General features: G+C 34.7%; 4 protein-coding genes and 1 non-coding gene across 10 annotated transcripts; 3 read left to right on the top strand and 2 right to left on the bottom strand.

Moving 5' to 3' along the window:
* Window positions 1-1295: 1295 nt before the first annotated feature.
* Trnad-guc lies at window positions 1296-1367 on the bottom strand. Its single transcript has one exon. It is a non-coding gene; the product is annotated as a tRNA-Asp (tRNA).
* Window positions 1368-15982: 14615 nt separating this feature from the next.
* LOC26529749 lies at window positions 15983-19404 on the top strand. Its single transcript, XM_015178194.3, has 5 exons — window positions 15983-16133; window positions 16193-16292; window positions 16353-16543; window positions 16613-16804; window positions 19211-19404. Exons 1-5 carry the CDS (start codon window positions 16083-16085, stop codon window positions 19247-19249), a joined length of 573 nt encoding a protein of 190 aa, XP_015033680.3. The 5' UTR covers window positions 15983-16082; the 3' UTR covers window positions 19250-19404.
* Window positions 19405-23511: 4107 nt separating this feature from the next.
* On the top strand, window positions 23512-25957 carry LOC111518772 (protein rolling stone). Of its 5 annotated transcripts, none has more exons than XR_006954282.1 (6): window positions 23518-23730; window positions 23787-24000; window positions 24064-24367; window positions 24423-24972; window positions 25036-25347; window positions 25633-25957. XR_006954282.1 is itself a non-coding variant. In XM_023176455.2 (4 exons), exons 1-4 carry the CDS (start codon window positions 23608-23610, stop codon window positions 24586-24588), a joined length of 807 nt encoding a protein of 268 aa, XP_023032223.1. In that variant the 5' UTR covers window positions 23518-23607; the 3' UTR covers window positions 24589-25957. The 5 variants fall into 5 exon arrangements, 1 of the variants encoding a protein (XP_023032223.1); XR_006954281.1 differs by having other exon boundaries at window positions 25036-25570; XR_002724072.2 differs by having other exon boundaries at window positions 23512-23730; window positions 24069-24367; window positions 25036-25957.
* A 26916-nt stretch (window positions 25958-52873) lies between these two features.
* Window positions 52874-55459, bottom strand: LOC26529028. Its single transcript, XM_015178182.3, has 3 exons — window positions 55259-55459; window positions 53201-53730; window positions 52874-53134 (listed from the first exon to the last, which is right to left on the bottom strand). Exons 2-3 carry the CDS (start codon window positions 53669-53671, stop codon window positions 53105-53107), a joined length of 501 nt encoding a protein of 166 aa, XP_015033668.1. The 5' UTR covers window positions 53672-53730; window positions 55259-55459; the 3' UTR covers window positions 52874-53104.
* Window positions 54376-62832, top strand: LOC6643564 (sodium-dependent nutrient amino acid transporter 1). 2 transcript variants are annotated; one of them, XM_002066440.4, is made up of 7 exons: window positions 54376-54784; window positions 58904-58996; window positions 59070-59388; window positions 59839-60112; window positions 61321-62062; window positions 62130-62406; window positions 62482-62832. In XM_002066440.4, exons 2-7 carry the CDS (start codon window positions 58916-58918, stop codon window positions 62724-62726), a joined length of 1938 nt encoding a protein of 645 aa, XP_002066476.2. In that variant the 5' UTR covers window positions 54376-54784; window positions 58904-58915; the 3' UTR covers window positions 62727-62832. The 2 variants fall into 2 exon arrangements, with proteins under 2 accessions (XP_002066476.2, XP_015033620.1); XM_015178134.3 differs by lacking the exon at window positions 59839-60112 and adding an exon at window positions 60923-61181 and having other exon boundaries at window positions 54377-54784; window positions 62482-62831.
* Window positions 62833-72089: the final 9257 nt, after the last annotated feature.

The raw sequence follows: 72089 nt of genomic DNA, 5'->3' as shown, positions 1-72089 counted from the left end.
GAACGCGTAGCTTCAGCCACAAGCAGTTGCAAATTAAGCAATACGATACACACACACACACACACACATACATACATAAATACATATGCATACATATTAAATATATATATATATATATATATTGTTAAAAACTTCATTAAGCGAATTTATTGCAGGTTGGCTGACAAAATGCAATTTAAATGCAAAAAAAAAGGAAAAACACAATCGACAACAGGATCAGATCAGAAGCAAATGTGCTGGGTTGTGCAAGTGTCACTTTTAGGTCATCAATGAAATGCTCACCTCACGACATTTCTGCTTGTTTAATTATTTCAATTAAGTCGACATATATGTATGTATGTATGTACATATATGCCCATAACAACAAAAAAAGCAAATGCGAAAAATTTCACAAAACAAAAAGAAAACTATGAAAAAATGTTCATCAAAAAACGTGCAACAAAACGTTGAAAACACAAAAAAAATGTTGATTATCATTGGAGAGGCCAGTCTTGCATGTGTGCGTAGGTGTTTGTGTGTGTGTGTTATGTGTGTGTGTGTGCAAAGAGGGAACGAAATGCGGTTGACACAAATGAAATTTCAATTTGTTTGGCCTGTCGCGTGTTGCGAATATGGAATGAACATTGCAGCCAAAAATTCTGTACAATTATTTGAGATTATTCATTCGATGTACACTGCAAAATGGTGAATTGAATACAAGAAAGACAAAAAAAAAAATATATAAACAAACTAAATTGGGTGAAACTAATGAAATATATTTTGAATGCCAAATGCACCGACTTTTCTATGCACTTGACAATTATGCTCTACATATTTCATTTCCTGTTTATTAAGACTTTGAAGAAGTTTTGGCAAAAAGTCTAAATTACTAATGCCATTGCCATTTAATTATAATGGGACCTTAACATCCGTAAGAAAAATCATTTATATTACCATTAATAATTTAAAACCCATAATAGATTGGGAACTGCTTAAATGCAATTTAAATTTTCATAAAGGTTGTAGTCTGAATCAGATAAACAGAAATTGACATTTCATTTAAAATTTAAATCGTTAAAGTTAGTTAGTCTTTATGAAGATTAATTAAAATCTCCAATCAACCGCTCTGGTTCAGCAAAATCTTATTTAAATATTTTCTAAATAGAAGATTTTGTTTTTCAAACATATTTTTTTTGCCAAAAATTTGTGTATCCTGCCTGGACTAATAATTTATTGTTAAATCAACATTTTTAATTTAGTTTTATTTTAGAAATTAAACGTTAACATATTTATAATATAAAAAAAAAAATCTCGATCTCCCCGACGGGGAATTGAACCCCGGTCTCCCGCGTGACAGGCGGGGATACTAACCACTATACTATCGAGGACGTTGTAAACTTGGCTGACAAAAGATACCTAACAGAAAACATTGGAGCTTTAACTGTATTGCTAGTAATCAGTATGTATTAAAATTCTAATTTTAAACAATTTTTCATTGTAAACAGCAAAATATATAAATAAATCGACAAAATATATATAACTGTTGGAAAATTTCTTTAGTATTTGGTCCTATGGTTAAAATTTTGTTGTAGTTTAGATTAGCTTAGATATAAGTCCAATTGATTGAAACATCGTTTAATATATTGCAAAGTATTGAGCAATAGATTAGCATGTGAAAGAGTATTAGATACAATGTGAATCGTTAGGTATTAAGTTGATAACAAACATAATGAAAACAAAATCAAACTAACATTAGTTTCAGAATTTGAGCAATCAATTTGAAATAAATGAATATTAAACTAAATTCACATTTTGCTAACTGGAAATAAGTTTATTGTCGTGCTGTTTGTTCATAATAAAACCTTTTTTTCTGCATAATTAAAAGACCAATTTCGGTTGAATAAAATTTACTTGTACTAAAATCTATGATAGTTTAAAGATACTAACACCAAAAGCCAATAAGATATAAAAAAACCTTGTACAATTAGTTTATTGGATTAAAAACCCTTTCAAACTCTCACCTAAACAATCTGTATGAGAAGAGTTCGCTTAAACATGAATCACAAAACAAATCATGAAAAGAAAAACACTTTTCAGATTTCACCTAGAAATTGGAGTTACATTTTCCCAAGGGTATATGATAAAGCGATTCTTGGAATTTCACATAGATTTGGTTGTCTGTTCTCCATTTGGTTGTGGCATATTTAATAATGGCGCATTAAGATGCGACACATTTGCAGTCAAGTCAACAAATTGCCAACAGCAATTCGCCAACACCCTCCATACTCCACTTACCCTATATACCATTCTATCCCGCCCCCCCACTACCCATATCCCTATCTGGCACACTCACCGCCCACTTTTGGTTAAGACCCGACGACGTGAGCGCTTTAATCTTGTTTAAAAATGCGCAGCTGTAACAACAACAACAACAGCAACAAATGCGTGACTGCGTGTTAAGGTGAAGTATACGAAGTGACTTCACACACACACACACACACACGCAAAAACATACCTGCAACAACAGCAACAAGGAGTGGAAACACAGAAGAAGAAATGTGAAATAATAAAAAAAGAAAAACCCTCCCAAAACAACAAAAAAACCAAGAAAACACAGAAAAAAATAAAGAAAGAGGGAAAAAATAAAGTTACCTGTATTTAGGCGTTCGCCATGTCAAATCTCTGTTCTGCTGTAGAGCATTCTAATGAGAAGTGCTCCGCCCACAAGTTGCCTCAAGTTTGCTACAACAAAAAAAAAAAAGAAGAAAAGCTCAATGCTATCACAGCCGCATAATCAAAGGGCGAACCAGCAGCAACATCAGCAGCCACTTTTCTTTTAACTTTGTCTCATTTTTTAATACCCTTTCCAAGTCGAACTACTTACAGTCGGAGCAGATATTGAGTTGAAAGTGCTCAAATTGATCCTCAATAAGCATTAAGAACCAAGGCAAGTGAGAAAATGTTCATTTAAGTATTAAGATTTAATGTACTATTTACTTCTAATAGTAGATGTATAATCACAGAAATACTTTACCTAAAAAAAATAATAAGTTTCTACTACTAGTAACTTATTTGTGAAGTTAGTCATATCATACGTTCTACTTATCTTTGATGCTAAGCCATATGCTTATCCATTATCAGCAAAGAGTTCATTATCAGTTGAGCTGAGCCACAAGGGTATTTAAAGTTCAGTGTATGAATGTTTCTTTCTTACAACTTTTATGCTCACCTTGGTTTTCTCCTTGTTTTTTTTTTTTTGGTTTCTTATTTTCTTTCTGTGTATTTTTTTTTTATGTGCGATATATAATTTCATACTTTTTAAGATAATTATGTCGATAAGTTGGAGAAAGGTAATGCATGCCGGGTAAATAAAGCAAGATGCGATGCTCACGGCGCTAGAGTAAACGTAAAAGTATATAAAGGACAAAAAACAAGAAAATCAGATGAGAAAGAAAAAAAGAGAAAGGGAACTTACACGAATACCGTGTAATGAAGTGATAGAAGTTAAGCTAAGGTACCTTATAAAATATTTGGCTTGATTTTCGACCACAAATTGCTAAGAATTATAATTTGAATTTTAGAATTTCAAAAATAAATTAAATTTACTGAGGTGAAGCTGAAGTATGGCAAAATATTAAGTATACGCCTTTCAGACTAGCTTTTTTATAGATTTTGAAAGACTTGGATATTTAGATTTTCCCAAAACTACTTCTATAATATTTTTTTAGCAAACTACAATGCACTGAAAATCAAACTCCTCCTTTATTATAGACTAACTTATATACCTATATTTGTGTTGTCGTTTGGATTCAATGTAAAATGGTTGAGAATTTTCACAGCATTTTTTTTGGTTTTTCTAGAAGTCATGCCTGTGGTCTATCAACATTTTGTAGATGCAATTTTCATGCCAAAAAAAGGAAACGGATTTTCTATAGAATGCTGCGCCCTCTGTTACTTTATTCGTAGACAGAACGAGATGTTTTCTATGCTATGAAATCGGATAAAAAAAGGAAAGCAACAGCTATAGCAACAACAACACCAACAAAAGCAACCAAAAGACAACAATAATAACAAGGGCTTGGGGCTGGGGGGCTTAAATCCTTAACCTAAGCTGTTCAGCCAGCCGCTGCAATTTCATTAGAGTCGCTTGGCATTGACTTTGGAGTGTGTTGCCCAGGGGAAGGGCAAATTTGCATTTGGAGTTTTGCCGATTCCAGAAAAGCAAAGTTGAAACGCAGAGAAAACTGAAAATATTCCCCGGATTTAGGGGTAGATTTTCTTCTACCAGGCAGTCAGTGATTGAATCGTTCCGCCACTCATTCAATTGAATGCCAAACTCTTGGCCTTTTTTAGTTTGAAAGTTCATAGAGTTGGGTTTTGCAATCGATTTTAATTACAATTTGAGGGCTAGAAAATGAAGGCAAAATGAAAGAAATTGCAATAAAAACGATCATGGAAATATGTTACATCATAAAAGTATAGAGAAATATCAATGGATGTGAAAGTTCTGTTGAAATATTAAGGTCTCTCGCTCATTTCACTTCATTATGCATCTCAATTTGGAAGTTGCCAGCTGAAACCAAACAATAATAACTGTCACACCCATAAAGGGAGAGTGCGTGTGTGTGTATGAGTGTGTGTTGCATCCCATACTAAAATCAATAGCTTCAATTATGCGCGCATGGAATATGCAATTTAAAATGCCAAATAGTTGACACTAGCCACATGACCAGCCGCACGGCAATTGCACAAAATCAACGCTACCTGGAGTAAAACCTCAGCAACATTTAGCAGCGATGCATAAATTATAGCATACTTAACAGCGCACGCACATCCCACACACACACACACACACATACACACTCCAATGTCCAGCTGCGTAACAGGCTGCGGCTGTTGTTTTGATTTTGTTTGCAACCTTTAATTAGAAATATTGCCACATACTAAATGAGTCCAGCGAACGAATACAACCGGTTCACTGGGCTGAGGACAAACAAATTAAATATGCCAAAACGGAATAATTATAATTGTAGGCATAATAGATTGGCAAGGGAGGCAGAGATATAGAGAGAGGGTTGAGTTGATGGGAAGAGGAAACCGAATACTATGGCTATGCGTAACCGCAGTTGTACATTTATTTATGCATTTATGCGCAAAATTAACTAATTTAAGTGACATCAAATATTTTGGTTTCCATTCGGTTTTTCCATTCATGCTGGTTCAAAAACAAAAAGAAGATATAAAAAAAATAACTAATCAACAAAGATAAAATTAAGTGCGTTGAATATTTTCAGTGCTGCTACACTGAGAAAAAATTTGCTCGTTGTCTTTGATGTATCAAAGGATGATGAGTTTTAAGTGGAATAAGAAATAATAAAGGCATAACGATGTCAGACTTGAACAAATAGAAAAACCCTTTTTCTGTTCCTAGATTTAGCTGTCGCATAAGAGGAGCAATTGTCTTGCGTACATTTTTTAACACACTTGGGAAACTCAGTTTGATAACTGATTACAAGCCTCTTATAACCATTTATAAGCAAGTTAATTATGTTCGTCTTAGAGCGTTGAGTTATCATCCTTTGTATGCGGTGAACAAGAAAAGGAAACGACATTTGGCAATCAGTGCGCAAAATCTGTTATACTTTACAATGACAGCAAGTCCTCACTATTTAAGGCTAGCTAACTGATGAGTTGCAATTCCAAATCAATTTGACTGACAGGAATTTCATTGAAATGATGCACATTGCATTTGTTAGCTGGCCAACTACGTTAGGCCGTAATTGATAAACGCATCAAATAGAAGGCCAGCCAAAGACTTGTATTAACTTTCACATTATGTACAGTTGCAAATACAGTGCCTCCTATATGTATGTACTCGACTCAAATGATCACTTTAAGTCTCTCATATCACCTGTTCTTAGTGTCATCCCTCATTGTTACATTTTCCACTTTTGACCTAGTTAATAATTTAACGAGTTCCTCATGTTCATCATATCATGTGTCACATTTGACACTAAAACTAATTTAATGTAAAAATGTCCAACTAAAGAACTTGAAAATTTTATTTTGTAAAACACGCAAAGGAAATGGAAAATATTTCGTTCCCGCACCTCGAGGCGATAACAAAGAAAGTGAATACGCAAGTGAAAGCAAAAGCTAGTGTGTTTCATATTTAAACTGACATATCTATTTATATGCAAATGCCACACCCACTAACAACCCAAAACACCCAAAAAAAAAAAAAAACTGTATAGATAAATAAAATAAGAATGAGACGAGCTTGGTCGCAACGAAGTGGTCATACTCTAGCAAGGTTAGTATAAAAGTGATATATGGTTCTCAAATATTTAACTCAGCTGGAAAAAGATAGTTAAATGAGGGCTCCACATGATAATGCATATGGCATTACCTCAGATTTAACTAAATTACCAGATTATTAAAATGAAAATGAAAACTAAAACTAAACTGTTTCTTAATTTCGAAATTCGAAAAACTATCATTAGTTTTGTACATTATACACAGAGAAAGTCTAGCAAGGCCTTTTCTAATGTTTTGATAATGATAACTTGGTTTCCCAGATAATTATAATATTGTTTTGTTGTGCCCAACTAAGCCCCACTAAGAACTTAAGAATTTATGCTAAAAATACTAAACCTGTTTATCAATATAAAGTACAGCAATGATTTAGAGAAAAATTTTAAAATATATTCCTTAACAACAATCTCGGAGATAAGCAAATGGCAATGAACAACTTAAACAAATTAACATCTTTTACAAATAACTATCCATAGCAAAACTTTGAACATAACGAATGTACTCTCATAATAGAGTATGTATAGATAGAGGCAGTACTGTCATTCTTTGCACATGTGTGCAAGTATGTGTGTGTGTATATGTGAGCCAAGTTTTGATATGATATTATTCTAAGCACAATAAATCACAACGCAGGGTGCGGGTTGCTGGATAGTTAGGACGGTTGGGTTGGGTGTTTCCTTTAAATGCTGCAATAACAACAACAACAAGAACAATAACAAATGGAGAACGAAAAAAAAACCTAATAAATCTAAAGCCAATTAATTGACTTAACTGCTGGCAAAGGGTCACAATTTATGGCCACACCATAAACTTGAACCCGCACATAATAAATCATAACATTTTCCCAGATAATAGAAAACCTCCTCAACACACACACACACACAAAACGGATTCATTCAGGCACGCACACACACATATGTACATATGTACATATGTGTGCCCCTCATATTGCCCTGCGGCTTCAAATTTTAATAAACCTTTGCGTAAAATAAGTTTTCTTCGTGATTTCTGTTTTTTTTTTTGTGCTCTTGTTCAAGTAAAAATACAAAAAATTATTTCACATAATTTATATTCCCAATCCAAAATACGGGATGTGTGCATATCCGGCGGCGACGGCGGCGTCATATAAGTTTTATTCCTATCCAATCTGCTTGTCTGTTTCTCCTATCTTTATACTTAAATAGCGTTGGCGCTTACTTTACTTGTTTAGCTTGGCCTAATTATTTTAAATTATTCTGAAAAAAAGGTAAATAGTTGCAAATTTATTCATATTTATGTTTCTTAAAATGTAGAAAAACTGTTCATTCTTTACATTAACGCAAAAAGAATTTCAATTTTACTTATATAGGAATATAACAGCCTTTTTTTTATTAACCCCTTTTGGACCACTGTTCGACTTTTCGCAACAAAGATGTTTTCAAAGATTCTGTATTTTATTTGACTATATTTCAATCAATGGGAAGTATATATGTAGATAGTTCAACAAAAATTACATTGAATAAAACCTTCAAGTCCATTTTTTGAACCAGTTTCATCCCAAACTAAAACAGGCAGAATGTTTTATTTTTTAAAAAAGTCATTTTGCAACTTAAAATCAGCCCGGTCCAAAATGGGTTAAAGTAATAGCTTACACTTAAGATCTTTTACCATCTACTACAAAGGCATTGGCTAAGAGCCATATTCAATATATTTAAGAATGAATTACATTTTTAAAAAGTTGTTCTCTTACTATAGATAAGAAATTAAAAAAAAAAAAACAAAGCAAATCATTTGCTATATTGCTAATCAATCCAACAGATCTTGAACCTTTTTTTTAATTGTGCAAATAATTAAAATCTGGCCATGAATATCTGAAATCAAATATCTGTACATTGAAAGTTAAAGGTCTTTAGTTATTTTTATATTTTGTTGCAACTTGACTTTCGTTAGTTTTTGGGGGGAAAGTGAAATGAGTGCTAGAAAAGTAGAATTATTTTTTTTTCTGGTTGGATGTAGCCTCGGAAGTGGAGGCTTCCGTTAACGCCTGCATGAAGCAATGAGATGGCAGCGAGGATAGCGGCGCAATGTTAAAGTGTTTGTCTAGCTGACAGGTCGGCCACTCCTTCGACCTTGTAATGGCGTCATTTACATGCTGCAACAACATTCATTACATGCCAGAGGCATCCAGAAGCCAAAGGCAAAGCCAAAACCAAATGCCTAGAAGTTGTTATTAGAGTACAAAATTTGCCAACGGCATGCATAAATCAATGATGAATGCGAGGGGGTTAACAGAGTGTGTGTGTGTGGGGTAGAGAAATCCATATAATTAAGCCATAATTGATCAACTTTTTTCTCGTTAAGAGGGACTGCAAGCAACTAGCGGTGATTCAGAATGTTGAGGCAAGCGTTGCGCTCGTAAACATAAATCCAAGTGACGCTAATTGTTTGTTGCAATTACTACAGCAGCAGCAGCTAAAACAGCTACAACAGCAGCAACTACAGCAACTACAGCAAATGCAACAGCAGTTGTTGCACCCTATTCAACAACGTGTGTATGCAAATTTTGGCTCTGCAACTGCTGATGCTGATGCTGCAGTTGCACCAGCAATAGCAAACAATTACTCAAACATTGTTGCAGCTGCCACGCTGCCAGTTTCGTTGGTTGCCACTTCTATTGTTGTTGCTCCCTCTATCTGTTTGTTGTACGTGCTAAATGGCAGCTTCTCTGACGGCTAATGATAATCACTTGACATGCTCCTTCTCTTCCCTTATCTATTTCATTTGTCTGATATCTAAAATTTTGCTTGATTTCTTAATCAGAAGTGAAAATAATTGATTGAAAAAGAAAATATTTTCTTGATATGATTTTGTTAAGGAAAAAGTTGTAAGCCAACAATCAATAGGGTAAATCTCTTATGTAATCTTCATCGACATTTCCTTTTCGTTATTCATGCTGTGCATTTACTATTGTGATATCTATAATGTTAATCCAATTGTATTGCCACCTGTTTTGCTTCAACTATTCATTTATTGTGTTAATTTTGAAAATATCAGTCAGTCCCCCGCGGTTTTTGGTTTGATTAGCTCTTCACTCGACCTCCGCCTAAGTCTCTCACTCATGGCCAAGTTACCGGAATGCTTCTAATATTGTATGTCATCTGTCAGCAAAAGACAATCAAATAGCTTCAACAAATCTCCTGCCAGGCCCGGCAAGATACTCGTATAATCCTATTTATATGGCATATAATTGGAGTTCCTAGTCGCCTTTTCCCTTCCGCCCCTAACCATATGCTCTCATCTTTTGGCCAAAGAATGTATTTGCTGGTGGGACTGCTGCTATTTAGGCAGAAGATGAATTTCAAGTTTGCATGCAAAGGCCACAAATGGGGCGTGTATAATGCCTACAAAATGCAAAAAGGAGTCAGAGTTTATGGAGAACTGAAGCCATGCACAGCAGGAGGACATATGGATAATAAATCAGACTTAATGCATGGCCATAATAATATCAAAATGAATATTTTTGCCAAAATGCATATACCTAGAGATATATATGAATATACATACATACATATATGTACATGTATGAACCTATTATACGTACATATACACAGGACTCATGACTAATTCTAACAACTGAATAATTATTTGATTTATAAGACGAACAGAGCGGAAAGAGCATAACATACATCTAAGAGAATTTCAAATAAGTTTAAAATAACTTCAAATGTGTGTGAGTATAAAAAGATAAATAATACATATCGAGAATATGAACAGACCAATCATATCTTGACGAACTAAACTCAACATTTTTCTCCTTTTCTTCTTATCAGTGTTGAACTTTTAGCAGAGTTTATCTTTAGAGAATGCAAATGCTATCTAATTTCAATTGTCAGCTCTCGTAAGTGTGTGGTGTGGACCAAGAGAAAGCACATGTGTTGGCGACATCCTCAACAATTAAATAAACAGTTCGTAATGCTCCTTTCGGGTCTTGGAAACGGAACTTAACTTATACCCCATACTCACCCCCCCCAACTCGGACACCTCCACCGCTCGTATCATTCTTGGCTAAGGCTGTCGTATGGCAGTTTGCAACTGCAAAGTGATATTAATTATGGGCTTTTGTTGCAGTTGCCCTGTCCCATGCAGAGGTCTAACTGAGTTCATCTCTTTCACTCTCTTGTAGTCTATCTCTTTTGCTCAGTCCACAATTTGCTCAACATGTTCATGAGGCTCAGAGTCAGGCTTCAGTTTTGGGTTCTGGCTTCATTTTCTTCTCACTGATTAAGTGACTTTGGGGCATGACACAACTCTGCGGCTTTTGGCCACTCGCTCGGTTTCTCTACATCTTTCTCACTCTATCGCCCTGTCTCTCCCTCTATCTCTTTCTTTGTCTGTAGCTCTGCCTGCCTCAGCTAGACAAACAAAATTTGTCGCAATTAATGGTGAACAATGTACACAAGCATAGACTATGATGGAATAGGAAATTTACCCAATTGGGCCAATGCATACCTATTATTGTTTGTGTCCTTGTGTCACTGGCTAAGGATAGACAACTCTGTGAACTAATTCCCATGATTTTCATCAGATAATTAACATATGTATATAACTAACTGCAGAGGGAATTGTTCATCAAAAATTCTAATATACTTAAAAGTTTGTTGTTATTAAGACAAATATTTCATGTGAATAAAATTGAGAATTGACGTAGATTTATGTAACCTCATCATATCAATTATAATTGATAATTATTTATGAAGATATGTTTTTTAGTTTTTCCGGGAATTGAAATTAACTTGCAAATGGCAATGGGCAATGTAACTAATCAATTTGTTTGCTAGTTGCTATACTAAGGCTTATAACCATTTATTTATTATGTGTAATTTCTAAAAATATTAAGTTTGCCAGTCAAATTCCATCTGAAATTTACACCATTAAAATATTAGCTATACTTTAGCTAGATAATTTCAAAATAAGTTAGCTGGTGAGATTTTTAATAATTGATAATTATTCTGTGTGATTGATATCCCACTTTCGAATGGATTCATAATTTCATTTAAACTGTAAACCGATGCCATACCAATTCATTTTGACATGGCGTGAAGTGCCGCATTTGATAAATGTTTACAGATACAATTGTATCTGTGGGTGTGTGGGTGGAAGGGAGGTCGAGAATTCGTGGTATGGGATGCGGGAAATGTGCTAGTGTTTATGCAGTTGTTCGGAGTGGTGTAGTAATTTCAATTTATTATTCCACTATATGAGCTTTCGCACTTAACTTGCATGAATATATAATGAGGTTGAGCTTAGGCTATATATGAAAATAAGGGGAAATTGAAACGGTAATGTGAACGGTTGCGTTTTCGGTCTCTGACCCGACGCGCCTGGGCTATGAGACAGCTAAATTGAATTATTAATAATACGCAGCGGCACGGCATATAACAACACATTCGACTCAATGGCCTAAGTATCTATAAATATATATCGTGGTTATGAGACCTCATTTCTATCCCAAGTGAAAAGGCGATAACCTTGGGACAACCAAAAGAAAAGTTGAAAAAAAAAATAAGAAACCAAAAGGGAGAGAGGACAGACCTAATCGTACCACTTACGACCATAATTTGTCAATTTTCTAAACAATTCCCCAAAGTCGCATCCAAATGTCTGGCTTTTGGCACCCATTACAGCTCATTTCTCTTTTCTCATTTGCTTCTGTTCTTCTTCTTCTTGTTCTTTTTTTTTCTGTCACAAAACGAAAGGGACATTTTCGGTGTGAAAAATGAAAGTGAACCCTGTGACTTTGATGGACCGCAGAAAAAATAAAGGAGCAAACGCCAACAGAAAAAGCAGAAAACGCATTTAAATGCCGTTGTATGCATAAATTACTCAAAAAGCTGACGTTTTCAACATAAATGTGTAAATGAGTTTGAGTCTAGGTTTTTACGGTTCTTTTTTTTTCATTTTTGTTCTCTTCTCTGAATGAAAATGAAATGAATGTCAAAAAAGGGACTACATTTGGGACTTGTTGCTGTCGTTTCGTTGAAACATTTCCAACTGATTCACGATTAATCCTTATGTGGGATAACTCACAGTTCCAAGCGGAAATGGCATTTCCATTGCGCAGTTTAGATAACTTTGGAATTTTAATATCCTAAACCACAATGCGAAATGTTTTTTTTTTTTTTTGCACCCACTCAAAAATATGTAAATGTTATTATAGTAAGAATAAAAAACCTCATAAAGAAATATTGGCGCAAAAATTTTCTCATCTGCATCGCCTAACATATATCGGGTAAAATATTTAACTCTGTTTCAGACAATAGGTGGGATTATATAATCTGGAGGGGGTCTTTAGGCAGTAGTTCTAACAACAATAAAATCGATATAATCTTCTTATTAAATAAAGTACCAAACCAATTTATTTGCCCTTAAAATCATTCTCACCAAATGTGATCAAAGCCTTATGGTAGATAGAATATGTATATAGATTTATACATAAATAAGAATGCATTTTATAGCTTTCACAAAGTGGCCACAAAATGCGGTGTTTGGCCATAAGCAAACTTGAAACTAAAACTAAAAGCATTATCAAATAGAAATCAAAGGTCCATATGGAGCAACTATTGCCAAGTCGACCCTCCTGTGCCCTATTTATGATTTTCAAATAACTTTAATAGTATTTAAACTGTGTTAAAAAGTAGTTGTCTACATTAGGTATATTTTATAGATTTTTAAAAAAATGTTAATGATTTTTTTAGTTTTCAGACTGCATTCTTATTATGTAATGGCTTACTACAAGTTTGATTTTAACCCTAAGCATCTAAGCCATTAAAAATAATGACGTTTGATTATGTTGTGGATTGGGATTGTACTCCAAATATGTTATGGTCGTGCTCTATGCTAGTTTTGATCATATTCTGGGTAAACGAATCATTACCAGCATTGATTAAATATGTTGTTTTTATTTTATATTTATTTTAGGGAAGTTTCTATGCAGACTCAAAACATAGAATTAGAATTTAAATCGCTTAAGAAGAATCGTAACAATGAGGTTAACATGATTTCCTTCTAGCACTCTTAATTGAGTCTAATCGTCTAATACAAAAGTCTTATAATCGCTTGTTTTTACGCTGCGAATTCTTTTAAAGTTTGATTGTCGTGTGAACATTCAAACCAATCATTAATTTGTCACTTAATATATTGTTTATATAACTAAACGTTTTGTTTATTCCATAGTGCTCAGTTTAAATGTAAGGGTATAAAAATGAAATATTGTATTATATATCTTAAGTGGTATTCAATAAACTTATATGTGTGTGTGTGAGTGTTCTATAATGAACAAATGGCAAATAAAATTTCACTTAGGTAACAAGAAAAGGAAATTGGCGCCCAGAGTTCGATTCTTTTTTGTTTCAGCCAAAAAAAAGAACAAAAAGGAAATGTGAAAAAAAGAAAATTACCGCCCCTTTGTAAATTTGGCCAAAAAAGATAACTGCCGGCCAAATGACACATATTAGGCCAAGGTAGGCAGCCGCCGGCTTCAATGGGCCCATGTGAGTGGGTCTCTTTGTGTGTGTGCAAAATCAATTCAAGCAATTCCTTTTGAGCAAAATGTGTGTGTGTTTGTGTGTGTGTGTGTGTGTGAGTACACCGAGATCCGTGTCGTACGTGACAGTTGTGCGGGAAAAGTGCTGAATATTAAGAAGATATTGCCAGAGTGTGAGAGACGGACAAGCATTCAATTAATAACACAAATCCTTTTACGGTCAGTACGTTAATTAATGCACTCGTCCTTGCTGCTGCTACTGTTGCCGCCACTCTCGACGTTGATGCGATGATTAATGCTTAATTAAAGTTAAAAAAGAGCATGCAAAAAAAAAAAATCGGATAAAAGTTGGCGGCACTACCAAAAGGATTACATACATCATATTTAATCACAGACATTATTTACAATGATATCAACATCGTGAATGCATTATGTGATGATCAAATGGACCAAAAATTTATCGAACAAGAGATTTAACGGAGGATTTGGCAAGTCGATACGACTAACAAAGGTTCTGATTACAAATATATCATGTAATTAAAGAGCTTCATAAGTTTAATTTACTCAATGTTTTCTATGGTTTCTTGTAGCTTCTTAAGGTAATCCAGATCATATGGATTGGGGGTTGAAATTATTTCATTGATTATAATTGATGAACTTTTAGTACTTTCAGTTATTTACAATGATTCAACAAAAATAATAATAATATTTCTTTATTTTGTCAAATTGATATTACATAAAAACTACAGAGACTGTCAATTGACAGTGAGATGAAGAAAAGTAAAGAAAATAATGAAATTTTCGTAAAAAAATATATGTATTTGTAGTAATTAAAATTTTTTAACCTTGATTGTAAATAAATGTTTAAGGATTTATTGTAAATAAACATTAAGTGTCAACAACCTGGTAAGGAAATGAAACGAGAAATAATTTTCATTTAATTTACTTTACTTCAACTTTAGCTAGTCTTCTGTTTTTAGTATAAATTTATTCACAACTAAAAAAAAAGACAGACTGGAAATAGGAAAACAGAAAGCAGTTTACTGTCCCAAATTGGGAGTTCCAAAATGATTGTTCTATGTTAGTTCTATTTTTCGAACTTATTATAAGAAACTATATAATATTAACAATCAGTTTTTGATCCAACCAACCGTTTTCTTTTCTCTTCCGAATGAAGGTACTTTTGATTTTTATTTCAGCTATTCTCTTTTTGGAATTAGTTCTCTTTTAAATTTTCAAATGCAAAATTCCTTTTTGATATTCCATTATGTTGTCTAAAGAATGTTGCAAACTTTGCCTTAGGTTCTTTAATTAATCTTTCACCTAATGCCAAAGCAGAGGTTGAGCTAGATTTTCTGCTGCTGCAATTTCCGTTTTACTTTATCCACTTTAGTCCTTTTATGAAAGTGGTCTGTATCTTAGTGTGGGTGCTGGTGTATGTATGAGTGTGTGCAGAGCAGCTTAAAGTCATCCTTATCGCCTCAGTAAGCAAAATGCAGCCGCCGTTCGAGTTGAAGTAAATTAATTAACAATGTTTATTGTTTACACAATATGCGAATATATTCAACTGCAATGGAAGAGGGTAAACGGGAATTTCAACTGCACACTGCAACTGGCAGTTGGCTGTTATCTGTTGCCTGTTGTCCTTGTTGTTGTCCTTGCATGTAGTTCAAATTGCTGCTGCTTCTTCTGCTGCTGCTGTTGTTGCTGTGTTTTGTGGCCGCATCGCCTGACTGACAGTCAATTTGCCATGGCACTTAAATGTTGAGAAATGTTTTACATTATTTGTACATGTTGGCAAATTAAATTAAATGAAATTATTTGCCCTTATTTTGTTGCATGCAAACTATGATTCTTCTACCGCTGTTGCCGATGCTGTCTGTTTGACTGAGGAAGAGCAAGAGAATTCTTAGGTCAATGCAACAATCCGATAATTGGTAATTGTATAATATTTGCCAAGCAAAAGCCTGCGGCCAGATGCTTTTAATTATGTCTATAATAATTAAGATTGCCCATTGGTCAAGTTATTGTTATGCTGACTGGCATGGAAATTCGGTTAGGGAATGCATTTAAACTAACTTGCTTGTCAATTTATTCATTGATTAACTTAAATAATAGTCAAATGACTTTACAATATAAACATTTCAATGACATCGTTACCAGTCCAACACTATCTCATGCATACAAAGTGCTTGCCTTTGGCTTTTCAATCAACCTACATTTTCTTTTTCTTTTTGTTTGAAATAATCAAAATTTTGTTCACATTATGATCGTTAAGGAGCTAAAATTAGTTGTCCATCGAATTTGCAGGCATATGGTATATTCCAAAAGATAATGCATATTGCAGTCTAACAAAAATCTATTTCTATTTTGCAGTGCTCAATCAGTCCAATTGGACGAGATGCCATTTTGCTAATCATTCACAATACTTTTTTGCTGTATTACATTATTAATAGATTCAAGCATTTGGCACAGGGTGAGAGTGGATCTTGGAATATTTATTCTTTTTAATGAATATATAAATTTTCCTACTTAGCGTCCATAAATTCACCTGGCCCAGTAAATACTTTTCACTATATGCCTTTGGTTTATGAGACGCCCGTCTTGCCAGAGACTGATAGAACTTGGAATGCCGTGCTGAAAACTTCAACTTGGCAGTACTTTGAGTCAGTTTTCCTTCATAATATGGCCCTCATGCTGCCATTTATTTTGACCCTAACGGTGTCGGTAAGATCAAATATTTTGTCTTCGACTACTTGAGAGTTTAAGTGATAAATTTTTGTTTATTTCATCTAGAACTACAAATTGCTATTTATGTGCTCCTTACTGTGTGTTTCAAATCTCTTTATGCTTTTATTGTTCACCTCGCTGATTGCTGAATTTCTTTACGTGAATGGTTTGAAGCAAATTCTTCAACTTTCTGTGATATTTTGTCTAGGACCTGTATGCCAATTTGTGTTAGTGTGTCGTCTTTTGGACAAAACTTGGGTAAGCATAGAATAAAACTTCCTTGAACTTGCAATTCCTGACACAATAATCCATATTTATACCCTTGCAAAAAGGGTATATTAATTTTGGTCAGAAGTGTGCAACGCATAGAAGGAAGCATCTCCGACCATATAAAGTATATATATTCTTGATCAGCATGACGAGACGAGTTCATATAGCCATGTCCGTCCGTCCGTCCGTCCGTCCGTCCGTCCGTCCGTCCGTCCGTCTTTCCGTCCGTCTGGATTAACGCAAACTCCTCCTAGACCGTAAGAGCTATAGAGCTGAAATTTTGCATGTAAGCTTGTATGTACTGCAGGCGTTGTATATCTCGGATTCAGCCGGATCGGATCACTATATCATATACCTCCCATACCAATGACAAAGTCACGAACAGTGACTTTTCTTAATAACTTTGTTATTTTCTGAGCTATTGTCATGAAATTTAATATTGGTGACTTAATTACACATATAAACGACTGTGCCAAATTTGATCAAGATCGGGTGACTATATCATATAGCTCCCATAGGAACGATCTTTCGAAAACAGTGACTTTTGTCAATAACTTCGTTACTTTTGACGCGATTGCTTTCAAATTAAACATTTGTTAGTTTAATATATCTGCTAATGACTGTGCCGAATTTGATAGAGATCGGGTTACTATATCATATAGCTCCCATAGGAACGATCGGTTGAAAACAGTGACTTTTGTCAATAACTTCGTTATTTCCTATGCTAAGATTGTAGGCCGTTCTTTCGCAAACATTAGCCTTTTTAGATAAAAAGGAATAGGAAAGAGTTAGCAAAAAAGTTGCAAGGGTATACAAACTTTGACGCGGTCGAAGTTAGCCCCGGCCCTCTGGTTTTTACTACATCTTCATCTCCATTTCCATGAGCTTTGAATTTGATTTACCAACACTGGTTTGCTGATTGCCCCAAACTTACTTTCTATTTTTCTTTGGCAAAAATCAAACCAATAAGCTCTGTGAACTATTCCAAAGAGAGCCAAAAATCACTTTCCCTGCATAAAACTGCCAAAACTGCAGACATTTATGACAGGTACCCGATGGGGCAGGCGAATGGTGAACAATGAGGTAGGAGTAAAAGTAAAATCGCATAACGAAATTGTTGCTGAAAAGTTGAACAAATATTGAGGTCAGCAAAATGTTGGCCAATGTGCATTGTTGTTGCCAACAAAAACTGTTTTGTAGCCTTTGGCATAAACTTTTGACACGCTCAGTACTCGGCAACGGCTACGGCTTCGGTTCTGGCTCCTGCTCCAGCTCCTGCTCGTCCTTTTACTTCTGATCCTTCTCTTGCTGCTTCTGGTGCTGCCACTGCCACTGCCACTTCTACTGATGATGATGTCGATGATGATGTGCTGGGCCAAAAAATATTCAATGAAAATCAACAATCGTCGCTTCAGTCCTTCTGTTTGTCAATACAGGAAACAAAAAAAAAAAAACAAAAACAAAAATGGGCCAAAAATAAACGAAAATAGTTGTTGCTGTGACTTTCAGTCGCAATGCAGACATTGAGGTAGCCTCCGGGTCCGGTTGCAATGCCTATGCCTTCTCCCTCTACGGACTGCTTTTGCTTATTGAGATATTGCCGCAAATGCCTTTCAATTTTTCGTTTCACGAACATGCCTTGACTTTCCATATTGCATAATTGATTGTGTGTGTCTGTATGTGTGTGTATGTGTGTATGTGTTTTCCAAGCAGACAGCTTTGTTGCCTTACCTCATCACCTCCTCCGCCCCATTCATTTGCATTTATGCACAGTTTCAATATGCATTGAATTTTCAGTTTGCAGGCATTTCACACTCGCCATGTAGAAGAAGGAGTCTTTAGTGACATTGTCAAGTTGCAATCGCTTTTTGCGGCTTCTGTGGCAATAATTGAATTTGCATTTTCACATTAAATAAGTCTTATACTCATTTCCATTATGTTGCGACTGCATTAAGAACTGCAATTGATGGGAAAGCTCTCTCTATCTCTATAATACATCAACTTTGGAAAGTACTTATCTTTTGATATTAAAAGAAGCTAACAATTTGCTAAAGTGGAAACAGTTGGTCAAAGAAAACATTTTTATAACTATTGGTCAATTTTATTAATCTAGTTCAAACACTTAAATTTGGGAGTGTTAAACTTTAATAGTCTACACATAGATTTACCAAAATCTATTGGGAAGTCAACCAAAAGGAAGCAACATTAGTTAAACAGTTGGGAAAATTAGTTTAGAAGTTTTCGCTTTTACTTTTACCTGCAATGGCAGAGGGCAATTCATCTACTTTAAATGGAGTATCATTTAGTCTCAATATACTTAGGAATAGATTCAGCCCTATAAGAGTCAAAACGACTTTAATTCTTATTAATTAAACTTTATATTGAAATTTCTAGGTAGATGTAATTGTGGAATTCGATTGGAATGGATATTAACTGCAATAAAAAAATTTGCCAAATGAAAGTTAATATGTTTGAAAATAGTTGGCGAATCAAAATTTTGACATGCTCGTACTCAAATATCAAGCAAATATGTTCTGTATGGATTTGGCTTGCACTAATTGGGTAGATGGCAATAATATCACAGTCCGGTGAGTAACAAATATATGTACTTGTGTCAGTCTGATGTGTATATATGCATGACTACTTTTCAAAATTCAAATGCAATAAAATGTTGATACTATTTTATGGAACAAAACTCACAAGAGGCAAGACATACAGGCCTCATTATGCCACACACACACACACGCACACAAACATAAACAGTAACACACATACACTTTTGCCATATTTGTGTTTATGTATTTATGTTTTCATTTGAAATATATGTATATAGAAAAACTGATGATGATGACTATGAGAAAGGGGGCAGATGGAGGAGTGGCATGAAGATTGCAAATTGCATGTGAAACTCCCACGAGTCTAATAACATGGCGAAACACAACAAAGACAACAACAAGTCAAGAAAAGTAAACAGTTCCCAATTGAAGAAACGACGGAAAAATACTCTTTAAAGTAAAAATTTAAAGTAAGAAGATTGGTATAATTGGTAGTCCAAGAAACTAGAAAGTGAAATATCTATAAATTATTTGTTTTTGTTCATAAGAAATAAAAAAAAAGTTGCTACTAATTATTGCTGTTGGTAAAAGAGGAAAACCTTTAATCTCTTCCCTTCATAGAGAATACAATGTTTCATAGAAGAAAAAAGTATAAAGTAAAATTGCTATTATATAAAAAACAAATCAATGTGCATTTACTTTTTCATTTAAATTATTCAATATTTATGTAAGACTACAACTCTGTAAAAAAAAATTGTTTAAGTTAGTTATATATTTTGTACTTGTTATGTTTTAATCAAGTAAATTTGCAAATTTCTCAAGAATTTCTAAAAAGAGATACTTTCTCATTTAGTTAGATGAACCATCGTTAAAGTGTAGAAGAACTAGAAGTACTCTCAACAAATCTCAAGTCGTGATATAGCAGCATAGTAACGGGCTACCACGACCCAGTGCCTCCTGTATGTATAATGATGAGCAACAACAAGAATACATCGTGTCTCTAAGCATGAGAAATTTAATTTTTACCCCCAATACCCCACATCCAACACTCTCCCCCCTGCCCACACTTTTTCACCCTTATAGCAAAAGCGTGGCTACACACCGTGCCACATAATTGTGTATTCAAGTAAGAGATATGGGACTTGAAAGAAGCTCTATCAGTGGAGTCAACGTCAAGGATGGAAGGGGAGCTGGGTTGGGTTGGGTCTTGCCTTAAATTAAGATAATGACATGTGAGGCAGTGTCTCGTTTGACTTTAAAAAACACAGCTAGATGTAGATATGTATATATATAAATGGAGAGTTGAAGTTGTAGGTACAGTAAGGTAGAGGGCGGTTTGCCGTGTGGTTTTGGCTTGGTTGGCAAATTGCGATAACATTCAAAATGGCCTCATGGTGGCTCACTTTCAAACACTTAACCCTTAACAAGGCACGCACTTTTCTATTTTGTGTTTTTTTCTCTTTCCCTCTGGTTTGAAGCACAACTTGATGGCAAATTGCCAACGAGTTGGCTACCCATGATTAGAATGAAAAACGTGTTGAGGGTGGGTGATCAGGTGGGAAAGGGTGGTGGCATCTACATTAGACTTTAGTCGTGACTCACCCCACAAATCATTATTGGTTACGAGTACAGAGGTAAAAACATTTGAAAATGTATGTCACAGGCTGAAAGTAGTGTAAAATGTCAATAAGTTGTGCTAAACTTATGTTTAAAAGACTGCAAAAAGCAATCAAAGTTCGTAGCAAGTTTTAGTTTCTAAAAAGTTTAATTATTATAAGATATTTGCTAGGAAGACAGACTTTAGTCTTTAAATAAAGTATACATTTTTGATGAAATTCCGCGAAAATTGAAGAAGTTCATGTTGAATAGAGTAAAAAATAAACTATGGACCAAAACTTGCAAAATCAAATAAAAATAGAATGAAAGCTTCAAATCAATTTTGCTGATATGCCAGGGTAATTTGTTTGGCTTCCGTTTCTAATGAGAAGGAAATAGTGCTGATTCTGCAATTGGCTGATCAAGTCAAATCTATATTAACGTTGTTTTGTTTCCTGCATAACAGGAAACAATAAGAAAAGGGTTAAGCCAACCAATATTCATCTAACATTGGCCAACTAAAGCCCTTTCAGGTATTTGCTCTTTGACACAAAATTGAATGTGAATAATTTTGTTTGATTTCGGGTTCAATCATTAGACTGATTCCTCACATAATTGACAGCGCTTTGATATTTGTTTTTTTTTTTCGCTCTAAATTCTAAGAAAAAACAACAGACGCACTAAAATATATACATATAGGATTGATATTCAATAAGCAATTCAATAGACAACTAAACATGAACCAAAAATCCCCCTGTCGAATGCCGAACCACATGAAAGGCAAAAAACTTACAACCGAAAAATGTTCTTTGATTGATGCGCAAATCAGCAAATCAATTGGAATGCCAGCAAAAAAAAAAGTAAAAAGCCAAATATATGGAAAATGGAAGCAAAATAGAATGTGGAAAAGCATAGCCAAATAAACTAACACCGGAAAAGTGGGGCCAAAATGCTGAAAGTCAAGGTGGTTTTGTGTTAGCAAGATTGCCAAAGTTCGAAACGAACTTTTTACACTAAATTTGCATTTCCAATACCTGTAGATGGGGGGCGTGAGCTTGGTTTTAGCCCAGTGTACGTAAAAAATGCGTGATTTGTGCAACCAAAAACTAAAATGTAACAACAAAAATAACTGCAACGAGTTTTCGACGCGTCTTGACGATGTAACATGGCCAACAGGGGGCCAGCTAAAAGAAGATAGTCCATCCAAGAGAATTCTGACAAGCAAAATAGTTGTGGTTTGTAAAAAAAAAAGAAAAATGCTTCAAGCTGAACCCAGAGATGCCATTTCAGCTGCACACACACACTCATGCACCTGGTCTGGCTGACGAGGCACTCAAATCCTTGCTTCAGAATTTACTCAGATGCTGCAGCACAGTGGTTTCAACTATGCATAAATCACCTATTAAAAGGGAAGTAAAATATTGTGAAATGTAAAGGAATCAAAAATTAGCCTTAGATTTTGAAAAATTTAATTTCTATAATTATATAACGAAATTATAACTCATTTCTGAAAGTCATTTGCCTTTGAAATCAATCTTATAAGTATATTCAATTTGGAATTTTTTGTTTGTCCCATTTCATTAATGATGAAACCAAACTTTTATAACTTAAAATTGAATTGAACACTAAAATTGTGAAGCTACTGTAGTGAGAGAGAGGATTTTACTTTGGCTTCTGCGAAACTCCATTTAGAAATGCTTAGAAATATAGTTCTAATCATTTATGTTTGTAGACTTTTTATAGAACTAAGTAGGTAGACATATTTTTAACAAGAAATTTCAAAAGCATTAAAATTTGCATCTTGCTTTTATGAAATAGTTGGGACACCTAATGAACTTTTTAGTTCCTTAGATATTCGAACAATTCGATTATATTAAGAATTAACATATATTACGTCTTTTAGATGAAAAGAGTTTAAAAAGTGTAACACCTTTCAGAATCAGACTTATGCAAGTAATTTAACATTTTAAATAACTCCATAAACATCTCTTTGAGTTCAGGAAGATTTTAGTCAACATACTAAATAATCTTCCACTATTTGACTTTCAATCCGTTTCAATGCCAGTTTTTGAACCACTGTGCCGAAAGCCAGCTTTGTTTTTACATGTAATGGCATTTTAATTGCGCGCTACAACTCAGCCAAGTGTCTCTCAATTAAAAGTGTCTGCTTGGCTCAAAACGACGCCCTCCTCGCAAGCCTCTCTTTCTCTGCCTCCTTATATACACATTGCGGCGTCTCGGTTTTCATTTTTTGGTGGCAAGGGAAAAAAAATGATGTCAGGCACATGTCGTAATTTGCCACAGAACGAACGTAGTCTTATTCAGTCTAATGATGGCTGGGGAACCCTACATAGACCCTTTTACTACCCCCACACACACATACACAACTCGCACAACATTTACAGCCACACACTCACGGCAATTGCAACACTGTTAATTATGCTAGGCAGGCAGTGTGCTCAACCAGATGAAGATAAGATAGCAGGTAGCCCCAGCAGCAGGAGCATTACAGGATACAGACACTCATAACAAATTTTTAGCATAACACTTAAATACTCAGGGTTTGCCTTACAAATTAAGTCACATTTTTAAAAAAAAACTCAAACTTTTTTGAACCTAATAATTTCCCCCAAATTATCAATGAATACGGAGACGAATGACTCGACCGAGTTTCGTCAAAAACCGGATAAACTAAAGCATGAGTTCCATAGACATAAATTTCGTTTGCATCATCATGCTTATGAGGATTTCCATAGATCACAAGTGGGTAAATAAAAATTGAAGTGAGAATGCTAAAGTCTAGTTCTATTCATTTTTAGTGGCAAACAAAGCCAACTTCCTGGGCCTTTCTCATCTATCGATGGCTGCTAGCAATATTTTTTAATGTTGGTGTGGCCACCTGTATCTATTTTTATTTCCTTGGCGGACGCTGGTTCATCTATCTGACCAATTGGGGCTTTATGTTGTGTGGCATAACTAGCACAACTGGAGCTATATGCCTAAGCATATATCATAAACATCCTGAAGGGATGGGTGAGTCTAATTTATTTTGAGAAAAAAAAAAGAAGAATTTTTTGTTTATTGCTTATTAACTAGTTCAGCGTGTTTGTATTATTAAATGCTATTGGGCTTGCTATTGGACTAACTTGATTATAGCTTATGTAATCGGCATTGTCTACTGGGGTGCCATTCACTTTAAGAAAGGGGAAGACGATGATCGGGGAGACGTTTCAACTGTCTACAATCTATGGACACATGCTATGCCATCTTTGCTGTTTACAGTGGATCACATGATAGTGGCTCAACCTTCACGCATCTTGCATTTCATTTATCCATTTTTCTTTGGTCTAATCTATGGAATTTTCACTATTATTTACTATCTTCTAGGCGGCTTGGATGTGTAAGAAACTTGAATGTCTATTGAAATCAAGAAATTAACCCGTTTCTTTTTTTAGTCGTGATCGAACCTATATTTATTCAATGTTGAATCATGCCATACCACATCAGTCTTTGGGAACAATGGCTCTAATCACCTTACTCATAATTGCCTGTTCAACTTTTCACTATGGTCTATATCGCTTGAGAGTTTTCATAGCAGGCAAACTGAAAAAACTTCAGTGAGGAGGAAAGACTCCAACTCCAGCCCCATTCAACTAATTGCATTAAAGTGATGCGTGCTAAAACTTGTAAAAAAAAACTACAACTAAAATGAAACAAAAGAATGACAAAAAAATGGGAAAGCATTTTGCTTATGTATCTGTGTCCCTTCTGATATGTCACCCTGTCCCTTGTTTGTTGTTTACGCTGCTCGAACGTGTCTGGAAAACCAAATGCCAAGCATCCTGGCTCCCAATTCCCATACCCATCCACAATTCAGTTTGCTTTTTTAATGCAAAAGCGTGTAAGATACACACACAGGAAAAAAAAGGAAACAGAACAAATTGTTATGATAGAGTTTTTGTCTGCCCCATTTGTTCTATCCATTCGCTTGACTCGATTGCAATGGTACTTTAGTTTTGTGGTCCTTTAAGTAGTTGAACTAATTGTCATCTCTTAATCGTATTCCAGGAGTTTGAAGTCAGTCATTACTCAAATAAACAATTGCCCAAAGTTTGTTCACTTTGCTTGGTTCACGCGCAAAAGTTAATCATACGCTGCTTAAAATTACAAATCACCGCAATCAGCAAAGACATGGACAGGACATAAGAGACAAGCTGGAAATGCGCCGTGGCGCCGCAATGAAGATAATGATGATGTTGCTGCAAGGATAATAAGAGACGGCCTGCTGAGACGCGGGGTTTCCCTTTTTGTTTTTTTTGTTGGCTTCTTTCTCTGGGTCTCTTCCTTCTCTTAAGTGTTTTAAACTGCGACCATTTAACGGTAATTATTGCAACACTGTGGCACATTTTAAGTGCTCTTACACCGAACTGCCGTTGGCTTGATGCTGCTGCTTGATGATGGCCACCATCAACGAACACCTGGCTGCATAAATTTCCGGCTCAGCGTTTTACTTAATCCCGTCTATTTTGCGAAAGGATTATCAAGGCAACTTTTTAATTCGCTGGCCTCCCAAGTAGCCGACATCATCCACATCCACATCCACGTAATGTCAGCAGTTTTCCTGTGGTAGCCTCTTAATGGTCCAACCCTTCCCCTTCCCAACAGCCTTGCCAACTATGTACCTGAAGTAAAAATTTTCACCACGCCTCTTGAAATCACCTTGCCATCATTTCATTTTTTAATGCCCATTGATGGCCATTTGATGCGTAGCCAAGTGAGCGCCCTGTCGACTGACTTGGCAATGGTAAAACTTTTCCAAAACGACAGCGAAGATAATAATTTGAAATGATGGATTAAAATAAGCGTTAAATTGAGGTAAATTACAAGCAGTTCTAGTCAATAAGGATGGTTTTGAATGTCCATTTGAAGTAAACTTTACTTGTGACTCGAAAGACTTGAAGAAGAATAAAAACTTTTGTTTGAAATATAACTAAGATTTTTGTATAAAAACAAGCATAGTTCACCAGGTAGAGTATTTCTTTTGATTCACTGAAGATATATCAATTAGAAATAATACTTGATAGTTTCTCACCCCATTTAGCGAGGAATTGTTTGCATGATTCTTTTATTTCCATTGATATATGCTAGAGTTTCTTCTTCAAAAACCTTTTCAAGATAGTTCTACACTGACAATGTAGAGATGAATGGAAAATGTTCAGTCCGTGGAATTTCAAAGCATTAGTCTTCTTGAAATCTATTCGTTGAGCTCTAATCAAACGTTTAAAGCACAAAATATGCTCGTGGCAGCTCTGACTAACATTATGGACTTAAGTAGCCGTTAAATTGAAAGGAAGTCGAACATCTGCCATCTGGTAGTACGCGGGGTTATAGAGAGGGAACTGTGGTTTAAATTTAATACTGCCACTCAATCAATTTTGCTACCCCATACGGCTGTTTGTATGTATGTATGTTTGTATATGTAGCGTGTCCTGAATCCTTACCATATTGTCATTTGCAGAGAACGAAACAGAAGGAGGAGCTCATCATTATCCTTTCAGGTCCCAGCCCCTTCGACTCACCGACCCACTACCCCCACGCTTTTGGACTTTACCCAGTCTTTTGTACACATTTTTTGCTTATTTATTTATTTATTGTCATGGTTGTTTATTGTTTTCTGGCTTTGATTGGCTTGCCCTTATTATAAAGGCAAAATGGCTTTGTATATGCATTGCCTTAATCAAAATCAACTTCTTAAGCTAGCCGAATCCTTGAAATGATGGAATTTGCCAGCAAAATATTTCTGAATATTTCAGCCAGCCTTTTAAGAGATGAGAAAAACTCAGAAAAACCATATACGCATTTTGCTGCCTCATGTCCGGCCCGAATATCTGCCCTTTTTTGCTTGAATTTTATATATATGTGTACATACTATATACATATATTCTTTTGCTTTGGAAATCCCCATCTTATTGGCATATAGATTTATGGTCTTATGCTCAAATGATTGTTTGCTCTCGTAAAGAGAAAACCCTTCCCATTTTCCATTCATACAGTAGCCCACTCCCCCGAAAAAAGAAAAACCAACCAAGACCAAGCCCAAAAAAAGTGATAATCAAGTTATAAATTTAAATTGAAACTCATAAATTTGCGTGGGAAAATATTTTTTCACGTTCTTCTTTTCCCTTTCATGCAAGAAAATGAAACAAAAACGAAATATTATCTGTAAGGATTTCTTCTCTGGATGGCATACATTTATCGAAATGTATATTACTTGTTGGTACGTATGCACATATAAATATATATATTTATATTTGTATCTGTATCTGGCAGTGTATATGTATGTGTACGACACAAATATGTATTTATTACCGGAAATCACATATTTCCGGCGGCTTCGCTCTTGGCTGAGCGGTAGACGACGCGCCATTAATGAGCAGCACAATTAAATTTCACTCTCGCAAGTAGCCCAATGGAAAAGAAAAGGGTAATAGTACGAAAATGAAGAGTTATCATCACTTAACAAAGGGTAGACCCATATGATGGCCTACAAAATGAATCGATTCAGTGGTTGGTCAGCTTAAGGCAAGCTTAAGGAAAGACATCTAGCCCCTATATCCGCCCGTTCCTGAGCTTTGGGTAAAAAGTGAAAAAAAATTTAAAAAAAATGAATTTTTTGTTATGTTTTGTTTCTCTCATTGTATATGAGAATTTATTTTGCTCAATGGCAAAGCAAAAGCCGTACAATTTTTTTTTTAAATTTGGTGACAAACTTGAACTAACAGCACTTTTTGTTTCTGATTAGGAATCGGTTACGCTTCAGAGCTATCATAAGCAGCTCGCCTAATCACTCCAATCGAAAAAATTCAAAAATCACAAATAATCCTTTAGTTTATATTGTTGGCATTTAACAACAAAGTTCTTATGGCGGTTTCTCGTGTACTTCGAAAATGGTTAACAGTATTTTCCAAAAGAATTATATCTAAAGTTTTAAATTTTTTTGTAAAACTATGAAATTTTTTTTAAAAGTTATTAATAACAAATACTTATCCTTGAAAATCATTAAACAGCTTTGACGTATTTATATAACATTATGTTAAATCAAATGTATGATATCATGCACTTAAGTCTTAATGCCTAGGCATACTTAAAACTTTTAACAATATAAATAAAAAGAGTTTGTTAATAATTATTTGTAGCAAACACAGAAGCAAGTTCTTACACTAAATTAAAATTTTAACACACCGATGGAATGGAATTTTAGCATAAACGATTAAATCTGTGATCCCTCATCAATTTTAAAATGACATCAAGCAGAAAGATGGGTTGGTTGATTGAATTTTAACATTATTTCTGGATAATTTTAAATAAACATAGAGACTCCTAAGGCTCAATTGGTCAGCAATTTTAATAGTTTACTAAATACTTAAACTGGGCTTGATAGACGCTTTAGTTTTGTAAAAACTACAGACAATATTTCTATTGGAAGAGAGGTTCATTCGGAAAGTTTCTCATAAATATACAAAGTGAATTTGCACAGCAAAGAATAATACATTTGCACTTCGTTTTCATATTGATAATATATTTTAGTCAGAATGTGTATACCCAACAATTTATCAGTTAGTCAGTAAATAAATATATTCAATATATGCAAAATATTGTAGCAACAAAAACACACACACACACACACAGAGACAGGCGGATGCGGATGTTTTTGATGTCTATATGTGTATGAGTGCTTGCGCATGTTTGTATTTGCCTTTCGCTTTGGCAGAAATAATATACAAAACATCCTGTTGTTGGTTCTTTTGCTGCTGCTGCTCGTCCTGCCTATTGTCATAAATAAACTCTAACCGAAAAGGTATTTGTTTGTCTGCATATGTGTGTGTGCGAGTGTGCGAAATGTTGTACTTTTTTTTGTGAATGGCTTAAATTTGTTGCGCTATTTGCCTCATTTCCGCAGCAAATCAATGTGAACGGAAAAAAACAGTTTACCGCTCGTCAAGGCCAGAAACATTAACAACAATAATAAAAGCACCAAACCCTTTGGGCAATCGAATTCTATATAATTTTTTATGGAATTCATCTCTACCCCTTACTCTTTTTTTTCTCTATGATTGCATGTGTGTGTATGTGTGAGTTTAATCAGCCAATCAATTTCATATAAATTGTACATATTTTAACACTTGAATGATTTATTATAAAGGCAAGCCGAAAAATTTCAATGGCATTGAAGTGGACCAAGGGTTACGATTATATATTTTCGAGTATTTCAACAATTTTTGGCATTGTTATAAATAAATTCGCAGTGCTTATTAATATACCCTTTCGAATTTCGTAACTTTTTCAAAGCTTTTCTTTTTGTCAACATTCTTTTGCCATTGAGTTCAAAAAAAAACATTATTCAAATGTCTTTTTACATATATTATCAAACTATGTGTTGTAAAACGTCCATTAATTGACATCCTATTGATATTTGTACAGGGTTGCAGTATGTCTCAAACCACTATATTGAATTTTAGTGGTCAACAGGCAAGCTCAGAATATGACTTAGCTATGAATGAATGTCCAGTCCAAAATTAGTTGCATTTTATTCTCCCAATTTTTGGAAAAAAAATAATATACGATTTGGAAAAGTATTGCCAAGTTCTGTATGAAAAATTAAAAATGATGTGTATTAATAATGAAAAGTACAAATTTTAAATATTTATTATTATATTTCATAAAAAGTTGTTGTAAAAATTGGTTGTAAAACTGAAACGATTTATGTAAGTAAGTGGGCAAAGTTTTATCGTTTAAGTTGCACCACCTAGCCGCAGTAAATTGCATTAAATTTAAATTTAATGCACATTTTGCTTAACCATAGAGTTAGTAAGCGAATGAATGGGATAAGGAGGGATAAGGCAAGACAACAACAAGTTCTCGTTTTTAGTAGAGTTGCCAGGCATCATCAAGTTACTTAAGTGATTTCAATTTATAAAATTTTTTACTGCTTCACACATGCACACACACACACATACATACATGGATTCTCTTACACATAGTAGTAGTATATTGGGTGCCTGGCATAAAGTACCCTTGCTTAGTGGCATGTCAAAAGTGGGCGTGGTAGTGTTAGTGCTACAGAGATTGGGTGGACTATTGAATTCAGGGTTTTGCGGAGATAAGAGGAGAGGTGGCAACTCTCAAAGTGCAGCCACTTAGCCTGGTTTGTGTTCTATAGTTGCAGCTGGCATCCGTACCAAAAATATCGAACGCTAACGTATTTATGGCTGCACTTTGCCTGACAACCGCCAAATGGGTGTTGCAATAATGGTGGAATGGTATGGAATGGAGTGGAATGGTCTGGTATGAGATGTATGTATGTATACACCGGTTGTACATATTCCTAAACGGGGAGTACCCCCCTCAAATTTTGCCATTCTGCCATCTTAAATTGTCGCCAGTGGGCGCTAAAGCAACTGAAGCGTTTTGTATTTTGTATTTTCATGCACATTTTCTTCGTAGCTAACAAGGCGCAAAGCATTCGCAACATTTTTTAACATTTCCGCCTTTTTGCATTCAATTTAATTTAACATAAACATTTATATGTTTATTATTATGCCAACGCACACGCAGGGCAGAGCAGCAGCAGCAGCAGCAGCAGCAGCAACGTCGTCACCGGCGTTAGCGTCAACGTCATCGTCATCGTCAACGTTGTGCATGGTGCAGAAGAGAGTTTCATGCTTGAAATGCGCATACGTAGCGTATACATAATATGAATTTTTGTAACGAACTAGTTTAGGTAGGGGTAGATCAGAGAGGGTACGGTAGAGAGAGTGAGGGAGACGATGTACGAAAGGTACACCCACTATAAATTTTTTGCACACACTTACAACTCGACTCGCTCCAACAACAAGAAAAACAACAACAACTGCAACAACAATTTAAGTCTTAAGTAGCTCAACTTGTTTATTTATCGAAGCAGAAGTTAATGCAGCGAGCTAAGAGGAATGTGGGAAGGGACATACAGAAAACTACGGCAATGCGTCACCGCATTGTTTTATGCGTTTCTTTTTTTGCCACATTTTTCATTTATTTTTTCCTCCCACTCTTTATTGCTGCCATCGTTGCCTGAAAATTTAAAGTCAGCGGCATAATTTAAGCGTGCAACAAAAAAATAAACACAATGCTAAGATATTTATTTCAATCTAAGAAAGAAATGTATATAAATTTATGAACAATCTATTGGTTAGTTATAAGATGTAAGTTATGTATATTGATAAGTTGAACGACCAGAAAAAAACTAATATGCATTTCTTATATTTTACTTTAAGCACAATCGAGACTATTTTTTTTTAACTGATACAAATTTATATATTTTTTGTTAACACAAAATTTATAGTTTTAAACCTTATAATGCAGATGTAATTTAATAAGTTCATCTAGGACTGTGAAATGGGGGAAAAAATTTATTCATTGTCTTTAACAATTTCTTAACTTTTCGTAGGCAATATGTTGAAAATACTTTTTTACACAGTTATTTTTAAATTTTTTTTGCATGTCCCAAGAGCGATTTTTTATACTGATTTTGCATACTTTAAAGAATAATGTTTCACATTTTTAGAGTCTCAGTGTGTTATTCATTTACATTTTCCACATTAAAATTAAGATTAGTCGTAAGTGAAAAATCAATTCAATAATGAATGATAACTAGTATGAACAGTTAGAAAAACACTCGAACCAAGTTTTGTCAGTTAGTCTGAAGCTGAGATTACTCAGAATTTTAGTTTAGATGCAGCTCTTAATAACTGTTTTGTTATTCATGTCTTTAGCGCAAGTTCTTTTGTCGAATTTTCCTCTAAAACTATTGAACTAATTCAATTACTTTGCTTCCATTACAGGCCACTAAAAATGTCTAACAGTTTTTATTACCCCTCCCGACCATACTTACATATTTATATTTCTCCTTATGCCATATCCCAGCTGCAGGCAGAACTAATATTATGCCATTAAATTGGCTAGCCCAAAAAGCATTAGCCAAACTGAACAGAAATAAAAAGGCAACTGAAAAGCGAAACCAGAAACTAAATTCAAATTAATGCACACATGACCAGAATATGGGTAAAAAAAGGGTACAGTGGGGGCCCCTGACATTAGGTGAGGGGTGTGCTTATATGGGGTTATGGCAAAGGCAAAGCCAAGCGAAGCATTAAAAGCCGAGACCTTTCCCCTCTCTCTCTCTCTCTGTCTTTCTCATGCTGTATGGCATTTTGGATGCAGACAAGTGTGCACTTGTACTCGTAGTTTAGCCAGCGTAAAAACATATAAATAAATATGAAAATGAAAATCACACACACACAAAAACCAACAAAAGCAACAACAACCAAAAAACATAAACAACATTGCTTAGACACGAAAAATTGTCCTCGCGCGTCCATGTGACCATGTGTGTGTGTGTGTGTGTGCTGGTTGTCTGTCTGTCTGAGTGAGCAGGAGAGCTGCTGTCGACGTTGCCTTCTGCACTAAAGTGCCATGCATTTGAAATTTTTAAGCACAACCCTGCGTATGATCAACGTGTGTGTGTGTTTGTCTTTGTGGCGGTCATGAGGGAGTCTGGGTGTCTTTGTGGGCGTGCCACTGCACATGATATAATGACAACGGCTATAAAATTTAGTTGGCTTTTTGCGACACAAACAGGCAGAAGCCCATATTGCTTATATTTAGCCATGCTTCTGCCAAACAAATTCTATAGCATACTTTTCAGGGGAAAAACTTAAGCTGAACATTTTCGAATATAATGTTGGAAAACGTTGAACTCGTTGGCAAGAACATCCCTAGTTAGTTCAAGGGGGGAAAATCTAGTCAAGTGGCTTTTGGTTTCTGACACTGTTTTCGACCACTTCCCCCTTTACCCCCCGGTAAACCAATTTCTCCCTATGCCAACGACTGTCTTGAATTATTATTCATGAGCGGTTTAATTTATGCTGCAGTTGGAATTAGTAAGCTTTTGCATTTTTACCCACACCACCCACATGCTAAACAAGTGTGTGTGTGTGTGTGTGAGTGTGTGTGTGTATGAGTGTGTATTGTAAGTGTGTTTGTGTGTTTAGTTTTCCTTTTCGGAAGTACTTAAAATGGCATTAATACTTTTATGACTTGTCTGTGGGAGTATTGCTCAGGCAATCTGTGGTCAGGTGGTGCGACCAAACATTCACATTAAATATTCATATGCATTCTCATGTATTGTGTATGAGTGTATTTACAAATAACTATTCATGGCATGCATTCGAAATGATAAGCCATTATAAGTATAAGATACATTTTCCATGAAAGTATAAGATACTGTTAATCAGTATGTATTGTTAGGAAGAACTTAAGAATTAAGTCAAGTCGAGAGCTTTTCCATAAAGGTAAAATATATTCAATAATTGGACCAGCAAACTCTTGTCATAAGACACTATTCTCTGGTATGTGACACAACTACTAAGCCTAACAAGATTTTGTGTCAATAAATTTCAATGCTTTATTAACAAAAATCTACAAAAATTTCCGAATTCCTTAAGATATAGTAAAAAATACTTGAACATTCGCGCGTTTGATATCTTTTATAAAAAAAGTTGCATTAATGCAATAAGCACCTTCTGGAAATGGTAATAATTTGGTAAATTTTCCATTTAAAAATCCAATATCAAGTTTGTCCACAATAAAATCATGCTGCAAAAAACAACAAATTACTTAAATTGATTGCTTAATTTGTTAATACTCACATTAAAAGGACATCTGTGATTAAAATTACTATGCTCTAGAAATAATCCTGTAATAAATGATGATACTGGAAAACGTTTTTTATTCTCAAAGAAGGGACAAACTGGTCCAGTGATATTGTATAAAAATGGCAGATAGCCATTGTTTCGTTTCAAAAGATCAAAGTTTGTCTGAAAAAAATAGTTAAATTTATATTTTTCGCAGGTTTGTCATCATCTTATAAAAAACGATATGTATATACTTACAATTGCCTCATAGACTGGTAAATCGAAAACGTTTGCCCTTATTGTAATATATTTATAACTGCGATTCACAGCCTTGATATAACAGTGCTGAAACTCCAAAAAACTCTTATCCAATGAAGTACATTTTAGGTTTGTAAACTCAAAACGACATTCGATCTAAAGTAGGTAAAATATTATTATGCAGATCTGAATTAGGGATAAATACATGCCTTGATGATTTGTAATCCAAATACAATTGTGGTTAAAATAACGCCAAACTTTAACAGATATGTCATTGTGCAATATTGTATATTAGGCAACTACTGTTGTTCCAAGTGGTTCGAGGTGTTTTATAGGTGCACCTGTCCATATTGATGGGCTATTCAAAGCCAATGAAATGTGACGAGATTATATCATTTTTGCTTAGAACTGAAGACATTATGTTATTATTTTAGAGTTCATATCTGACACGCTTAGGAAAAAACAATCAACCATAAAAAATGGATAAGTTCTGGCTACATTGTTGGATATTATTATTGAAAAATCGAACTATCTCTAACACTTAAAAATAATTTCTCATAAAACTTTATGGCTAATTAAACACTTTTGTTCAAAGCAGTCGTGTAGAAAATTTTACTTTTTTTTATAATTGCTTCATTTGATTATTTTAACATTAAGCAGTTGGCAACAGTTGAAAAAGCGATCAAAGACCAATATGATGAAGAGAGACGAGTTGTATTTATAGAGGACCAGCCGTAACAGTCGTATGCAAAAAGGGCAAGTAGGGCGTCATTGAATATAGTAGTTCAACACATAGTATATAATTACTATATACTATATATAATATAGTATATAACTGCAGCCCCACACCTTTGATACATAAAAAATAAAAAAGAGAGTAATTCTTTGTGTCAGTGTTTTCTTATTCTATTTGCACACATTTCAAATAAATTTTATTAACAATATTTAGGATATGGTAAAAAATACTTGAATATTAGCGCGATTGCGGACTATTAGCGTAGTCCAAAAAATATAGCTAAAAGAACTTTAATAAGAAAATTCATTTTGGATCGTTGTGTATTAAGCACTTAGTGTGGATTGATTCTAGTCAATTGCAATTGGCTTACGTTTTTTATATACCGAACTTTGTGAAACCAATGAAATGTAACGACAATTTTCCAAACTATCATAAATAATAAACAATCAACCATAAAAAATTTGGCAAAACTCAATGTAAGTTTATTATACAAAATTGATATAGAATATGTCTATCTTTCTCTCAATAAATCGCATATATATGTAAAGCTTAAACCATAAAACTTTATGGCTAATTAAACAGTTTCATATAAAAGCAATCGTGTAGAAAAAATATTTTTTATAATTGCTTTATTTATATAGATTGTTGACAAGGTCAAACAACCTAGGAGAGTGGCTTATTATCCTCTGCCATCTTTTTACTCGATACCAGAAATCTAACATATGTTTTATGCAGTTCTTTTTGTCTTTGTCATTGTTTTGTTATGCCAAGCAAATTCAATTAGTATTTGACATCGTTTCATTTTTAGTTGAAGAATGGCATTACTTTCTTTTCGGTTGATACTCCAAATTTGATTTGATTTTCCTTTTGGCCTTACTCTTGAGCAATTTCCTTGCAGGCAATTTGCATTTTAGTTTCTATTTGCTTTGACTGTCGCTCTCTTTGGTTTTATAGTATTTTCATGTTGATTTTTATTTGCTGCCATAAATGAGTAGTGCGATTTCCTTTTGTCTGTTTTGTTGTTATTTGTTGATATAAATTTCAAATTTGCATACACAACATAACTTCAGTTGCCTTGCATTGGCCATGCGTCAGTTTAATTTTTTATTTTTGGCTGTTTGTTGTTAGACTTCGTTGCTGTTGCTTGTTTGAAAACTAATTAAAAGTTTAAATGTTTGTAATTAGCGTCGAAATAAATGTCTGCCTGCCACATTATAAAATTAGTAAAATTTTATGCCAAACTTTTGGTTGCCTGCTATTGCAGTCAAAATTTAAGAACAGACTCTCTGCCATCGCCATAGTTGACGTTGACTTTGGCTTTTGGCTTATATTGTTGTTTTGCAGTTTTCATTTTGCGGTTTGTGAAAGAAGCTAAAATTTGAAAAATTTTCATTTAAAATCCCATTTAAGTTTACTTTAAAGTCTTAGTCGTTCAGTTGACAAATTCGCAAAAGTCAAACCGTATTTACTTTCGCTCTCTCTCTCTCTCTCTCGCTATTTCACCCTCAAATGAAATCTAAATCAATTTCATTCTCTTGGTTAAGCTTACAAACACAGTTTACTGGGTTACTCGTTGGGCGGATTTGACAGCCACGCCCACCTATCACGTTTGCCAATGGCATTCAATCAACAATAAAAACGCACACGCTTAATTAATTTAACCCGAAAAGTCAACCACGCGAAACGTTGACAAGCGACAAAATTGGGCCAGAGCCAAAATCGGAATGAGGAAGGAGCCCAGAAGAGGGGGCAAGCTGGCAAGGCTGGAGCAAAAGGCAACTGAAACACAAGCAGGACCCAATCCTGGGCATAAATATGGCACAATGACAAACAACATCGATAACAAGTTGTTTTTGATTTCGTTGCGCAGCATTAAAATAAAAAGTCAAAGGCCACAATCAAAGTTGCTTTTGTTGCACATAAAATGAGACAAGGGAGAGAAAATAACGAGGCTGCAACAAGACAAGAAATAAAGGAAAACAAAAAAAATAAAGTAAAATAAAAAGCGAGGAAAAAAACGAGAAAAATTGTTAAAATTCGTTTTCTCTGTTTTCTTTTTGTTTTCTCTTTTGCTGCCTTGTTAATGTCGCACTAAAAGTTGACTGAAACGTAAGGGAAATAAAATGTTAAACATTGACATCCAAAGGCATTCATATAATACGTTGTCAATTGTATTTTTGAATACCAAACCAAGCTTGAATTTGTGAGACCAACAAAGCGCAACCCAACTATTTGGTAGAATGTTTTTAAATCAGTAAAAATAAATTTCATTCAATATGCGAGGATGAAGTACATTTGAAATTAAATGTATCTAACTTTAAAAAAAAACTTTCCATTACAAAACTGTTTTTCAATTGAATAGAATGCACTATTCTTCTGTTCTAAGTAATTTAGTAACGTTTAATGTGTTCATTAGCCAAAGTTTTCCAGGTGATTTCGAGTATGGGTTAAGGCATATTCCCATATTTCCAACTAAATTGTAAGCAAATTTTCAACCTTAAAATGAGTAAAATGTTATTTACTTTGTCTATGAACTGTAAAATTTTCTTCATTTTGCACAACAATTTTAATGTTCCTGACAATTGTTAAGTTTTTCAACTCGAATTATTTATAGATCTATTTTGTTTATATTTGTTTTGCTGGCAAATGCCGAAGACTTGGCCCCCTCCATTTGATTCAATGTCGCACGTAACGGAAATCTATTTTTATAAACCAATTTCAATCAGTTGATATAAATAGATGAGATGAGATGCTGCGCCCGAAGTAAGGCTTGCTGACATTTTGCGTGACTGTCTCTTATTTAGGGTTTTATTTTCTGTTTGGCACCTTTCTAGACAGAGGCATCCCACGCATGTGGTTTACCCATTTCGATAATCATAAAACTTTTTAAAAAGAGGAAAAGCAACATTAGCAGATTAGAAATAAACTCTATTGCGTGGGAATGACACGCTCTGGGGAATTGATAGAAAATGTTGCAATTTTAAACATAAACTTATTCTAACGCTAATTATAGATCATAAATTTGCCTTTATTTATTTACGTATCCTTAAAAACATATTTTACAGTTTTTTAAAATTATTTTTGGTAATTACATCAAAGTTCTATATAGAGAACTTAAGTTTATAATGTTAATGATTACAATTTTCTATGATATAGTAAAATAGACTTGAATGTTGAAGCGATTTATTCCCTTCACGAAAAAACTTGAATTTATTAAATAAGCACCTTCTGGAAATGGTAATAATTTGGTAAATTTGTCATTTAGAAATCCAATGTCAAGTTTCTCCAAAATAAAATCATGCTGCAAAAGAAAAAAGTCTGTTATGAGGAATAAAATATGATTTATTTATACTCACATTATATGGACATTTGTGATCAAAATTTGAGTACTCTAAGAATAAACCCGAAATAAATGAGGCCACAGGATAACGTTTTTTGTTGTCAAAGAAGGGACAAACTGTTCCAGTAAAATTGTATAAAAATGGCAGATAGCCATTATTTCGTTTCAAAAGATCAAAATTTGCTTGAAATGTAGAAAATTATATACATACCTTTTGATTAAAAAAAACGAGTGTCTTACCGTAACTTCATAGGTTGGTTTTTCAAATGTATTAATTCTAACGGAAATGTATTTGTAGGTACGATTCACAGCTTTGATGTAACAATATTGAAATTCCGAAAAATTCTTATCCAGATTATTGCATATGAGATTAGTGAACTCGAAACGGGATTCAATCTATTAATAAAATTTTAAAATATTAACTGAAAGCTGTTTTTTTTAATTTACCTTGGGGATTAAAAGTATGAGCCAAAGAATTTTGTAGTCGAACAACATTTTTATTAAGTGGCCTATTCTGCTTAGCTTAAATTCTGGAATCGGTTTAATACAATTGTGAGCTATTTGTGGCATTTATATAGAAGTTCACCTAAATTGGTCATTTAAAGTCAATGAAACATGAAGACCGTTTGATAATATTATATTGTTAGGATCCGTAAAGCTTCTCATTTATAATTTGGATATAAAGATATTATAAATAATAGTGATTTCTAAGCTTGACTAGTTTATTTAATGATTTTTAATATTAAAAAAATATTTCAATGAAAGACTAAATCTACATAAAGAATTATTTTCTGGTTCATTAAGTAGATAAAAATAAAAACACATACATACATAGATTAATAAAAAATTTATGTATATAACGATTTCTATTTTTGTTTTTTTTTTTTTTTGTAGTATTTAAGTAATATTAATAAAATACATTGTAAAAATATTAGAAAAAGATGTATAAAGCTTATTGATCTATTTAGTTTTCCTACCTCAGAGTTCAAGAACTTTTGGGGATTCAATAGATAAGCTATAGTGAAAAAGTATTTTGAAATTATGTTATGTCTTAAAAAAAGATGTAAAACTCTATCCTTGAATCCTGTAGATTGCAACAGATATGTATATATGTATGTACATTCCTTCTCATGTATGTATGGGATGTAGGTAAATGGAACGCCACAAACATAAACTCATTAGCCCAAAATCATTCTCTGAATAATAGTTAGGAATATACCGAATGGAAAGGGGACTGAAAAGCACAGAAGCAAGCCAACTGCGCAAATATTCAATATGCCAGTTGAACGCAATATGAGATAAACGTACGAGAGCAACGCTTAATTAACGTTTAGCAGGCACCCACTTTGCCTATGCCACGCCTACACCACACCCACACTTACACACACAAACACACTCACACACACACATACACGCTAAACACAACTCAATGTAATTATGTGCTAAGTGCTCGAGGCACGAGTCCGAAATTCATTTCATATCGCACAATTGCACAATTGTCGAGAGTTTTCAAGCAAAAGCTTCAGAATCACATGCAAGTCTAAGGGCAAAACCAACAAGATGAAAATTTATCAATAGGCTATGTAAATCCCCCCAAACGAATATTAACAGCATTCAATATTCAAATATTTGGCCATAGTTTTACCTTACGTAAGTATGTTTGAACCTTTGTTCATAATTTTGTGTGGTCTTTTGTTTAGCTAAAGCTGAAAATTTTGTATTAGAAATGCATTGCCTAACACAATGCTTCAAAGTAGTGTAAAAAGTTCAGTTAATAGACAGAATGCAGCAAATCCCTGCTAATTTCTGAGTTTAAATATCATATTTAAAATTATGTATACTCAGGGTACGTCTACAGAGAATTTTCAATGCAATTTGCTTAGAATGGGTAACAAAAGACTTCAAAAATGATGCTAAAACGATTGTATTTGACTAGTATTATTAAACTAAAAAGCTGAGATCGTTTGGCACCAATAAATACAAATACTAATTATATTTTGTTTTAAAGTAACATGCTTTTTACTTCTTTAAAAGGTATTGTTTTAAACTTCCACTTTCTAGTCGCTTAAAATGCATTTAAAATGCTAAAAAGAAAAAACCAACAATAAAAAGTGTTCTCGCCTAACTTCAAGGGTATGCGATTTCTTAAGCTTCTTTTTGTGGTATTTATTTGCCTTGAGCTATGGACAAGTTGCACTTACACTTTTCTCATTACGCACAAACACACACACATACACACAGTTACACACTACTATACAAATATACAGACTATGTGCCACACTTGCCCCATTGTTTTAAGGCAAAACAACACGCAAATTGTTATGCTAAAAGTTTTTTATCAAGTTTTCGTTAGCTTGGTTTTTCGTTTCATCGTCTGACACTGGCACTGGGACAACTCTGACGTTGATTTTCTATATAAGATAAGGCTAGAAGAAGAAGAAGAACAAGCAAGTTTTCTTTTCCTCTTTTGACCAGGCGAAAAACACAAAGCCTTCGGGTTAGTGAAAGACACACACACAGCGATGAATGGAAAGGAATGGACAAATGGAAGAAGGGAAAGTGCGATGAGGTTAGTCTCTCATAAAATTTTAACTACTTGCAAAAATACTGCTAACTGGTAAACTTTAAGCCAAAAATCATTAAGTCTGCAGCCTGAATCCATGGGTAAGAAGAGAGGCGGAGAGGCAAAGAGATTTAGCTTGTTTTATGCTAGAAAATTGGTTGCATGGCCATTTTGTGGTCGGTACCCAAGGATTCCAAGGATAACACTTGCTGCCTGGCTGGCTAGTTGGTTGGCTTGCGTTTTTTTTTTTTTTGTCTTTTCTGCTCTTTTCCTTGGGCATTGTCATTATGACTGGCCAGTGGACCTCCTTGGAGACAATATCTAACATTTTGCGAGAAACCCAGCAAGTAACTGGTTAAGTAATACTCACCATACATGTGTGTGTGTTTGTAGCTTTAGATGTGTGTGCACAACTTTTTAATTGCAATTAAAAACTAAGCAAAAGTCTTGACTAAGACTGACAGTCATTTGAGAGTCTTACCCTTGCACGGTTGGTATAATATTTTGCAATATACTTTAATAGCCATGGTCAGAGGAGACTTGGCCCAAAAACTTGCAATATTTATTTTATTTTTTTTTACTTTTGCTTTTTGCATAAATTGAAAGAATTGTTCACACACCATGCAAAACCTACCCATTAAAAAATATTTCAAATGATTTGAAATAAAAAGAAATCTACTGTTTCACTTTTGTCATGTATTATAATAGTCCTTTCAGGTTGATTCCTTAAGCCAGATGTGGATTTAATCTTCTAACCTCACATGGCCAGAAAAGTTTTGCCCTCCATGTTATTCCAACACATTTAAATGGCAATGGAATTTTCTAAGCCAGCCAGCCTCTCGAAAAACTCTGAGAACACTAAACCAGGTCGGCAGCTAGGGATCTCTGAACTCTCAACTGCAGTTGCAGTTGGCCCCGTCGACATATTGTCCACCGCCTCAAAGGCTTTTGTGGTGGGTAGGAAAATGAAGCCAAACCAGAAATCATTTTGCTTTCGGTTCTCCTTCTGATGCTGATTCTCATTCTGTTCATCTTACCCACTCATATGTGTGTGTGTGTGTGTGTGTGTGTGTGTAAGGTAATCTCCTTTATTACTGCGGCAACTTTTCCAAGCACAAACATAAAATAGGATTTTTGGTTTTTGGCTTGGACTTTTTGGACTAGGTCGTTTACAACAACATTCAACTTTTTTGCATAACATGCAACGAGACAAACTCAACTCGATGGTTTTAGTGTGTTTGTATGTGTGTGTGTGTGTGAATTACGTAAATGTTTATTTGCGGGCTCAAGCCACGGAGCCATAAAACAAAGTTTTCCCTCAAATTATATTGTAGCTTGATTGTCGTTGCTCGTCGACAAATCTCATAAATTACCTTGCCACTGCGCTAATTGAAATTGTTCATCATAGTTTTCCGGCTAGTCCTATTAGTCCTAGCCTAGTCCATTATGTGTCTCTTTTTTTTTTTTAAAGGAAACTATGAACTAGATTATGCTAATTGAGTAGCCTGGCCATCAATTGAGGCAATTTCCGATAGGCAGCAAATGCAAATTTAACAAATCTCAAGAGTCCAATGAATTTCCAGCATGGGAGCAAAACAGAACAAAACACAAAATAAAAAAAAAAATGTTGAAAAAAAGGGAAATAGAAAAGGACTCTCAGCCGTTGGGCAAATCTCGTCTTTTCATTTTTGTTGTTGTGCGTGTGTATGTTGTTTTTGCCTTTTTTTTTTTGCCTAGCATCTAAGTGTTCCACTCACCGGGCACCATTTGTTGCATACTTTTAGGTGCAAACCATATTCTAATGTGAACATTTTTTCTTTCACTTCTTATTTAGCCATTGGTTTGTTGTTTTCTTCTCTTGGCTCGAGGCCCCCACACAAAAAAAAGAAGAGAACAAAACTCACCCAACACTTTTTTGCTAGCCATTTCTTTTCTCACTTTTATTTTCCTTTCTTTTTTTAAGCCATTTATATTTTGTTTTGGTTCTTCCTTCGTTCTGTTCACCATTTGCTTTTTATTGCCTCACGCGCACGCCTCTAAAATTTAATGCGTTTTGTGCGAGCTCAAGTAAAATTTTATTTTAATGGATATATAATTTTTTGTTGGCAGTTTTTTTTCCTTTCAGATGGCAGAACATTGGCAAAAGTGAAAAGAACGACTTTTGCCAGAAGGAATTTACTGCAAGCCCAAAACTTTGCTGTCCTTTTAGACCTTTGGGTAATTAGTAAATACTGTGGAATCACGGTAGATCGTTGGAAGGATCAAGTTGGAAATAAATTCTACATTTATTTGTTTGTTTAAAGTAACATTTCGTTTATATATTCTTAAAAAGGTATAACTAATTTTTATCATTCGGTTTAAAGTCATGCTCATTTTACCACTGTCCATCGGTTTTTGTTTGTGCATTTTCCACAACATTAATGGCCATAACGTGCAATTAAAATTCAAGTTTAGATTATTTAAAGAGACAGCAAAAATAAAGTTTTCGTTTGCCAAGTGACTGCTATGTAGTCTACGGTCGCCGCATTGACTGCCATGACTTCTTTTGGGAAGCGTTTCCCACGTCATCAATTGCGGTTTTGCGTTTCGAATTTTTCGCTTTTTTGTGTATTTTCCGCTAGGCATAGCGTGCTCCTAATGACCAACACGGACCACAATAGTACTCGACGATTTGATGATATTTGACCTCCGCCTACTTTTGCATATGCATTCAATGCAGCTGCAATAAAACTTTCAACCCAAATGGATTGAGAGGAAAACTGGAACTGCAAATTATGGCTAAATAAAATTTCTTTGTTCCTTCGATATGAACCTGGAAACTTGGGGACTTTCATTAATTATGCTGTCTAAAATCGATTTGAACTTCGGCTCATCAAATGCATTTGCCACCTTATCTTTTTTTCGTTGAACTGAACAGAATTGAGGATGTGAGGAATCCTTTTATGTTGCCATTTTCTTAATTAACAGCACAATTTGTTACGGCTCGCTGCTAATTAGGCGAAGGCGTACCATCAAAGGCTAAAATTGCGAGAGGCATCGAAGCAAAGTTCACGAAAATTTTCTCTTAACCTTTCAAACCTAACAAAGAAGTTTCAATTTTCACACTCAACGTGCCGAAAACAATTAGAAGCCAGGCAATAAAAATGCAGAAAGGTGAAACCTGATAAAACAAAAGTATAAAATGAAGAATAAAAAACAAGAATAGCTTGTCTGGCAAACTGAGTGAGGAGTCCTTTTAAGTTATACAGCTTTTTGGGGTCAATGTTAGAATGTCTAGGGTTATAAACCATGTAAATAAAGATCAATTCTAATTAGCATTAAATTTTTGAAACTTTTTTTGCATAATTAGATGTTTTTTTCCGAAATTCTTTAAATAAACTTAAAATGGATCTCATGCATTTTCAAACTGTGCTTCTTTAAAAATGAAATTGAAATTGAAATATTTTAAATTTTAAATTCAAATAAACAATTGAAAGGAACACACTTCCTTTATAAGTCTATTTTACTTCAATTAAAGTTTAAAAATTGATGGAAAAATATATGTAATATATTTACTGGAGATGTTTAGCAAGTTAAAGAAACTTTTTGACTGTCTTAATTTTTGGCTTTAATGCGTTTTGACAAGCCATCGACCAGTTGGCATTTTCTCTGCCACACATACATATATGTAAGATGCAGGCACACGGCACGTTCCCCGTTTAAGAACCGCCTTCTCGAACTCTGGAAAACTTGTGAACTGTTTGCACGCACCACAAGAGTCGGGCAACTACAGTACAATAAGTACAATAACAACAACAACAACAACAATTGTATGGAACAACTTGCATTGCATGCCTCTTTGAGTCCCAACAACAGCTATAACAACTAGCACAACATTAGCGGTCGTTTTTCAAGGAGTGGGAATGCTCTCAGGCTATGGAATGGGGAGGGAATGTAGAAGGCAACTCAAAAGCGTTAGAGAGTTGCACTTGTTTTTGCCCTGGGTTGGGTTCGAAAATATGCGAATCGTTGTCATGGTCACGTTCAGCAGCTGCTTGCAGCTTCCTGTGTTGCTGCCGCTTGTTTATACTGATGAGAACAAGGAATGGCGTCCATATTGCCACTGACACTGCCATAACCGCAGTTGCCGCCGCGGATGCCCCTTTTTGGGCTGCCATGCCGCAGCCAACAATTGTCAAACAAGCCAGAAAAATGGCGGCTTTTTCATGCTGTTTTGCAGAGGGCAAACGCCGCATCCTTCTGTCCACAATGCAATGCGGTTATCCATTGATAATTCGATGCTAAGCAGCCTTGTCAAGAATATCAAGTGACAAAGGATAGTTTTCGCAAAAAACATTAAAAAAAAGAGGAATAATCATTGTCTAATTTATTCTTTGTGTCTGTTGTAAGGACTATGAATTTACTGCAGGCCATTTCAGCAACTATCAAAAAAAGATTCAAATTCTAAATGATATAAATCTAAATTTAAAGTTTTTTAAAATTTTAGACCAAGTAAGTTTTTGACTTTCAAGAGAGGGGTAATTCCTTCAAGCTGAGAATTTGTCTAATACATTAATACAATATAAATTATATAAAAATTTCAAATATAATTTAATCCTCAAACTTGTTTAGGGTATTTAAAATTCTCGTTGTGAATAGAAAAATATTTTTGAAAAGAATTTGGAGTTTGCTGTAATTATTTTATATTTTGTGCGCCATTGGCAAGACACATGGCCGGAAGCCTTACGACGACTTTTGCCCACCCACACTCCTAACATACACTCATCTATGGCAGTTGAAAAGCGAGTTGATATCCTTCAATTCAGTTCAGTTCAGTTCAGTTTGTTGTTGTTGTTGCTGTTGCTGCTGGGAGAAGCAGCAGGTGTGCCACATCTAAACCTTTTCCTATGTGTAAGCGTACATAAAACTCAATTCAAAAATACTTAACAAACATTTATTTGAGCTTCTCGGTTTTTTTTTCTTTTTCTTTTTCTGTGTGTTTGTGTGTGTTGGTGTTTCTGCTCGTTTCTGACTCGAAATGTGTTGTGGCTTGGCTTGGCTTCAGTTGGTTGTTGTAATAAAAATGCAAATAACTCGGTTCGGTATGCAAAGTGCCAAAAGCGTTGGGAACATGCATGCACATAATTTTAATGCCAATTCAATTTAATGGTTCATTTCATATGAAAATTGTAAAAAGTCATTGCTGTGGCCGAAAGACTACAACGACAACAACAACAACAAACAGACAAGAAATAAAATGGAGTAAACCACCTCTCGTCCCTTTTTGCCCTACAGCCACCCATACTTCTTTTTCTTCTTCTTCTTCTTCTACATGCCGTTTTATGTGCCACTTGGTATTTTGTCATGCGTGGTTTTTTAGTGAGAAGCAAAAGGATTGGGCATGGGATTGGGTTCGGTTGGCACATATTCGATTTCTCTCTATTGTGTTGGTGCAGCTGCGGGTAGCAAAAAGGAATTTCTCATATATATATATATTTGTATTTCATATATGTGCACATAATGTATATTATTTTCTATTTTTTTCTCTCTCTCCCTCTATCTCTCTCTCTTGTATAATACGCATTAAATATGCGAAACATGCATTTGCATTTGGAATTTTTCATCTACCGTTTTCTTCTCCTTCTTCTCAATTTCAAAAAAAGTAAGCTCCTTCCTGTCTAGATATGAACTTCTCACTCTTCCTTTCAAGTTTTTGATTATTGTGGTGATATCTTTGCCATTGTTTGATTTCATTTTGATATTTATTTATAAACGAAGTGGCATATAGAGGTTTCTAAAGATCTCGAAAGAAAAACTCAAGCGATATGATGTAACTTCTCTAATTCTTACTAAGCCATAAAAACAAAATGTATTTTACTATCTCAATTCTGAATTTAATATTGTTTACTTTTTTCATGAAATTCATAAGCACCAAATTTCTCTGTCGCCTCTAATTTATTTAGCCCTGCATAAAAAGTATTGCCTAGTTTTTAGGGTTTTTTTTGTCCTTTGCTCTTTGGAATTGAGTATCAATTTTAATAAAGTGACTTTCTTTTTGGTAACTTTGAAATTATATTATTTGTAAGTAACTTCTAGGTCGAATAACTCTGATATTGGTATCCATATAAGATGGACAATGCTTGTTTGCCTTCCTTTACCCACTCACTCGTTCTGTTCGGCGGGTTCATCCACTTGCTTTGTTGTGTTAGAAATTTTTCAATTTCATGATGCAGCCACACAAACGTTGCCAGTCAACCTTTATTTCCGACATACATCCACACTCACATACGCACACACATACATGTTTTTTACTCTGTTTCGTTTTTGTTATTGAAAACTTTGCACAAAGCCTGGTCCAGGGAGTCCTGCTTTTGAGTTGGTCTTGTGACCATTCCAGGCATTGGTGGGCTTTCTCAGCAATTTGTGAAACGCTGAATGGATGCCTGGGAAATTGCTTGTTGTTCGCTTAGATGGGGGTCTTATGGCCTGGAGTTGAGGCACATCCTTCCCGTCCTTCACTAACCATTCACTACACTCATGCGTCTATACAAACAGTTTGCAACTACAATAAGAAATGTGTCATTGCCGTTAGATTCGGGTTTTTTCCTTTTTGGCTAGACTTTTTCTTTACTTTTTGGCAATGCAATCATAATAGTATCAGGCATCTACAAGAGTTACACTACAATTGTTCGCTGTCTCACAATATCTCTGTAGGTGGCTATAGCCCAAAGCTCTAAGTTTTACGCAAACTTTACTCAAGCACGTTCACCTTACCATTCAAAAGAATGTACTTTTAGAAGCTTTTACATATTTTTTATTGTACAAGAAAATAGTAAATAAGCCATAAATACTAAATACTATATTAATTTCAGCTTAAATGGTTTAATGCAACTTCCATACCATACTATGCATTAGATGTAAGCAATTTCGGCTCATCATAGTCCTTAGTTAAGGACTAGTCCTTTGCGTTTTACTTTTTCTTCTTTTCACTGTGAATTTTAAATTTCACTTTAAATACCTCTAAGTAGGTAATGCAAAGAGGAATCTGCATCAGGTTAATGGATTCCGTTTCGATAGACATGCGAACGAAGTGAAAGCTAATGGAAACGCGTCGTCGACCTTTAAAATGTAAATAAATGTTGTTACTCCCTCCTGTCTCTCGGGATGGCATAACCCTTTGTTTTTCCTCTTTTTCAGGTCGCGTTTTTTTGTTTGCTGGCACTCGCGTCGGGCCGCTTTTAATGCCGCGTAAATTTTGCAGGATAATCCAATAAAGAGATTTTCGTTGTGGCCGTTGGCAAAAAGCCTGGCTAAAACTTTCAATGGGTTCCACACCGTACAGCCAACAAAACAACAGCAAAAAGGAAAAAAAAATGAAACAAAGCAAAAGAAAAAAAATTAAAAATAAAAAATAGAATACAGAAAAAGGTTGTGTCTGACTGAATCTGTAAACAAGTGTGTCTGAACTAGAGAAATTTTAAATGTGTGTGCGAAAGTGTTCCAGGTAACAACTTGGCTCGACAATTGGAGATGTGTAGCTGAAATAAAAGAACGCTTCAATATTGATAGGGGAACACGGGGAATGAATGCCTTTTGTAATTTCTCAAAATTAACTAAGAGAAATCCGAAATGTTTTCCTTTTCAGAATATCCCATTTTATAGTCAGTTTGTATATAACCTTAAGTCGTGAACTCAATCAGTTTAGCCCAGTTTTCTAGCCACACAATGAAATCCAAACGATGGCGAATGTCATCGTCATCATCGTCATTGTCATTGTCGGCGGGAGTTTGCAATGAAATAATTGTCAGAAACAGAAAGGTGGATGCGAATGAACAGCAAGGATTTACACGTGTGCCAAACTGTCCCTTATGTGTTTTTTTTTTGCCTTTTCCTTATGGGTTTTTTGTTTGTTTTATTTTCAACACATGATTTTGAATTGCCACAAAAAAGGCCGACAAGTGGACACTAAAGCAATCTACTCGACCAACTAACTACTTGAAAAAGCCATGAGTGTAATTTCTGAATAATAATATGGCAACACAACATACAAAAACACAAAAGCAAGAACAAAAATCGACCAAATAAATTGTTTTCCGAACAACTAAAACGCATTGAGGCATAAAGTACGTCAATATTCATATTACTCATACGCACAGTTGAGCAAACACTTTGAAAGGCTGTTGAAAAGGTTTGGCAATTTGAAGTTGCCTAATCAATGTTGGTATGATGATGGAGCAAAAGTGATATATAATAAAAAATCAATTTCTGCAACATGAATTACGGAAAAAGAAAATAAAAATAAAATAGAATTAAAATTTGAAATAAAATGTTTCCTAGTTGCAGTCTAAGGTGTGTTAGTCGAATTGTCTGTAAAGTAGTGAGCCGATGAGAGAAATATTAAGAAACAAGTTTGCGTTTACACTAAATTTATTTCTTAAAGGCTGTGAATAAATTGTGGCTTTTTTGAATGAAATTGAAAGGGAAAAATAATATTTCTTGCAAGAAGATTCTTTCTCAGACCATTAGGTTTAGCCATTAACGAAATTTTTTTATAAGGTAAATGATTTTTATAATTTTCCCATTTAAAATTAGTCATGTATTGAAACGTTTTATTGATTACAGTAAAATTTATTCTCGTATCATCTCAAACTTTTTAGTAGAGCTGACTTGCTAGATTCGCCTTTCTTTGGGTCAGCTGACATAATTGAAACTGGCTTTAAGGTTATGGCCGGACCATTTAAAGATATTTGTTAGCATTCTATTAAAGAAAATAAAAGAAGGCAAAAAGAGTTGTACCTTAAATTGTCATCGACATCAAAGATAAATCAATACATTTAATTAGTTTCGTATAAATTTCCTTTTTATATTTTCCATTTTTGAATTAAAAACTAAAGCAACTCTTCATATTGTGCAACTTACATTCCTGTCGGCAGACGGTACTTGAATCACCCGCCAGACAGTTGAAGAGCTTATGACCCATACTCAAGTCAGACCCCTTAATCATTGCCCTTCAATGTTGACCAAGCAATAGCTGTGGCTCGACAAATAGGTGGCTGGGAGACGGAACGCCTATGTATGGACCAATAATCCTTGTGGCATTACAAGTGGCACTTGACCGCCAAGGACGCCGCCGGAATAACTGGCGCAGGCGCGTTTTTCATGGTAATCCTTTGCATTTTTATTTTGAAAAAATTATTGTGATGTCCTTAAATTCTAATTAAAATAAAATAATAAAATGTATAATTTCAATTATGTAAAAGTTAAGGCTTTGACCAATTGTATACAGACACAAACCACTCGCATATCATATATTATAAGGAATAACACAAAACTAAAGTTTTACAAGTATGTAAGACTTTATGGAATTAAAATTTGACAAGAAGATCAATTATTTCTTTTGTAAGATTAAATATTTTGTATAAAATCGAAAATACACATAAAGGAAAAACCTATTGAAATATAAATGGATTGTGAATAAGTTTGATATGAAGCGACGGCTTGATTTTATTAAATAATAAAAATAAAAATAAAAGAAGTAATTTTCTTCATTGTAAGCAATTGCTTTTGTAAGTATGTGTGTGTGTGTGTGTGTATTTAGTATGAACATAAATTGCCAACTAAAGTCACAAGTCTTAAGCTTAAACATCAAATGTCTTTCGTCTTGTTGTCTTGTTGCTTTCTCATTTCATTTCACATTTCGCTGTGGCATTCGAAAGACAAAACAAATAGCAAACGAAGCGAATGGAAGAGGAAAATTTCTTCGAGCTCAACAAAAAATCAATAAATTTCAAAGGAAATAATTAAGCAAGTAATTGACTTGGATTTCTTTTAGGAATTTTCACATAAATCTCACAGCTAAGCTACCGAGACACAGTAGCAGGAGATGAAGGCGAAGGCAAAGGCGAAAGCAAAGGCGAAAGACTAAACTAGACACAGAACCCAAGGAGCTAGCATCTTGTTAACCTATATGTACGATGTGTTTGTGAGAAGGCCAAAAAGGATTTCGACTCACATATGTACATATATGTACACCCACACACACACATATATGGTAGATGCAATTGCATTGATGGAGGCAACTGAGGAGAGAGTAATGGTTGGCATGGGTTGGGCAAAAGGCATCTAGTTTACAGTTTCAACACGCCTGGAATGCGCCGCACTTACACTTCGAGGCATTCTTGAATGAATGGATGACGATGAGGATGTGCGAATGTGCGGATGTTCGGATGTGCGAGGCTATTTCTGTGATATAAATAGACAAAATAAAATCCAATGCTGGGCAAACGTCTTCTGAAATTAAAGCCAAAGGCATTTGGCCACTATGTGTGTGTTAGTTTGCGTGTGTCCTGCTTCTGGCAAGTGTTGATTGTTTGGTCAAAAAGAATTTCCGTTTTCACACACACACTCATACGCAGACACATGACCGTATAGCCATGAACACAAAAGGAGATTTCGTTTGCTTTAACCCGAGAAAAGTTCAGTGAACGAAAATCCACAACAAAGCGTTGTATTTTTTTTTTGGGCCGCCAAATTAAACTGTCAAAATTGGTTTCTCTGTCGTTTTTATAGTCACACTTAATTGCCTGCAAAGCAAAACACTAACAAACACACAACGACAACATACACCCGAAAAATAGAGCAACATAAATAAAATGAAATAAAAACTAATAACAGAAAATAAGAGCAAATTATGTTCACGCACAATTGACCATGACCATTTGCTGACAATGGACAATACAATAACGAGACAATTTGTTTGAAAATTTAGAAAAACAAATCACCAGAAAAACTGCAAAACAATCTAGTAATTGAAAATACATGTTCCCATTAAGTGATAAAAAAATTTAAAATAATTATATACTTGTATTTGCAAATACTTGAATGAAATTGGATTTTTTTTTAAAAGAATATTTTAAATGGCATTCAAAATTAACATATTCTTTTACTGAAACTTCAGAAAAATTGAGTTCCAAAATTTGAATTTGGATCTTCTAATACATTTCAACATTTCAAACAAGTCTTACAATTTAAAATCTGAAGTTTCACAATATTAACTTTTTTTTTACTAAATTTATTGTACAGAGTCTTAATAACAGTAATCTACTATCTGCATACAAGAGTATCTAAATTATTGAAATTATATTATGAATCTTTAAATATGCTTGTTTAACATAACCAAATGTAATTAGAAATTCAAACTGATACTCTGCCTATATAAATTTACAATATTTTCCACACCATTTATTTAGTTAAATTTCTCTAATATAATAGTCGAGTTCATGGATCGGCAATCGCTTTGGTTTTATAAAGCATTAATTTAACATTTTATCATCTGCATTCTCCCCCTCCTTCAGTAGACACTTTGTCAATGTTATGGGAAAAATGCCTTAAAGAGTATTTTTTTTTTGTGTTGTAAGAGAGGAGAGCTTAAGTGGGAGAGAGCCTTGATAAAATGTTGGTTGGGAGTTAAATGAATTAAAATTATGTAAATCGAGTGTGGCGACAACAAAGTTGCTAATTGTGCGAAAAATTGTGAGCACAAAGTATTATGAACATTTTGTCTACCCGCATCTGACTGTCTTCCTGCCTCGTGTCTCGTGACTCAAGTCTCGAGCGTTTCTCCTCTGACTTCAATACTCTTCTCTTTCGTTCTTGCTATCGTTCTTTCAGTGTCAAATTGAAATTTATACGAGACAGAAGCACACACAGACACACAGCAAGCGGAGCTTAACTTTTACAATGCATCAATAAATTACATTATCCTTAATTTCCCGCGTTTTTCCGGTCAACACTGGGCGACATTTAACCCGCCCGCAGTTCTCAGTGTTGGCCTCCTGCTGAGCCAGCAAAAAACAAAAAAAAAAAGTATATTCTTATATATATAAAAATAAAAGTTGCTTGTGTAAGTGGAAGTAAGTAGACGAAGAGTAAGTATAGCAAGGGGAAACACAAAAGGTGGAGCAAGTGCAGAAATTCGAAAAATACGTTTCATTAAATACACACGCAACAGAAGGGCACACACACACACACACGTTTATACAAAAAAATTACATTTTAAACTTAAAATTTATACAGAATTTTCTTAAACGTACACTTTTGAAGAATGCTTAGGCTTGCATGCATAGGTGAATTATTTACAATTAATGCCCACAAAGAGTTCACTTTAAATATAATATTTAAGAAAAATTAATGCTTATTCCTCTGCATGTATATAATATTAATTCCAGTATAGATCTGTTAATAAAACCATTTTCCTCTAAATTTCTCACAAACTTAGTCAAAACAAAACTCACTGCATATTCTTTAGTTAAAGTTAACAATCTTTATTAAGACTGAAAATATATCATATCTCACACTAGTAGGAGGCAGTGCAAGTATTCATACGAGTCATATGAATGTGAAAATACAGAAAGATTTTGCATCAAAAGGTGTTGCACTTAAAATTTTTTTCTTCATGGATGTGGAGCTCAAATCGTTAAACGTAAATTTAATACAAATTGCTGATCCTGGGCCTCGAATAATGCACTCTACTAATTGCGATTATGGTTAAGTTTGCGTACCTGGAGTAAAGGAATATTAATTCAGAACTGATGCAAAGCCAAGAAAGTCTTGACTCTTTAACTCACCCCACGACGATAAGGTTTTTTTTCATCCTCTGACATTTTCACCCAGGCTTCCGCGGCTTTATCAACAAACGCCTTTTGTTCCATATCCTTATTCTTGATCAAAAAGGAACGCATGAAATTTAAGTATGTATTGGAAGTTTTGTACCGATTCATTTCCCTGCGTCTCAGAGGACTTGAACGAGTGACATTAAGTCGAGCGGCAGCCGGATTAGATTTCGTAACCTTTGGCTTACGTGGTTTCCTGGCCTTGCGAATGGCCTTCTCTGGTGAGCGTAAATTATTCTTGCACTCATCGTCAGTCAAGAGTGGAACTTTTGAAAATATCTCCTGTTCACTTTTGCTTAGGCTATTCCACTCACGAACTACATCTCGTGTGGAATCCAACATATAGTGTTGCCAGAAGCTTGAGAATCCTGGAGAGTCGCACTTGTGCATGTTTTTCATTATCAGGGCTATGGGGTTTAGTTCCATTTCTTGTCAATTCAAGATAAGATCTCAAAAAGTTCAAATTCTTTCAAAATTGTGTCTACCTGTAGGTGAGTTTGAGGGATTTGTTTAGTAAACTAAATAGATTGTTGATTGAAAAAGCAACGATTGAGAGATGACATAAAAATGCAGAAATCTTTGATTAAATTACCTAAGGTACTAGATTGTCCTTACCGTTACCTTAGTTATCATTGTTCTTAGGACAAAATTTTAATCATATTTTTTGTCAAAAACGCCATCAACTTAACCATTGTCTGACCAGTTTCTAAGTTTTTGCTTTGCAAATTCGATATGTTTCCATCTACTCCCTTAAGACTTTACGAAATTACATTAACAATTAATTACTAAAATTAAGCGTTTAAATGAATAAAGAAACTTTTTTAAAATATTTATCTAAAGTTAACTATATTCAATTCCATTTAAATAACGAATGATCACTTAGACGGGACACAAACCGTTTAGCAAGCTTGCTTCATTTCAAGCATCTCAAACTGTGGTTAAAAAAGCTTTCACCTACATTTTATGAATCTGTTTGCTGTTTGCTGGAGCTGGCCGAGTGGCCCCCTTCCCTTTTGCCGCTTGTTTCCCTCCCCCTGCCGAGCCATCAGGTGAAGTCAAGTTCACAATAAAACCCTCAACACTTTGCCTTGGCGCTTTCAGTTGGCTGCTGGCGCTTGGCTGAAGCGACGATCGGGAAACGTAATACAAACGGGTTGAAAAACATTAAAAACGACAAAACCAAAAAACGTTTAATGCTATAATAACGGGTTTTACGTTTCAATTTCGGGGTGCCAGAAAGAAAAATTTTGTGTGAAATGTGAATATATTTGGCAATTGTATGGAAAACACGTCACATAATACCATCAACAACAAAAAAGAGTAACCTTGAAAGTCTTGAGGCCAAAAAGTCAAAGTTCAGTTATTGCCTTGCGCATGCGGTTCAAAGTGGTTACAACTGGCTTTAAAATTAAAGAGAAAAAACAAAACCAAATCCAAAAAATCTGCATGAAGTTTTAATTGTCGCCTAGCAAGTGAGCAAAGGCAAAAGCAAAAGAGATACTAACGTCACGGAAGCGATTCATTGGCCAGAAGCAACAGGTAAAGACCAGTAAATTCTGAATGCGAACTGCAGCTGCGCATGCGCGTGACTCTATTGTGCAATTCATTGATTGAGGGCAATGCAGGGACAAATGCGCAGAAGTGAGGTGCAGGAGATGTTAAGCCAACAGCTGACTCAATCGACAATAAGCAAAAACTATGCCGTCTAAATAGTTCCTTGCATTGAAGTGAAGGTATCGACCATAAATTACCCTTCAGTCGGTTCAAGTAATTTTAACTAATAAATTGACAAAATCATTGCAGAAAATCACAATTCGTCTTCTATTAGCAGCGCACGGTGCATTATTTATGTAGATTCCTAGCTCAAAGAGATCTCTCTCAAGAGTTCGAAATTGAATGACACAAATGTCCTTAGATACCCTGACTTTCAGATCTGGTTTACATACATACAACCTGCTCTACCTTTCTGGACATTCTTTTAATGGTATTGTTTCTGGTTTCAACTTTACTTACCGAAAATTCAGTATAAATCACAAGAATGGCACATAAAGTTTTTTGAACGTACTTGAAAAAAGATAGAGAGAATATTACTTGAATATTTGTGTGTACTTGTATGTTTGTTGTGTTTTATGAGAATGAGATTTATTCCAAACGGCTTGGTATATGGTCAAAAAATTGTTTAGACAGATTACTCTGAGGTATACCGACTGTAGTATTCTATGAGAGATATTTATTCTAAAATGAGTGATATCGAATTATAAATTATTTAGACAGATAACTCTCAGGTATAACGACTGAAAAAAATGTTTACCAAGTTTTTGAACCATGTTAGCATCGTCTCATCGTTTCATAACAGCTAAATAATGTGGCTGCTAAGTCAACACAGTCTATGACTTAAAACCAAAAAACCTGAGAGTCACGAAAATCCACTGCTTTAGTACAGGGTATGCAAATAGAAGGAAGTTAAATATTAATTAACCACTTATATAAAATCCGCTTTGATTTGAATTTCACGACAAACTTTAACCAGTTCTTAGCATAAAATATATTTGTATCAAAAAGTATTCCCCGTTTTAAACATAATTATGCTTTAATCACGCATCTATTTTCTTGTCAAGGTTTTTCAAATTTTTTATTCAAATCAATCAAAAACTCAAAAAATAAGTAAAACAAAAAAAAAACAAAAAAAAAAAAAAACTATTTGCCAAAGGCAAACTGAGGCTTGTCCCAGCCGTGAAATGATGTCTGAAGTAGCATTTACAATTTGACGTTTTTTTCTTGTTTGCAAAAAAACATCTGTCTTCATCTATTGTTTGTTTTACTAACAAACTGGTTTTTAATTTAACAAGAAAAATGTTAAGTAGAGCCACAAAAAACGAAAAAAAAAAATTTCAAAACATTTTTGAAGCTGAGTCATCATATCGCTCAAATTATGCAAATTTGTTTAAGAACAAAATAAAGTAAAAGAACATATTTACCTGACGTCATAAATTATATGGCGGTTTAATGTGGTTTCAACTGGTTTATAGTGATGAAAAAATCTGGGAACGAGATTGTTACAAAATCTTCAACATTTGAATATTATTAAAAATAATTTTTGGAAATTATCCCTTTTGTTTGCTGTGGCTTTCAAAACTGCTTCTGCTTCTTTTTAAATGAAACTTAAAATGAACTTTAGTTATTTTTAACTCAAATAATAACTCTAATGACGAAGAGTTTCTGCCGCTTATAACTTATCCGGTTATAGTTTTCATTCATTGTATTACTTCATGTGTCATGTGTGTTCACTGACATTTTATAAAGTTTTCTGGGAATACCGGCTGATTATTATAATTTACCTAGAGCCCCACAAAAGACTAAGCCCAATTTGATTGAGTTCAGCGGCAGACAAACAATCAACTCGCAGGCATTTGTATGCAAAAACGTGTTTTATGGCGTGCTTGTCACGCTCATCGCCAAAGACATCGATCGACGTGTTGCCGAATAAAGAGAAATATATTCATATTCATGAGGTTTGGTGCTCACACTGCGTATACGTCATCAAACTAGACGGGGAGATACCAAACTGAAGACAACACAAAACAATACTGAATGTGTCTCAAGCCCTTATAAACTGTTTCTTTTTTAGCCTTGTAGTTGATTTTATTTACCTTTCGAAAAATTATCGTTTAATTGAATGTTTGATTTGTTGTGTAAATGATTTTTATCACACTCGACCATATCTTGCATTACTTACGCCATAAATTACTTGCTCTTAATTAAAGACTTATCGATATCGACCAATAAAAGAACTGCACTAGTCAAGATCCAGACTGATTGCAAATGTTATAAAGTTCATATTTGCCCTAAAATGTCATATGATATTTAGGCGAAGAAAAGTTAAGACTTTTAAAAGTAACTTTGGTAATTAAAGTGAAAAAGTCTTGGAGTACTTTGGAGCATTTTAAGATGAGATTTTTTTAGATCACATTTAATGTTCAATGGAAAAGTTTACCAACAATTTCTTTGGACCTTTCTCTTTTTTTATGCTAAAATTCTATTTGCATGAATAAAACATAGTTTAGATGATTCCCATTAATGAAATTTCAATGTCACAAGTAAAGTGATAAGTCTTTCAATTAGTTTATATATGAACTCTGCTAAATTTCAATGTTGATTGATTTAAAATAAACATATTTTATTTACCTACTTCATGAATTGCTTTTATTTTTGATACAAAATGCCCGTTCATTGACACTAATTGACGAGTCGACAGTTTGACACTTTCCTTACACAGTTTGAATAGCATTCGGCTTAATCAAAAGACATTTTTTTCTTACTTTTTTCTTTTTTTCCACTTAACTATTAGTCAGGCAAACAAATAATGTTTCCACAATAAAACAATTTGAATTCCATGACTCAATCAAGTCTCGGAAGCAAATCAATTAAATTTAAATAGACATCATAAATGCCAATATTCGCATACGTGTTTAGATTTATTTAAACTTATAATAAAACAATAAAAATAAAAAACAAAAAATGATCAAAATGAGTTCGCAGAATTGTTAACCGGTTCGTTTTAGCCGGTTACATAGGCGTTTGCACTTGACCGTCAAAAATGCAAACAAAATTTGATATTTTTTTTTATTCATTTTTATCTCACAGTAATTTATGCGATTAACAAGTTTTTCTTATTACTTGATTTGAGTTTGTTATGCCAATTTCAATAAACGCGAAAAGAGGTGTAAATTGTTTAAACAAATCAGCAAATATAATAAAATGACTTTTATCAAAAAATCAACAAATGAAATGACTTGTTGTAAAGCGTTTTATCTCAATTAACATATTTGTTGAAGACAAATATCGTTACTATAATTTGTTGCAATTTTTTTATAATTTTAGAATACGGGTATTACCCCTTATAAATTAGTTGAAAAGGGAAAGAGTGTAAAGAAGTTGACAATGTTAAGAAAAAAACATCAATTCGACTCGCACATTTTATCAATTATTTGTTATTATTTATTTTTATTATTCAAAATATTGCCAAATGGAGAAAGGTTTAATGAATAAGGAACCAATATGATAATATGAAGTTTATGAATTGAGCAAAGATCAATTTTGGTAAATCATAAAGCACAAGTTAGAAGTATAATAATTTTTCTACTTTCAATATCTAAGAATACTTTAGAATCCTCTTTCTTTTAACGAGCAAAGAAATATAATTGGGTTTACTTCAAATAAAATTAATAGTGTTTTAAAGTATACAGATTTAAAAGGCTATCTATATGACAGGTGTTGCTAAGGAACTATTATGTCATACCTTTACATATTGTAGGGTTTCCAAGAGTACTCTCTCTCTCTTTTTTAAATATCTAATCTCCTGCCGCCAAATACCATATATCTAATATTTGGTAAATGATTAAGATTTTCGTCTTGTTGCATTTGCAAATAAAAGATCATCATCAGCGTTTTCACTATGTCTGAGCAAACGTAATCTAATCTTTAGATAGCTCGTGACAGTGACATCATTTTTTATCTGTAACAACTATGTGTTTGAATGCTCCGGGGTTTATCTGATTGTCAGTTATACAGCCTCCACTAGTGCCCATCAGTTGAAATTCTACATTCGCAGCAAATAGTCGATTTCAAATAGCCATTTCTCGTTCTCGTTCGTTACAGTTCAGACCAATTATGGAATCAGTGCAGCAGAATCACAATCCTGCTTTCATTGGTGATGATGGACGCAGCACAGCCAGCACTGTGGTTATGTCGGTAAGTGGTGAACGCTTTAACTACAATGCCACGAACTGAAATCTATTAGCCAACTAATCATCGTTTTTGTTAGCCAAACCATGGATCCCGTTCACCTGCCACCGACGATGCCGACCGTGAGGCTGGCAAATTGTCTCCCGAACGAACTGAACGTGCCACATGGGGCAATGGTATTGAGTTTCTAATGTCCTGTATAGCCATGTCTGTGGGTCTGGGCAATGTATGGCGATTCCCATTCACAGCGCTCGATAATGGCGGTGGTGCTTTTTTAATACCATATCTTGTTGTGCTGTTTGTCATCGGTAAACCGATTTACTATCTGGAAATGGTAATTGGCCAGTTTTCCAGTCGTGGTTCGGTAAAAGTTTTCGATTTGTGTCCGGCCATGAAGGGTAAGCATAGAATTCCAAATGCTCTTGAAAATGAAGTTGGGGCAAGACAGTGCAAGCGCTATTAATACTCAGCAAATAAATCCAAGTCATCCCTTTTACCACATCAAAGTGTTTGAATTCAAAAATTCAGCTAAAAACTACTTGAAATACAAGAATGACTTAAATTTAAAATATAAATGAAATATTAAATTCAGTATGTGAAAAAGAGATCCTAATTCTAAAAGAAAAATTCAGAAACCATTATTGTTTCGATGGGGGCCTTGAATTTGAATTTATATATCTTAAAGTGGTCTAAAATTAAGGATTATTAGGATTCGTTTTGCCCTGCCTTTGTTTGTCAATTTATGCCATAATTTTTATCAACATCATCATCATCATCACTATCGTCGTCATTATCATTGTTGCACTTTTTGGCTATCAAACGCATTCATATTAACTGGATTGCTCTAGGTGTTGGAATTGGTCAGGTCATATCGATATCTTTGGTTACCACCTACTATGTGGCCATAATGGGTATAACCTTACGTTATTTGTATGACTCGTTTCGTGCACCGTTGCCCTGGTCCGAATGTCAACCGGACTGGCAGCCCTATTGTGTTGCCTCCAGTTTGGGTAACACGTCCAAATTGGTCAGCCCAATGACTATGGACCAGCAGCACCTAAGGGAGATGGGGCAAAATGAAAAGCAGCAGCAGCCTGTTTCATCGGCCGAGTTGTATTTCCTGTAAGTGGTTTTGATTCTTGTTGTTGTTGTTGTTAATGGTGTTGGTGCTGGTATCGGTCTTGTTTGTGGGTGTGTGTGTGTGTATGTGTGTGAGTGTGTGTCTGTGTGTATGTTGTTGTGGGTAATCTTATCGCGGTTGAAAGCGGTCGCAATCACCGCCCGACTCAAGTTTATGGTCTATGCCAAAACACTGAAACGTTCAACATTCGCTTTATTGGCTTGCGAGGCTAATTAAATGAGAGTATCCCTCCCTACAAGATACGTCCCCTTCCCATCCTCACGCCAATTCCCTCTTTAGAGCACCATGTCTAACGAAACAGGCAGACTAAATTGGCATCAATTGGCCTCAAAGGGTCACACAGTCATGGGAATGTTGCAATAGATCGATGTGATTGCAACAGCCAATGTTGCCGACACTTTGTATGGGTAATTTAAGACCGAATAACATTGAATAACATTCAATTATTCAAATGTCTCCGATTAAATTATAATCTATCTATCTAACAATGAATTTTGAATAGACTTTTATGCTTAATTTAATATGAAGTAGGTTGAGTAAAATCTTAAATCCAGCATTTATCAAATATTTAATTTTGACCATTATCTTAATACGGAGTTTTTACTAATGGCTTTAACTTTCTAACTCTTTTCATAACATTCGCACAATTCCTTTTCGCATTTTCATCAGATTGATATTTGAATTAGTATTTCAAGCCAAACGAATCATTATTTTACTTTCATTGCCTTCTTTCTTAACCTTCCCCCACCCCTTTTTGGCCATATCAACTCAAAAATCAAAACAAAATCAAGGTGTTGGAGCCGGTCAGGCGTTCCAGGTGTTTATGCTCAGCACTTACTATGCCGCCCTGGTAGCAATAATTGGTCGATATTTTTATGAATCATTTCGCAATCCATTGCCCTGGGCCACCTGCCGCGACGAATGGCCGGGCAATTGTCTTGACTCAGCCCCAAAAGATGAATCCGATGCGATGCGTTCGGTGCAACAACTAAATTTCACCCTAAGCGAAAAAAGCGACAGGGTGATCTCCAGCTCGGAGTGGTTTTTCGTGTAAGTGCTAAGCGCATGGAATGCATGTTGTAGTTAGTTGGAAGGAGTTCTTTTTTTTTTTTCCTGGTGGCGGAGTTTCGTTTATGTCAAAGAATAATTTGCATGTGACTTTCCCTTTCTCTAACACACACTTTTCCAGCAAGGAGGTTCTACATGAAAAGGATAATATTAACGATGGCATCGGCTTGCCCAATTGGGAGTTGGTCATTGGTCTGTTTGTGTCGTGGCTTTGCGTCTTTCTCATCATACGTCAGGGTGTTAAAAGCTCTGGAAAAGCCTCGTATTTCCTGGCCCTGTTTCCCTATGTCATAATGGGCGTACTTTTGGTACGTGCAGTTACCCTGCCTGGCTCTCTGGATGGCATTTACTATTTCATCAAGCCAAATTGGAGTAAAATCTTGGACCCAAAAGTCTGGTATGCCGCTGTCACGCAATGTTTCTACTCTCTGTCCGTTTGTTTTGGCAACATCATCATGTACTCGTCGTTCAATAAATTTGGCCACAATGTTCATCGTGATGCCACCATTGTCACTGCCCTGGATACGGCTACCTCATTGTTGGCTGGCTTCACAATATTTGGCATCTTGGGGCACTTGGCTCATGAAATTGGCACCGATGATATTGGCAGTGTTGTCAAGGGCGGTGCCGGTTTGGCCTTCATCTCATATCCCGATGCCATAGCCAAGTTCAAGAATTTGCCGCAAATATTCTCAGTGCTGTTCTTTTTGATGCTGTTTGTCTTGGGCATTGGTTCGAATATTGCCATGACATCGTGCTCTGTGACAGCCATCAGAGATCGTTTTCCCAATTTCAAACAATGGCAATGCGCCCTGTTTATAGCTGTTATCAGTTTTTGCATTGGATTAATGTACATAACTCCGGTAAGACAACAATGTATTCAATCAAGCATACACCTTCTTCTATCTTGTGTCATTTGTGATTTTTCAGGGCGGTCAGTATATGTTGACTTTGGTGGACTTCTTTGGTGCCTCCATGATTGCTCTGGTTCTGGGCATAGCCGAGCTGTATACCGTTGGCTGGATCTATGGCACAGATCGTCTATGCAAGGATATTGAATTCATGTTGAATCGCAAAGTTGGTCTCTATTGGCGTCTCTGCTGGGGTATATTCACTCCTCTCATTATGACCATCATTTTGATATACTTCTATGCCACATATGAACCACTTACCTACAATGACCAAATCTTTCCCAGTTGGGCAAGTGGTAAGAGCAAAACTTATTAAGTTTATTATTATAACTCTCTAAAATGAATAAGCTAATCAAATATTTCCGATTCAGGCATTGGGTGGACTATTACTGCTTTTGGTATACTTCAGCTGCCCATTTGGATGGTTGTGGCCATTATACGAGAACCGGGTAAAACTTGGCTCGATAAAATACGTGGAGCTTTCACACCGAAAAAGCATTGGGGTCCTACAGATCCTTTACTTCTGGAGCAGTATCATAAAGAAATCGAACATGAACTAAAACCAAAACGTGGCAAAGGTTTTTGGCCAGCCATTAAGCAAAATATCTTTGGCTAAAACAAAAAAAGGTTTGAAGTCATTTCAACTTCATGTGTAAATAATAGTTATATAGATTATAAGTTGGAGAGATTTGCCAGATTTTTATTAATTTATCATTAGTCTGTCAATAAATTTTTTAAAAAACCAAAAACTCGTTGTAATGAAAAAATTCAAAGAAGAACAACTTTAAGCTGTATACTTTATAATTTCAAGTTATTTGGTTTTGACTGTTTTAATATATTTTTTAACTTGTCAAGTTTTGTTCTGAAAGGTGGAAAACTCTATACAAAAATGTAAAAGATAATTTTTTTTTTAAATTTTCTTTAGTTCAATCAGGTCACATTTTGATGTCGGATGGATATAAAAATCATATATTAATACATATTAATATAATTTGTATCGATTTAGCGATTTTTACTAACAAACATTTTGGAAAAATATTAGTTCTTGAGATTTCAAATCAGATTAAGAGTTTTTCTGCAAAGTTACCAGGTTTTGTGCATTTTTGGGTTTTCAAATCGTTTTCTTCTCAATCTACCTAGTTTTCTAATACTGTTTGTTGTTAAATAAATGAACAATGAATAGAGTTTTAAATGTTAAAAAACTCCTACTTTGGTCTAAGAACTTTGGGCTCTATGGCTAATACGGCACTAACTGTATCAGTTGGTTTGAATTGAATTTTACATAGATTTTTCTTTCCAAATTTTCACACTTTTTTTCTTTGTTCAGTTTAAAAGTTCACAACAACAAAAATAAAACCGCTCAAAAAACTTAATTATGTAGTATTTACGACATGAAATAAACCTCCTGTTGCCTTTCATGATAATTACGGGACCGAGCAACAACAAACAACGAACAGAACAGAAGTAACAACAACAGCAACAAAATGTCACCCAGCAGCAACAACAAATAACCGCAACTACTTAGCAACATTATACACTTCCGTAACAGCATCAGGATCCCAAAAACAAAAAAAAAACACAAAAACCAAAAACAAAAAAAAAAAAATACAAAGAAAAAACCAAAAACAACAAAAATATAAGAATAAAAGTAGGGGAAACCAACCCAAAACGTAATTATTGTTGCGGTAAATGCCCCACACCCACTTGCAACCACTGACCAGGCTTTTTAATTTCTTTATAAAAAAGTCAGATAGAGAAAGAGAGAGAGAGAACAAACATTGGGCAGTTGCCTTTGTGGAGAAGAGATAGAGGCATATGACAACGTGCCGCGAAAATTAATCCATTTGCTGTGACAATGACTTTTATGCGGTTTCCAGCAACGGCGACCGCCATCCGCCATCCGGAATCGCCCAGCCCGGCCACAGACAGTCGCACAGTCGGTTGCCGGGCAGTCGGTCCGTCGGAGACAGACAGAGTCCGGCAAAGTCAAGCCGCAGGCCAAATGCGGGCGGGTTTTTTTCGCCCAAAGAAAAGGAGCTATAGAGGAAAGCAACAGCAACAACAACAAAAGAACTGACTGGTCCGCGACATGTAAATATTTGGCGACATTTATAAAAAACACAATGAACAAAAAAAAAAGAATGTTCACGGATCCGGGATCGGAACCCCAGTTGCAAGCCTTATCAAAGCAATTATCTTTAAGATGCCTGGGCAGAGGGCGGCATCTATTTTGGCTTTGTTTGATTTGGAGCCAATGTAAGGGAGACAAAGTACATAACATTTCTCTTGATTTTCTTTTTTTGTCTTTTTAGCTTAACGAAATGCCGAAAATTGTCAAATGTTGCGGTCAATTTGTGTGGTGAGAAAACAGACGAAACAAAGCAAAAAAAAAATAAAATGGTTGTGGAAATGTTCATGGAAATGGGCAGCAGTCATGCCGACGGATGACAGTCCTGGGAATAGTAGATAAAGTAGCGATTAGGTGGAAACTGTGATGACTTAATCAAGGTAATGCCAATTTTTAAGTGCCAAAGTTTATATACTCTTACAACTGCCCAAGTAATGCTTAGACTAATAATGACAACATTGTGAGGTATTTAGCCAAGTGTTAATTCATTAAATCAATGTCATTTGTAGAGTAGAAAATTTGCAATTATCCTTAGCAGATGTTCTATGTCAAATACATATTTTTGTTGTTAACTATCCTTAACCTTAAGAGAATTATGGTTTAGTGACCGAAACCTACTTGATTCGAAAGGCGAAACGAGATCAGTTATTCTGTTATCGGTAGTTATCGGTAGAAGGTTTTGACAAAGTTGGAGTAAAGTCTTTTTTGTTCCTTTCTCTAAACTTAATTGGTTTTTATTTGCTTGCCAAGAGGTTCAACAATGCCTCAAACATTTCTAAAGATATTTCAAAACCCATAAAAAATATCTATAATTTCAACAGAGTATTAACCTCTTTTGTAAAGGAAAATTATTAATTTACTTTTTCATTAGGAACCGGTTTTCCCACAATATCTATTTTTAATGAATCAAACATTGATTTTCTCACATAGCTTTTAGGGCTACTTGCTGTTCCTTTGATTTTCATACGGGTTTTTAAATTTTCATTTTTCTCATACAAAGTGCCATTGAATAAGTTTCTTAAAACGTTTGCTGAAAACTTCTTTAAATCATCAGTAACACAAACGCGTTGGCATTCACCAAGAGACCGAAATCCTGCATCGCAACTGAATAATTTGTGACATTTTTTACTAGACGTATTATAAAACCATTTGAAACGTTGCTTTGAGCAATTTAGATCGGGCACATTAAAGCAGTTGTCTAAAAGAGAAAAATATTGTAAAAAAAAATTAAAACAGTTTTTTTATATTTACATACAATAGCTGCCGTCATTAAAGTCGGCGTTGACCATTACGAAAAGGCCCCAAAAACTAGTCAATAGCAGTTGTTTATTCATAAAGAGACAGCTGAAGTATGAAAACTATTGAGATTACAGAAATCTTAAATGTATTTCTAATCGACTAATGCAATTAGTTAAACCTTTTGACACGGCAAGTTTCGTTTAAATTTCAACCAAAACTAAACGTTTTCCGTTTCTCTCAATCGGCAGACTTGAAGCACTATGCAAGAGTTTTTGTAGTAGGAAAAATTTCAAATAAAATTCCATTTAAGTAAAAGTCCATGCCAGGATTGGGCATGTTGGTTGGTTTTGTTTAAATTCTCAGTCTCTGACCAAAACCTACGCATTTGTCTGCACCGCAACGCGACATAAAAAAAATAAAAAAAAAAACTGTGTATAAGCCTTAGAAAAAGGCAAAGATAAACACATATCAAATCTGTATTAGTTAGAGCTGGCGATTTGAATGGTAAGAAAAACAAATGAAAATAGTAAGTAAATGTAATTAATATTGTAGATCATTTAATTTTTTTAGCACTCAGCATCAAATTAGGGAACTACATACATTAACGGAATAATGTGTTTTCTTGTCGTTTATAAGGCATTTTAGAAATTTCAACAAAAATTTAACTGAGTCGTTAGTAGGTAAAGCATTTTGTTCTTTGAAAACTTTGTGTCATTCATTAATATAAAGAGTATATCAACTTTTCCATCTCTAGCATTCATTTCGTGTTTTTGTTTCCCAACTTCCGCTGGTCCAGTCGTTAAAAGACATTTGCAGCTAAAAGCAAAACCAGCATGGCATCAACCCAACCAAACCAAGCCAAAAACGAAAAGAAATAGTTACTATTTTTTTCTATTTTTGGTAAAGGGAGTCCTAGTGGATTGAGATGGCGGGGGTGGGGAAGGCGGTCTTGTTGAATACGCGGCGAGTTCTGTGCAAAGAAAAAGTAGCGCACTCATGCGATGAGCCGCAAATGTGTGCGATGGGCAAAGAGTTTTAGAGTTTACAGTTTACAGTTGCCGTTCCAGATTGGGAGTAGAAGATTGGACCAGCAATGTGCCTCACATTTCTTTTTGCCACTAACTGGGCCAGTTCTTTTCATATGGCGAAAATTTTCTATGTAATTTTCTGTTGGCTGTTGCCTGTTTGGTGCTTAGCTCAGCTGACAGGTGGTGCCACAATGCAGGTGCAAATCCATATGAGTGTTCGGGTGTATGTGTATGTGTGTGAGTTTGTTTTGTGGCTGGCAGATGTTGCATCTAACATGTGAAGCATTACCAACTAAAGGGAGTCGAGGAAAAATAAAGTAATTGAATTTTCATAGTGCCCAGCAAACATAAAACTAACGTTGTGCATTCCATTTTTGTAGAGAGTTTAGTGCGTTGATTGTCTTTGTACAAGCGCCAAAAGGCTGAAATCCACGCTCCGATGGACAGATGTAGAGGCAACGAAAAAAAGTGTGCTAAACACACGTTGGGAAATTAGATTTTCTGTAGATGTGGCTGGCAGACTAAAGCATTGATTTATATAGGTTTAAATTGAAATGGATTTTGGTACTCAAACTCAAGCTGATCAGTTAATTGGTCAAAGTTTAAATTATTCAGTGAGAGGCAGAGAGTAAATGGGAGTGGTACAAGAATATATACGGCACACTCCAATTTACTCTGACTGTATCGACGAATAAAGCAGATAAAACCATCGAAAAGTTTGTAAGATTCAAAATAAATAGGGGAATAAGCAAATAAAAAATAAAATGAGGTACGTTCGAGTCTCACAAATGTTTTAGTTCTAGTTTTTTTATGTAGAATTTTAAGATAATACAGACAGAAAAAGGGCCTTGAGTCCTAGTAATCTATTTTCTTCCATGTACGTACTTAATTATTAAATAATTCATTCTAAAGATATTTTGCAAGCGTAACTTGGACAACAGCTAATAAAATTTACTCATCTAACTTACTTACTAATAGCTAGTAGCAACGGGCTAAGTTTTTGTATATTCACTTTTCTATAAAAACGATGAAGAAATGTCATAAAACTCTTTGAGAGTTCCTAAAATCTGATGTTCGAGAAGTTCAAAAATGATAGAAAACTTGTTAAATGTCTTACCTTACCTTATTCTGCTTTATTTCAAGATGTAAGCCCACAATTTGATTCAATTTACTAAAACGGCCGTAATGTATTACATTTTTCGCTGTTGGTTTAATCAAAAAAATGAAAATATAATGATATGTTTTCGCATGTGGGCGAAAAAGTGTATACCTGCGGACTGGACTAACATTTATGCAGATTTATTGCGCAATGCGGCGTAATGAAGTGACTTTATATACTATAAAGGATATCCTTTATTTTTATCATTATGTAACTCTTTTAATTACAATTAACACACAGTGTCGCCCCAAAAAGTATGCTTTAAAAGGCACTTTTGCTGGTTAGTCTCTTATGGCCATTGACATTTTTGACAGCCAAAAGGCCAACAGTATTAAGCGGCAAGCCGGCAAGTGACAGAAGGGGTAGGTGAGGTGAAGTCGAAGTAGCCGCAGCGTTTGTGGTGTGCCACAAGCGGATATTCAACCCACACACACCCACACACATCTATGTGTGCGTAGATGGCGGTGAGTCTGTGTGTGTATGTCAGAGGGAGTGTGCGTGTTAAATTCTGGTAAATGTTTATAAATAGGCTGCGGTGGTCGCTTAAATTTAGCATGCGAAGAGAGAGAGAGAGAGCGAGAGAGAGACAGAATATTGTACAATAATTTCAATTCTATAGTCAAAAACCACTGCACATTTTCGTTTAGGGCGCAGTTTTTTTTTGTTACGATTGGTTGAGTTTGGCTTTGGTGGTTTATGTTGTTCATTTTGTTGTGAATTGCTAAAATTTTAGTTGAACAATTGGATTAGTTTTCATTTGAATATACTCAACCAAAAAAAAAAAAATTAAAATAAAAGAGATGCACTTAAATCTCATAAACCTACGAAAATATATGGATTTTGATTTCAATACTTTTAAATAAAAAATAGACATGTGAATTGTGATTGCTTAAAATTTTTGTAACTGCTATGACGCAATTCAAAAATCAACTAATCACAACTAAATCAATCAATCTTTGATTATAATGGAATAGTTTTATTTTACAGTCGTTCTTAAAAACCGTAAGTGTATATAAATTTCACATAGTTTTTTGTTTTTATATATTTAGAAGTTAATTAAAATTTTGTTTGCATAAATTTTAATCAAAAAATAGCCAACTTACCCACCAAAAAGTTTTCTACTTTTGCTTTTGGTATTTTTATATTTCTATTTACAAATTTCTTGCTTTTTGCCATTCGTTTTTGTGGCAACAAAGTTTTCGCTCGCATTGTGCAAATTTATATTATTTTTTGTTTCATTATTTTATTTTCTTGTGTTGCGATTTCAACTAAAAACTACAATTATTGACTGCCACGCCCCGCTAATGGTTGGAAAACAATTCAAGTTTCGTAGTCTGAAAATGTATATAAAAAGGCAAATGCAAATGTCGGCCACATTGAGGCAAGTAATAGCAACGGCAGCAACATCTGTAACATCTGTTTTGAACAACTAATCAAAACAAGTAAATGAAGGTTTTTACTTCAGGTCTTCTACTTTTCCAAGTTGCTTCCGAAAATACCAGCTGAATGAGAAATAGCTGAAATAGCGTACTAATAGTTATAAGTTTGTTTGTTTGCTTAATGAATTTACGCAACCCAAAAACAACATATCAATAGAATCACATTACAAGCATGTATCCGTAAAACAAAAAATTTCTATTAGACTAGAATCAGCATCGAATTATGGGAGTTTAAGCATTTTCCCCTCCCCCCCTTCACTACGCATCCGTTTTCCGAATAGCTATCATCACACCAAAATAGTAATAATTAATTAATCATAGGAAATGAAATGCCGCAAACTTTCTCACCTAAGCTTTAATTTAGAAAATTCCAATTTCCCACGCCTCAGCACTTCGGCAAATTGCCAAATGCCTCCGTCCTCCGATTCCGCCAGACTCCGCAACTTTCCCCGCAACATGTTCTGCTGTTCTTCTATTATTTTTCAAATGTATATTTATTACAGGAAATGTAAAACAACATTGTTCCACAGTGGCGGGCGCGGGAGGCACATGAATTGCCACCAAAAATGACAACGGCGGCAACAGATGCTGAATGCGGTTTCGAGGGCGGTGGCAATCGTACAAGGATGTAAGTGGAATACATTTTATATACAAATGTATGTATGTATGTATGCTGGTTATCTATATATTGAGTATATATATTCTGTGCAGGAAACTGTTTTAATTGATTTTTGTTGAACGTTTGTTTTGACAAAGTAAATGAGATTTTTCTTGTCATAAATGAAACAAATTGTATGGGGGAAATGAATTCTTGAAGACAAGAACCAAGAAAAGTCAATTCAGGAATAAAAAGTAGCTTTAATCAAATAAACATTTTCTAAAAAGAAGTAAAAACAAGAGGTTAACAAGTTTTAGTTGGAAAACAGTTTTCATTTAGTAGACTAAATACCTTAAGTTGGTCACAAAATGTTTCTCCGTTTTATTTCTTGATTTTTCTATGCACACTCTATCAACGAGCTCAATGAGGTGGAATTCCCAGAGCTCGGCCCTTATAATGCTATCAATAAAAATGATTTCAAGCCACACTGCCAAAAGCTAAAAATACACCTTCGCACACACACACACGCACAGACAAACATACACATAGTTTGGACAAATCCCAGAAAGGTGGACAGAAAACAAAAGGCTTTTCATGACTAGAGAAGGCTGTAGCCAACAAATTATTATAGTCACATATCCTGTTGACATTTAACTGACAGTGCGGCTGAACAAAGGCGACAAACGGACCAAAAGCAAACACTCTTATACACCTACACACTCAAACGCACACACACACACACACACACTCTAACACACCTGAATCCGGAGACTGCGACTGAGTTTGAGTCATAACCATGACCAAAGTCACACGAGAGCACATGAGGAGTGCACACACACTCACACCCCTACACATTGAACAAGAGTTTCTAGTTCCCAGTTCCACATCCGGTGACATCCGGTATTTCCTGTCCCTGTTGACTCCCTTTTCACTCTGTACTCATTCCACTTTCTTGCTCTTGCTGTCTCCATTCCTCCTCCATTCCTTATTCTCACACATAGTGCAAGTTGTAGCCCAACATCATTTCTGTGGCCTTGTCACACGTTCCCCATGCCACTAACAACTGCCTGCAACAACAACAATAACAACAACAACACCAACAATATCAGAGCCAACCAAACATCATGGTATAGTTTATGGCCTAAGGCAACACTATCAGGCTCTACACTTGGTAAAAATGTGTTGTCTCAATTACTGTAAAGTTTATATATCTCTATAATATGTTATAAATGCTGTTATATTAAACTTTTGAATTCATAATCAAGACTTTGTAAAATATTGATTCTATTACATATCCAAATAATTCAAATATTCATAACCTTGAAGTGTTTTTTCATAATTTTTAAATAAGAAATCAGTATTGTAATCGTGAAATTGAACTAACTTTAGCTTTAAAGATATCAAGATTTCGATATAAAATATTCGTAATAAAAGGAAATATAATTTATAACGTGCTTTAATAATTTGAATTTCCTAATTATCTTCAACAAGAAAAACAAGCCTGAAAAACACTAGAAAATAAAAAGTAAATTCAATTACCTTCTCATGTCTTGTTAAAACGGCCTTGTTTTGCATCTTATTTAATTTTAACTATATACTTTTTACTGCTTTACTATGATCATAGTTTTAAAATTAAATTCAAATCTTTCTACGAAAACTTTTCAAGAAATTTTTTTCAATTTGTGAACTTGAAACTGTGAGTAAAATATATTTATTTTATTTAATTTTAAATCGATCTATTCTAGTCTAGTCTTAATTCATAAATGTGACGATTTAAAATCTTTTTGATAATTAAAATTGATTTTTAATTGTAATTTTGAGTCCAATCAAATGTTTAATTTTGAAGAATGATGTCGTCTTGTGCATGAATATATTTTATATTATATTATAAATCGAAAATATAAATATAATGTATATGAGCAAAAATAATACATAGCCGAAACGGTTTTAAGATTAGAATATTGAACATATTATTATTAAGGCAATATAAAGAATCGATTTTTGTATTTATTTACTTTAAATGTTACTAATATTTAAGACATTGTGTTAACTTGTTGTTGGTAGTTTCTCTTTGTGTGTTGCTCTCTCCCTGGAATTCTGTCTTCCTTTGCCTGTCATGCATCCGCTTGCAGGATGCACGAAATAATTCTGTTTGTTAGCTCACTCTCTCACTGTCGCCTTCGCGTGCTCTCTCTCTCTCTCTATTTCTCTCTATCTATCTCTATATGTGCTTCTCTTATTGTCTCTGTCTTACTCATACCCTGTTGGTCTGAATGCGTCCATTCGTCCTTTCATCAGGCTTGTTCAGCTATCCCAGTTTCTCTGTCGCAGTTTCTAGAATCGCCTGACTGACTGACTGACTTACTGCTGTATGCTGCCCGGTTATGT

This window comes from Drosophila willistoni, assembly GCF_018902025.1.
Source record: "Drosophila willistoni isolate 14030-0811.24 chromosome 2R unlocalized genomic scaffold, UCI_dwil_1.1 Seg200, whole genome shotgun sequence".
NCBI lineage: Eukaryota > Metazoa > Arthropoda > Insecta > Diptera > Drosophilidae > Drosophila > Drosophila willistoni.
Note: the sequence above shows the minus strand (reverse complement) of the source record. Positions and strands in the feature narration are given on the sequence as shown.

Coding starts and splice junctions, on each gene's coding strand:
- LOC6643564 (XM_002066440.4), top strand. CDS start 58,916: ATGGAATCAGTGCAGCAGAATCACAATCCTGCTTTCATTGGTGATGAT. Junction 62,063..62,129: donor GATTAATGTACATAACTCCG/GTAAGACAACAA, acceptor GTGATTTTTCAG/GGCGGTCAGTATATGTTGAC. Junction 62,407..62,481: donor CTTTCCCAGTTGGGCAAGTG/GTAAGAGCAAAA, acceptor TTTCCGATTCAG/GCATTGGGTGGACTATTACT.
- LOC26529028 (XM_015178182.3), bottom strand. CDS start 53,671: ATGGAACTAAACCCCATAGCCCTGATAATGAAAAACATGCACAAGTGC. Junction 53,135..53,200: donor AAAAACCTTATCGTCGTGGG/GTGAGTTAAAGA, acceptor CCTTTACTCCAG/GTACGCAAACTTAACCATAA.
- LOC26529749 (XM_015178194.3), top strand. CDS start 16,083: ATGATCGTTAAGGAGCTAAAATTAGTTGTCCATCGAATTTGCAGGCAT. Junction 16,293..16,352: donor ATTCAAGCATTTGGCACAGG/GTGAGAGTGGAT, acceptor TTTCCTACTTAG/CGTCCATAAATTCACCTGGC. Junction 16,544..16,612: donor TTTTGACCCTAACGGTGTCG/GTAAGATCAAAT, acceptor TATTTCATCTAG/AACTACAAATTGCTATTTAT.
- LOC111518772 (XM_023176455.2), top strand. CDS start 23,608: ATGAATACGGAGACGAATGACTCGACCGAGTTTCGTCAAAAACCGGAT. Junction 23,731..23,786: donor AGGATTTCCATAGATCACAA/GTGGGTAAATAA, acceptor ATTCATTTTTAG/TGGCAAACAAAGCCAACTTC. Junction 24,001..24,063: donor TAAACATCCTGAAGGGATGG/GTGAGTCTAATT, acceptor CTTATTAACTAG/TTCAGCGTGTTTGTATTATT.